Source organism: Coregonus lavaretus (genome assembly GCF_964263955.1).
Source record: "Coregonus lavaretus genome assembly, chromosome: 1".
Taxonomy (NCBI): domain Eukaryota; kingdom Metazoa; phylum Chordata; class Actinopteri; order Salmoniformes; family Salmonidae; genus Coregonus; species Coregonus lavaretus.
The window spans coordinates 27,517,595-27,589,683 of record NC_139988.1 but is presented as its reverse complement, the minus strand read 5'-3'; the positions used below and the strand labels follow the sequence as shown (position 1 = coordinate 27,589,683).

The window sequence follows — 72,089 nt, the reverse complement described above, 5'->3', positions numbered from 1 at the left end:
TAAATAGTGACACAAGGAAAAAATACACAGTGAATAACGAATAAAAATAACATGGCTATATATAGGGAGTACAAAATAACATGGCTATATACAGGGAGTACCAGTACTGAGTCAATGTGCCGGGATAGATAACAGACAGTAGCAGCAGCCCAGGTTGTGTTTGTGTTTGTGTCTGTGTGTGTGTGTTGGGGTGTCAGTGTAAGCATGTGTGTTGGTAGAGTCCAGTGTGTGTGCATAGAGTCAGTGCAAGAGAGTTAGTGCAAAAAAAGGGTCAATGCAGGTAGTCCAGGTAGCCATTTGATTAGGTATTTAGCAGTCTTATTTAAAAGTCTTATGGCTTGGGGGTATAAGCTGTTCAGGGTCCTGTTGGTTCCAGACTTGGTGCATTGCACCTTCACGACTGTGTGCGTGTGAGTGGGCGCATGCACTGGTGGATTATGGGGCTGTGGGAAACCTGATGGACACGTGGCTGGCCCAAGGGTGGAGCGTTCCGTTACTCTCTCTGGACGAACGGCCGTTGGGGTCGGGCTGCATCACCCGGCGCACTGTCCCCGTGCGTGTCCGGGGGGGTACCAGTGGAGCGGGTCGAGAGCTTCAAGTTCCTCTATGTCCAAATCACTAAGGACTTCAAATGGTCCACTCACACGCACACAGTCGTGAAGGTGCAAGTGCATTGCACCAATCCTTACAAATGTCTTTACCATAAGGCCACTCCAACGTCATTTTAGAGAATTTGGCAGTACGTCCAACTGGCCTCACAACCGCAGACCACGTGTAACCATACCAGGACCTCCACATCCGGCATTTCATCTGCGGGATCGTTTGAGACCAGCCACCCGGACAGCTAATGAAAGTGTAGGTTTGCACAACCTAAGAATTTCTGCACAAACTGTCAGAAACCATCTAAGGGAAGCTAATCTGCATGCTAGTAGTCCTCACCAGGGTCTTGACCTGACTGAAGTTTGGCGTCATAACCGACTTCAGTGGGCAAATGCTCACCTTCGATGGCCACTGGCACGCTGGAGAAGTGTGCTCTTCACAGATGAATTCCGGTTTCAACTGTACAGGGCCGTATGGCGTTGTGTGGATAAGCGGTTTGCTGATGTAAACATTGTGAACAGAGTGCCCCATGGTGCCCCATGGTGGCTGTGTGGTTATGGTATGAGCAGGCATAAGCTACGGACAATGAACACAATTGCATTTTATCAATGGCAATTTGAATGCACAGAGATACCGTGACGAGATCCTGAGGCACATTGTCGTGCCATTCATCCGCCGCCATCACCTCATGTTTCAGCATGATGATGCATGGCCCCATCTCACAAGGATCTGTACACAATTCCTGGAAGCTGAAAATGTACCAGTTCTTCCATGGCTTACATACTCACCAGACATGTCACCCATTACGCATGTTTGGGATGCTCTGGATCGACGTGTACGACCACATGTTCCAGTTCCCGCCAATATCCAGCAACTTCGCACAGCCATTGAAAAGGTGTGGGACAATATTCTACAGGCCACAATCAACAGCCTGATCAACTCTATGCGAAGGAGATGTGTCGTGCTGCATGAGGCAAATGGTGGTCACACAAGATACTGACTGGTTTTCTGATCCACACCCCTACCTTTTTTTTAAAGGTATCTGTGACCAACAGATGCATATCTGTATTCCCAGTCATGTAAAATCCATAGATTAGGGCCTAATTTATTTATTTCAATTGACTGATTTCCTTATATGAACTGTAACTCAGTTAAGTCTTTGAAATTGTTGCATGCTTCGTTTATGATTTTGTTCAGTGTAAAATGGCTTTATAAATGAAATTTTTTTATCAACCTACGTGACATCAAAAATGGTTGAGAAAGCAGTGATGATTACTAAAACTGTCGCGATGATTGTGAATTATTCTGAATGATCCATATTCTGAATGATCCATCCCCACTGATCAAAGGAATGTGATAAATCAGGCGAGATTGGGGCACTGGTAGTTAAGTGATCTCTCAAGTGTTCTATCATAACATTTACAATCCTTCATCACTTTCAGTCCAAATTAAGTGGTTGCTTTTGATGCCACTGAAATGTGATAGTAGTGACATTGTAGCTCTCAAACTATAAAACGTCATAATACAGCAATAAAATACTTCTTCCCTATGAAGGTCATGGGACCATGTGCCCGCCTACCTTTATTTCATTGGTCGATAAATATTCAGGAAGTAGGCCTACCGCAGCGGGATCCTATTGGATTGGTGTGAAACACAGAGTGAGAAAATAACCAATCACATCACTCATATCCTCAAGCGTCAAAAGTAGCTAGCTTGGTCCAGCCATTCTGTTGCTGTCTTTTCAACGTGAACAACGGCGTTTCCTCCTTATAATCGGAGCTTGTTCAAAGTAAGATACATCTATCACTATGGCTGCTTACAAGCTGGTGTTGATCCGCCACGGAGAGAGCAACTGGAACCAGGAGAATCGATTTTGTGGCTGGTTCGACGCCGATCTGAGCGAGACTGGAGAACGGGAGGCGAGGAGAGGAGGACAGGCCCTGAAAGGTGGATTCTTGTTCTATTTTATTTGACCAGCTAGTTACTTACATTGTAGGATACTATACCAGACACAACACATCAAATGTGTCTTCACTAATGCAACTGGCTTTGATTGTACATGTTCATCTCTTGTTTATTGAAAGGTCTGTGGCAGCAGCGACTACAGCAATTTCGAAGGCTGTGTGCCTGCACATTTGGCATTTTTTGCCGCTTGAAGGGATCTCAACTATCCTATTGATGATTTACAATAGAAATTGTAGTTGTGAAACTTGTTACCCAATACCAGCAACGTTACGTGATTACTCCATCGATTTGACATAGGATGAAGGTGTGTTTTTGGTGGTGTCTCCCCGTTGTCAATCACGCCCTCATTTTCACTTTGACCATGCCCCTTTCTAATGAGGAAGTTCGATTAAGTGCACTGGGCTATGAAGTAATACGTGAACGGGAAAAAGCGGTGAGGGAGGAGCGCCTCTCTCAAATCGAACAGTAATATTCGGTGCTCGGTTATGTTGTCAACAAGGCAGCATGATTAATTGGGAAGGCAGATAAAGCCTTTGTATCAAAAGCAATCACTTCTGCATGTGAAAACACAGAATCCTACTCATTACTCCACGTGCTGGTGGCCAGAACGGGGGCACATGGCTCACGCCCGGGACGCAGCCCGGTTCCAAATCGAATGCAATCAACGCTAACCCGGTTCACTCGGGGCATTAATAGAATCCTCTCATGCTCTCTATGGTTGGGCGCCTATGGTGGGGCTCCGCCTATTAGTTCAGCCCCCTTTCACTGTGGACAAATGAGCAACGGAGATCCGGTCTCTACCGCTTTTGACGTCACAGCTTTTCCAAAGGATGTGAACGTGCCGTTCTAGACGTGCTGCTTCGTACAATGAATGAAATCAAGCCTTTCTCAGTGTGTTGGTTAGGGAAATATCTGGTGTTTCTGACTGAATAGTCATATTTGGTTCAACTAAAGCTTTTAGTAACCTATGCTGTGTTTGCTGATGAATTTGAGAAGTGACGTTGCTTGCCTGAATGATGTATAAAGAGTCTATAGCAGTGTTCAAGTGTTGTGGGAGACCCATGGGGCGGCGCACAATTGGCCCAGCGTCGTCCAGGGTAGGGGAGGGAATGGCCGGCAGGGATGTAGCTCAGTTGGTAGAGCATGGCGTTTGCAACGCCAGGGTTGTGGGTTCGTTTCCCACGGGGGGCCAGTATGAAAAAATATTTAAAAAAATTATGTGCACTCACTAACTGTAAGTCGCTCTGGATAAGAGCGTCTGCTAAATGACTAAAATGTCAATGTTGTGCACTCCATTTACAGTAAACTCCACTCCTGGTCCTGTAGAACTAGTGCAAGCTTTTGTCCCAACCCAGAACTTGACCATTGGTTGATTTCCTAGTCTTACTCTATCCGTCCATCCATCCACCCACCTTACCACAAATCATCCTGAATCAAACCCGATCACATCCTTTCTCTTCTTCAGATGCCGGCTATGAGTTTGACGTGTGCTACACCTCAGTCCTGAAGAGGGCCATCCGCACTCTGTGGCTGTGTCTGGACAGCATTGACCAGATGTGGCTTCCCGTCCACCGGACCTGGCGCCTCAACGAACGCCACTACGGTGGCCTGACGGGGTTAAACAAGTCCGAGACTGCTGCCAAGCATGGAGAGGCTCAGGTGAAGATCTGGAGGCGGAGCTTTGATATACCTCCTCCCACCATGGACCCGGACCATGACTTCTACACCATCATCAGCAAGGTGAGGGACACACAGAGACACGCATTCACACACACATACACTCACTATTATGGGTGAGAATTTGCATGATTATATATGACATCAGACAACAACAGAATATACATCTTTCTTTAGGCAAGCTCACTCACATTGGGAAGAGCCTATAGTGGAAGTCTCGGCAGATTTAGATATTGTTGTTGACGATTGGGTTTCTCCCTGTACTAGTGTGTTTCTGAGGGCTACAGTAAAGCATGTCGCAAAGTATCACCATGTGTTTTCCCCAGTTCATTGATGGACCGGCCCCTTAACAGGAGGCATGATCAGAGTATGGGGACTCTGATTACATAGATGCCCAGCCAAGGCCGCCGTCATGGCAACCCACCAGTGTTCCGTCAGAGGGGCAGTACCAGAGACTATTATGGATTGTGTGTTCTGCTGAGGAGAGTGCTTTAGGTTATAATTGCTTCCCAAATGACACCCTATTCCCTATATAGTGCACTACTTTTGACCAGAGGCTCAGGTCACAAGTAATGCACAATATAAGGAAAAGGGTGCCATTTGGGATGTATCCAATGTGTCTGTGCCCTCTTTGTCTAGACCACCAGGTCCCATGGGAAGACCACAGGGCAGGGAGGGCCAAATCCATTCCTTAAGTGTTGCTGTTGTGTGCAGGATTTTGTTTCATCTTAGCACTTATTATTGAACTGTAATCATCGATTTGATTGAAGTAATGTTTGAGCTAAGGGGGAACAAAAAGCCTGCACACTCTGCGACTCTGAAGGACTGGAGTTGTCCATCCCTGGACTAGACTAGGGATTTCAGTTTTCATTCTCTCCCAAGGACGTTGCTATGATCAGCACTTGATATAATCTACAGGGACAGCGTTTCCTCAAGCATAGTGGTGGTTAATCCTCCTGACCATTTAAAACAAAAACAGCTGTTTTCTTCTGCCTCATCTGGTCATACACTACATGGCCAAGTGTCAGCTGAAGTGTTGTCAAGTTCGCTGCCATTGGACTCTGGAACAGTGGAAACACGTTCTCTGGAGTGATGAATCACGCTTCACCATCTGGCAGTCCGACGGACAAATCTGGGTTTGGTGGAATCCAGGAGAACACTACCTGCCCGACTGCATAGTGCCAACTGTACAGTTTGGTGGAGGAGGAATAATGGTCTGGGGCTGTTTTTTATGGTTTGGGCTAGGCCCCTTAGTTCCAGTGAAGGGAAATATTACAGCTACAGCATACAATGACATTCTAGACGATTCTGTTCTTCCAACTTTGTGGCAACAGTTTGGGGAAGGCCCTTTTCTGTTTCAGCATGACAATGCTCCCGTGCACAAAGCGAGGTCCATACAGAAATGGTTTGTCGAGATCGGTGTTGATTAACTTGACTGGCCTGCACAGAGCCCTGACCTCAACCCTATCGAACATCTTTTGGGTGAATTGGAACGCCGACTGCGAGCCAGGCCTAATCGCCCAACCTCACTAATGCTCTTGTGCTCTTGTGGCTGAATGGAAGCAAGTCCCCGCAGCAATGTTCCAAAATCTAGGGGAAAGCCTTCCCAGAAGAGTGGAGGCTGTTATAGCAGCAAAGGGGGAATCAACTCCATATTAATGCCCATGATTTTGGAATGAGATGTTCGACGAGCAGGTGTACATACAGTGAGGGGGAAAAAAGTATTTGATCCCCTGCTGATTTTGTACGTTTGCCCACTGACAAAGACATGATCAGTCTATAATTTTAATGGTAGGTTTATTTGAACAGTGAGAGACAGAATAACAAAAACAAAATCCAGAAAAACGCATGTCAAAAATGTTATAAATTGATTTGCATTTTAATGAGGGAAATAAGTATTTGACCCCCTCTCAATCAGAAAGATTTCTGGCTCCCAGGTGTCTTTTATACAGGTAACAAGCTGAGATTAGGAGCACACTCTTGAAGGGAGTGCTCCTAATCTCAGTTTGTTACCTGTATAAAAGACACCTGTCCACAGAAGCAATCAATCAATCAGATTCCAAACTCTCCACCATGGCCAAGACAAAGAGCTCTCCAAGGATGTCAGGGACAAGATTGTAGACCTACACAAGGCTGGAATGGGCTACAAGACCATCGCCAAGCAGCTTGGTGAGAAGGTGACAACAGTTGGTGCGATTATTCGCAAATGGAAGAAACACAAAAGACCTGTCAATCTCCCTCGGCCTGGGGCTCCATGCAAGATCTCACCTCGTGGAGTTGCAATGATCATGAGAATGGTGAGGAATCAGCCCAGAACTACGCGGGAGGATCTTGTCAATGATCTCAAGGCAGCTGGGACCATAGTCACCAAGAAAACAATTGGTAACACACTACGCCGTGAAGGACTGAAATCCTGCGGCGCCCGCAAGGTCCCCCTGCTCAAGAAAGCACATATACATGCCCGTCTGAAGTTTGCCAATGAACATCTGAATGATTCAGAGGAGAACTGGGTGAAAGTGTTGTGGTCAGATGAGACCAAAATGGAGCTCTTTGGCATCAACTCAACTCGCCGTGTATGGAGGAGGAGGAATGCTGCCTATGACCCCAAGAACACCATCCCCACCGTCAAACATGGAGGTGGAAACATTATGCTTTGGGGGTGTTTTTCTGCTGAGGGGACAGGACAACTTCACCGCATCAAAGGGACGATGGACGGGGCCATGTACCGTCAAATCTTGGGTGAGAACCTCCTTCCCTCATCCAGGGCATTGAAAATGGGTCGTGGATGGGTATTCCAGCATGACAATGACCCAAAACACACGGCCAAGGCAACAAAGGAGTGGCTCAAGAAGAAGCACATTAAGGTCCTGAAGTGGCCTAGCCAGTCTCCAGACCTTAATCCCATAGAAAATCTGTGGAGGGAGCTGAAGGTTCGAGTTGCCAAACGTCAGCCTCGAAACCTTAATGACTTGGAGAAGATCTGCAAAGAGGAGTGGGACAAAATCCCTCCTGAGATGTGTGCAAACCTGGTGGCCAACTACAAGAAACGTCTGACCTCTGTGATTGCCAACAAGGGTTTTGCCACTAAGTCGTGTTTTGCAGAGGGGTCAAATACTTATTTCCCTCATTAAAATGCAAATCAATTTATAACATTTTTGACATGCGTTTTTCTGGATTATTTTGTTGTTATTCTGTCTCTCACTGTTCAAATAAACCTACCATTAAAATTATAGACTGATCATTTCTTTGTCAGTGGGCAAACGTACAAAATCAGCAGGGGATCAAATACTTTTTTCCCTCACTGTACATTTATACATGCATACGTACATACAGTGCATTCCCGAAATTATTCACACCCCTTGACTTTTTCCACATTTTGTTAAATTACAGCCTTATTCTAACATTTATTAAATTGTTATTTTTCCTCATCAATCTACGCACAATACCCCATAATGACAAAGCAAAAACAGGTTTTTAGAAATGTTTGCAAATGTATTAAGTAAAACACTGAAATATCACATTTACATAAATATTCAGACCCTTTATTCAGTACTTTGTTGAAGTACCTTTGGCAGCGATTACAGCCTCGAGTCTTCTTGGGCATGAAGCTACAAGCTTGGCACACATGTATTTGGGGAGTTTCTCCCATTCTTCTCTGCAGATCCTCTTAAGCTCTGTATGTTCGATTGGGTTCAAGTCCGGGCTTTGGCTGGGCCACTCAAGGACATTCAGAGACTTGTCCCGAAGCCACTCCTGCATTGTCTTGGCTGTGTGCTTAGGGTTGTTGTCCTGTTGGAAGGTGAACCTTTGCCCCAGTCCAAGGTCCTGAGCGCTCTGGAGCAGGTTCTCATCAAGGATCTCTCTGTACTTTGCTCCGTTCATCTTTCTCTCGATCCTGCCAGGTTTCCTCCAGACATGACGCTTGGCATTCAGGCCAAAGATTTCAATCTTGGTTTCGTTAGACCAAAGAATCTTGTTTCTCATGGTCTGAGAGTCCTTTAGGTGGCTTTTGGCAAACTCCAAGCGGGCTGTCATGTGCCTTTTACTGAGGAGTGGCTTCGTCTGGCCACTATACCATAAAGGCCTGATTGGTGGAGTGCTGCAGACATGGTTGTGTCTGAAAGATTCTCCCATCTCCACAGAGGAACTCTGACAGAGTGACCATCGGGTTCTTGGTCACCTCCCTGACCAAGGCCCTTCTCCCCCGATTGCCCAGTTTTGCCGGGCGGCCAGCTCTAGGAAAAGTATTGGTGGTTCCAAACTTCTTCCATTTAAGAATGATGGAGGACACTGTGTTGTTGGGGAACTTCAATGCTGCAGAAATATTTTGATACCCTTCCCCAGATCAGTTTCTCGACACAATCCTGTCTCGGCGCTCTACGGACAATTCCTTCGACCTCATGGCTTGGTTTTTGCTCTGACATGCACTGTCAACTGTGGGACATCATATAAACAGGTGTGTGCCTTTCTAAATCATGTCCAATCAATTTAATTTACCACAGGTAGACTCCAATCAAGTTGTAGAAAGATCTCAAGGATGATCAGTGGAAACAGGATGCACCTGAGCTCAATTTCGAGTCTCCTAGCAAAGGGTCTGAATACTTATGTAAATAAGGTATTTCTGTCTTTATTTTTATAAATTTCTAAACACCTGTTTTCGCATTGTCATTATGGGGTATTGTGTGTAGATTGAAGAGGGGGAAAAAATAATTGTATCCATTTTAGAATAAGGCTGTAACGTAACAAAATGTGGAAAAAGTCAAGGGGTCTGAATACTTTCCGAATGCACTGTACATACATACGTACATATTTTAAAGGCCCAATGCAGCTGATTTTATCTCAATATCAAATAATTTCTGGGTAACAATTAAGTACCTTACTGTGATTGTTTTCATCAAAATGGTTAACCATGAATAAAAATAGCTTTTTAGCAAGAGCAATTTCTCAAGCAAGAATTTTGGTCTGAGTGGGGAGGGGAAAACTGAAAACTAGCTCTTATTGTCAGAGGTTTGGCACGCTGTTTCTTATTGGTCTATTAACTAATTTACCGCCTGGTGATGTCACCAGACAGACCAAAACTCTATCCCACCAAAACAAGCTGAAATTTCAGGCGGTCTTTTCAAACAGCTCTTATTATTATTATTATTATTATTATTATCATATTCACAGTGTCACAGTATTATTCCAACCTCGTAGTGTGGAAATAGTTTATTAGGTACACCCATCTAGTACCGGGTCGGACCCCCCTTTGCCTCCAGAACAGCCTGAATTATTCGGGGCATGGAAACGTTGCTCAATTGGTGTCAAGGAACCTAAAGTGTGCCAGGAAAACATTCCCCACACCATCGCCAACAGCCTGTACCGTTGACACCAGGTAGGATGGGGCCATGGACTATGCTTCTTACGCCAAATCCTGACTCTGCCATCAGCATGACGCAACAGGAACCGTGATTCGTCGCACCAGGCAATGTTTTTCCACTCCTCAATTGTCCAGTGTTGGTGATCGCGTACCCACTGGAGCCACTTCTTGTTGTTTTTAACTGATCGGAGTGGAATCCAATGTGGTCGTCTGCAGCAATAGCCCATCCGTGACAAGGACGACGAGTTGTACGTTCAGAGATGCCCTTCTGCACACCACTGTTGTACTGCGCCGGTATTTGCCTGTTTGTGGCCCGCCTGTTAGCTTGCACAATTCAACTGATTTCACCCACAGGACTGCCGCTGACTGAATGTTTTTTGTTTGTCGCACCATTCTTGGTAAACCCTAGACCCTGTGGTGCTTGAAAAGCCCAGGAGGCCGGCCGTTTCAGAGATCCTGGAACCGGCACGACTGGCACCGACAATGATACCATGCTCAAGGTCATTTGTTTTGCCCATTCTAACATTCAATTGAACAGTAGCTGAATGCTTCGATGCATTTATATAGCAAGCCATGGCCACGTGACTCACTGAGCAAACCATTTTCGTGAACGGGGCAATAAACTGGCCACGGAGTGTATATAAAACACCGCAAAATCATGTTTTTGACTGCACCGGGCTTTTAAAAAAATATTTGTATTCATGGTGCTGTTGTATAGCACAAGGTCTTTTGGTGTTGTTTCAACTCTGGTGAGTTAATGTATTGCATAGGAGTGCGATATAGGAGGGTAAAGTTCAAAGTTCAGCTGAGATCAGAATCAATTGGTGAAAGCGTCATTTGCACTGTCAGGGGTCGTGATGTGTTTAGAAATCTACAAGTAGGACTAGCAAAGATGTACAGAGGCATAGGCCTACTGGTCTTTATAGGCTAAACTTTTGGAAATATGCAACTAATTTGTCTGACTTCTTCAATGTAGAACCAAAAGTACTGGACAGTTGAAGGCGTTTGTGCCCCCTGATATATTTGGGGTGCATGACCCCCCTGGCTGCGTTTGTACAGGCAGCCCATTTCTGATATTTGTTTTACTAATTGGTCTTTTGACCAATTAGATCAGCTCTTCTGACAATAATTGGGCAAAAGATCAGAATTGGAGTGCCTGTGTAAACGCAGCCTATAGTGACAACTGCTGATGTAAAAAGGGCTTTATAAATGCAATTGATTGACTGAAAGCAATATGGTGGTATGAAGGTTTAGGCCCAGATTGCTGTTAAGCATTTTTCTGTTTGTTGACATACTACATTCTATCTCCCATCTTTTCTTTAGGACCGTCGTTATGGCGAACTGTCGGAGGAGCAGCTTCCATCCTGTGAGAGCCTGAAGGACACCATCGCCCGGGCACTGCCCTACTGGAACGACGAGATTGTGCCCCAGATCAAACAGGGCAAGAGGGTTCTCATCGCTGCCCATGGCAACAGCCTCAGGGGCATTGTCAAGCATCTCGAGGGTAAGTAGTAGGAACTGCGTAGAACCGTGATCTCTGACCGCTTGGCTCTGGAGAGCCACAGGGTGTGCAGGCTTTTGTTACAGCCTTTCACTAATACACCTATTTTGAAATCATCAACTGTTCATGGTCACAATTAGTCGGATCAGGTGTGTTAGTGCTAGTGCTGGGCTGAAACAAAAGCCTGCACACACAGTTTCTCCCCAGGACTGGAATTGAAGTTTATACTGGTTGGTTTCTAGGAAGTACTGGTCTGTGGTACTATCGTTTTACTTCCTACACATTCTAATCTGTGTCCGTCTGTGTGCTCCTTCTTTTTTTGTATACACTTTCTTAGTTATGATTATTTAATTTACATGATTTATGTTGTCGTCATTGATCAACCATAACCCCTATGTCCTGCTCTGTGCTGCCCCCTGCAGGTATGTCTGAGGAAGCCATCATGGAGCTGAACCTGCCCACAGGCATCCCCATCCTGTACGAGCTGGACAAGAACCTGAAACCCGTCAAGCCCATGCAGTTCCTGGGGGACGAGGAGACCGTCAGGAAGGCTATGGAGGCAGTGGCAGCCCAGGGCAAAGTCAAGAAGTAGACAGCGAGAGGGGGCACTGTGCATCATGGTGTAGGAAGTTGCACTTATTTACAGATCTAGGATCAGATTTTATATTTGCCTCCCATCAATTCCTAACCTTCCCGAGCATGTAAAACTGACCTTAGATCAGTGTCTATGGGAAGCTTCATTCTACTCCATGTGGCACAGAGTAGGGGTAAAGGGATATGGGTTGTAGGAGGGGGGTCAGTAATACTACAGCTCTCAAAGGAGCTCACACACACACTGTACTTGCAGTCCAAGAAACATAAGCACTAAGAATGTGTGATCGTATTCAACTCTACTGTGCATAGAAAGTCTAACAAGTGGATTATAAAGTAACTAATAAGTTAGTATAGATTAATATTGACCAAGCCACTTCTATGGGGACCACTGACTACTCTATCAAATCACAGTCATCATTTCACTGGCTTATTATTGTGTCTCTGTAAAACAAATAAAACGTATGTTTCCCCTGTTTAACGATGGATCATTGAGATTACTAATGTGATGATAAAGCCTTTATTTATTTGAAAATATTTAGTCTTGCGTTACCATACTTCCTAGTCTCGCTAGAAAATAGTATATATTTAGATGTTATAGAATAATATTTGCACTTGAAAACGTAAACAGTTCTACAGAAAAAAGGGTCCAGCTAGTTGTTTCACTATCATAGCAAATTAACAAACTGTTAAAACCACAAAATGGGAGAATAGGGGAAACGCAGTGGAAAATACAGAAAGATAGAATGAATATTTACACTAAACACAAGGTTGTACTGGTTCTTTTATTTTCCACTGTGCTCTGTCTGTGGTCGTACAATTCACTGTAAAACCACTCTATCAGTAGCTGGAAGACGGCTTCCATCTCCTTCGAGAGCTATGGCAGAGACTGAATACCTCTTTCTCCTCTGCCCCCTTGCCTTGGATGGTACTTCTGTGTGTCGTGTACATGTCTAGTACTGCTGTGTGACATCTTTCCATCCCATTTCCTGTGGAGTATTGTGGAACATGGCTACTGTTTTGTAAATGGGATCAAATGTTTGGTACCTGCAACGTCAGTCTGTTTCTGCTTTAGCCAGCATCGTTGGCATTCAGGGCTAAACATTCATAGATTGCACACAACAGACCAACTCTCTTCTTCCATGTCCAAGTGAGCTGATTCCATTCTATACATTACATTTTTATCTGCAACTTTGAGCATTCCACAACCTATGAATAGGCTTCATGGTGAAACACGCATTCTACTATAAGTTTACTTTTGCTACCCTGTATGCTGCTAGACCCCTCTAACTGGGGAAACTGCACTGTAGGTACCTGTTCCTATAGGATATGCCTGTTCTATCCTTCCCCACCCATTCCCAAGGCTTTCTCTTTTGACATTGTTGCCAATCTTGTGACTGAAAATAAGATCTTTGGAATAAATGTTATTAGGGTTCATTGCAATGCACTTTTTAAATATACAGCACTGAAGCCTGTGCTGAACCAATAAATGTATGGGGGTAAAAACATGGATTCGGTCAGTTTGTACCTTTTTATTATAGAAATCGAATGATTGGTTTAGTATGAATTTCACACAAGGGGGTTTATTCATTACCCCAAATCTGTTACAAAACGTTTTGCAACGAAAACAAGAGTTTCTATAGGACAAATTCAGGTGGGTCCCTCCCCGTTTCGCTCTGTTTGCTTCCGTTTGGTTCTTAAACGCTCAACGGTTTCCGTTGCAAGAGTTAATGAATACACCCCACGGTCGTGTTCAGCAGGACCATGTTTTTTTTTGTAACGTTCTGATAGAACTATGTTATTTAGAACAAGGAATCATGTATAGGCTCTATTCGACAACGTTTGGCTACTGAACGTGCACATTTAAGTGATAATGCCAGAAAAGCCGGTGTTTGGAGGATATATTGGCACGGGTGTTGTTGTCGAGAGCTGGCAAACCGTGCCAATATCTCCTCCAAACACTGGCTTCGAGGGCGTTATGACTTTTATACGGGTTACCAACATATTCAAATAATGATTTACATATTTTCATTAACTTTATTTTGATTAATTTATTCATACTACACTGAACAAAAATATAAACGCAACATAATGGTCCCATGTTTCATGAGCTGAAATAAAAAAATCCCAGACATTTTCCATATGCACAAAAACCTTATTTCTCTAAAATGTAGTGCAAAAATCTGTTTACATCCCTGTTAGTGAGCATTTTACCCTTTGTCAAGATAATTCATCCACCTGATAGGTGTGGCATATCAAGAAGCTGATTAAACAGCATCATCATTACACAGGTGTACCTTGTGCTGGAGACAATCAAATCAAATCAAATCAAATTGTATTGGTCACATGCGCCGAATACAACAGGTGCAGACATTACAGTGAAATGCTTACTTACAGCCCTTAACCAACAGTGCATTTATTTTAACAAAAAAAAGTAAAAATAAAACAACAACAAAAAAAGTGTTGAGAAAAAAAGAGCAGAAGTAAAATAAAAGGCCACTCTAAAATGGCATGTGTACAATTGGCATGCTGAATGCAGGAATGCCCACCAGAGCTGTTTCCAGATAATTAAATGTTACTTTCTCTACCATTAGCCATTTTAGAGAATTTGGCAGTACGTCCAACTGGCCTCACAACCGCAGACCACGTGTAACCACACCAGCCTAGGACCTCCACATCCGGCTTCTTCACCTGCGGGATCGTCAGAGGGGGAGAGTGGGGTGCTGAGGAGTATTTCTGTTTGTAATAAAGCCCTTTTGTGGGGAAAAACGTATTTTGATTGGCTGGGCTTGGCTCCCCAGTGGGTGGGCCTGACTCCTAATGACTGCCCAGGCATGTGAAATCCATAGATTAGGGCCTAATGAATTTATTTCAATTGACTGATTTCCTTATATGAACTGTAACACAGCAAAATCTTTGAAATTGTTGCATGTTGGGTTTATATTTTTGTTCAGTATATTGCATCTTTCCACAAGATATAGTCCTGATATAGTTGCTACCCAAGCCGGCTGGTCGTTCGTTCTATCGGTTCGGTTGCCAGAGAAGCAACCCAGTCGTCAAGTCTTTTTGTTCTGTATCTATGGACGACCCAGTCGTTCGTTCGAAATGTTCCATTGCCATACTGGCTGGCAACATTTTTATCCCTTGCTACGGCTAATTTACAGTTGTGGTCAAAAATTTAGAGAATGACACAAATACAAATTTTCACAAAGTCTGCTGCCTCAGTTCTGATGATGGCAATTTGCATATACTCTAGAATGTCATGAAGAGTGATCAGATGAATTGCAATGAATTGCAAAGTCCCTCTTTGCCATGAAAATGAACTTAATCCCCAAAAAACATTTCCACTGCATTTCAGGCCTGCCACAAAAGGACTGACTGCCATAATGTCAGTGATTCTCTCGTTAACACAGGTGAGAGTGTTGACGAGGACAAGGCTGGAGATCACTCTGTCATGCTGATTGAGTTAGAATAACAGACTGGAAGCTTTAAAAGGAGGGTGGTGCTTGAAATCGTTGTTCTTCCTCTGTTAACATTTTACATTTGAGTCATTTAGCAGACGCTCTTATCCAGAGCGACTTACAGTTAGTGAGTGCATACATTTTTCATACTGGCCCCTCGTGTGAATCGAACCCACAATCCTGGCGTTGCAAGCGCCATGCTCTACCAACTGAGCTACACAGGACATGGTTAACCATGGTTACCTGCAAGGAAACACATGCTGTCATCATTGCTTTGCACAAAAAGGGCTTCACAGACAAGGATATTGCTGCTAGTAAGATTGCACCTAAATCAACCATTTATCGGATCATCAAGAACTTCAAGGAGAGAGGTTCAATTGTTGTGAAGAAGGCGTCAGGGCGCCCAAGAAAGTCCAGCAAGCGCCAGGACCGTCTCCTAAAGTTGATTCAGCTGCGGGATCAGGGCACCACCAGTGCAGAGCTTGCTCAGGAATGGCAGCAGGCAGGTGTGAGTGCATCTGCACGCACAGTGAGGCGAAGACTTTTGGAGGATGGCCTGGTGTCAAGAAGGGCAGCGAAGAAGCCACTTCTCTCCAGGAAAAACATCAGGGACAGACTGATATTCTGCAAAAGGTACAGGGATTGGACTGCTGAGGACTGGGGTAAAGTCATTTTCTCTGATGAATATCCTTTCCGATTGTTTGGGGCATCCGGAAAACACCTTGTCCGGAGATGACAAGGTGAGCGCTACCGTCAGTCCTGTGTCATGCCAACAGTAAAGCATCCTGAGACCATTCATGTGTGGGGTTGCTTCTCAGCCAAGGGAGTGGGGCTCACTCACAATTTTGCCTAAGAACACAGCCATGAATAAAGAATGGTATCAACACATCCTCCAAGAGCAACTTCTCCCAACCATCCAAGAACAGTTTGATGACGACCTATGCCTTTTCCAGTTGATGGAGCACCTTGCCATAAGGCAAAAGTGATAACTAAGTGGCTCGGGGAACAAAACATCAACATTTTGGGTCCATGGCCAGGAAACTCCCCAGACCTTAATCCCATTGAGAACTTGGTCAATCCTCAAGAGGCGGGTGGACAAAAAAAAAACACAAACTCCAAGCATTGATTATGCAAAAATGGGCTGCCATCATTCAGGATGTGGCCCAGAAGTTAATTGACAGCATGCCAGGGCTGATTGCAGAGGTCTTGAAAAAGAAGGGTCAACACTGCAAATATTGACTCTTTGCATAAACTTAATGTAATTGTCAATAAAAGCCTTTGACACTTATGGAATGATTGTAATTACACTTCAGTATACCATAGTAACATCTGACAAAAATATATCATAACACTGAAGCAGCGAACTTTGTGAAGACCAATACTTGTGATATTCTCAAAACTTTTGACCACAGTGGCAGCCAGAATAACAAGTAGCTGTATTTGTTTAAGCTGTTTCCTAGTGACATTTATTTGGAAACATCCATAACAATGCGCGATTTCACCTGGCATATAAAATGTGCTCTCTCGTCAGGACACTGTTGGTCAGAGGAGCTAGCCAACAACACAGCTAACGCAAACACGTCAAACTAAAGCTGGAAAGACTGCAAACTAGCTGCACTTCGTTTCGGTTTACCTGTTTTCTATTGATATGTCATTGTATATATCCATAAATATGATGCTGATTCATGATTTCGACTGGCTGAGAAAAGCTGCCTGCCTGTCTGTGTCATCCGACCCCTGACACATGCTTTACTATGCAACAGCTGTAGATCAAATTAGAATATTGAAACAATGTTGCAAATGTCTGAGAAACAGACAGCAAGGTTTATACAAATCTCCGCTGTTGAAAATGAAATATTAGTCGAAAAGAAATGTGAGAATGTCTAGATGCTTTTTATAGTCGAGATCAAGTTTATAAATTGCCTTGCTGGGCTGATGAGACAGTGGATTGCGCAGTCAGATGGAACAGAGTAAATAGGCATTTTAATGTAATAGATTTCACCGGTGGTAACTTGTGGAATAGACACTGGCTGAAATGCGGTTTTAACCAATCAGCTTTCAGGATTAGACCCACCCGTTGTGTAAATCATCAAAAATGGTGGGTATCGTGATAACTACTGTGACTTTAATGCTGGAGGGAGAGTGAAAGCAAGGAAAATATCCTTATTGATAGTCTGATAGGGAAACAAATACATAGCGAAGTAAGTTTAAATGTTAACTTGTTCTGTCATAATGAGAAAAATACAATCTGGAGGTAAGAAACTAACTGCATTCCAGAAGATATAGCTAGCTAGCTACCTAACACTTAACGGTACCAAGGATTGTTTATAACTAACAAAAGATAGACCACTCCCTGTCCTTTCCAATGGGAGCACATTAATCATAGTGGGCAGAACAAGCAAGGAGGTGGGCAGAGCCAAACACGAGCTAGCGTGATCCTATTGGCGCGTTCTAGCTTGTATTTGCATATTTCCGTTAGGGACCGCCTACTCTTAAGTGCGCGTGTGCAATAACTCATTTGGAACTTGCACTCCTTTTAAACAACGCAATTTTTATAAACTTTGGCAAAGGGTAAAGTCTACTAAACTTAGCCCACTGTGTTCGAAACAGGTAGTTTTGGGAAAATAAAAACTGTATTGAGATCAAATGTTTCATCGATGAGAAATTTTGTACAAGGTCGGCCAAAATCAATCTCGCTACATCTTCTCCCACTGTTGGCCACTGTGTTGCCTCTCATCAGCATATATGGTGGTGAGTTGAAACGCCAACCGGATGCTTCAGATTTATACATCCGGTGAAACATCTGCCTCATGGTTCTATCTGTGACGGTACTGTGCAACAAACTAGCCACCAAGCTAACCATTGTAAGCTTGTCAAATCTTCTTGGCTTGTTATTGATAACTAGGTACTACTAGCTAGGTAAGTTAGTCATATCACATACAGATGTGTGAACTGCTAGCTAGGTTGAAACTAACCTAGCTAGCTAGATGTTCCTGGCAGAAGTTTAATTAACATTGGTAGCTATGTAACGTTACCTAGCTAGTGGAACGCTAGCTAGCTACACTAGATAGCTCTATAATACAAGTCGACAGAATATTTGGTTGCTAGAGTAGCAAGTTAACAACCCATAAATGTGTTGCGTTGTAGACAATTTTAAAAAATGCTTCAGAAAGAATCCAGGTAAGTTAACGAGTGAGACAAATTGCTTTGTAGACTTAATACATATCGACTTTCAGCAAACGGACAGGTTGACTCGTGTGTTATTGTCAATTAGGCTAACTAGCCAATTTACTATCAGTGGCCTAATTACTTTACAAGTATGTGAGCGAGACAGGTTTGACCGGTTTCGAGTACACTTAACCAGTGTATGATTGACAGGTGTAACCCATCTACTTTGCCAAGGCAAAGTTGTTATTTCCATTGTATGAATGATTTGTTGTATGCCATTTTCTTTGTTTTAATTGACTAAAACACAGCATAATGTTGAACCTGAGTTTTTTGGGGAATAACTTCTCGACTGACTTTTGTATTTTGTTACAGATCAATTACAGACTGCAATTACAGTACTGGTGAGTTTCAGATTTTGACAACTGATGAAACGACACCGAACTTATGACTCAGGGAGACTATCTATATACAAACACACACTGAAATATTGCTGTGAAACCCACATGATTTCACTACACACAGATGACTGTGGTGCCTTTTGCTTCATGTGACTGCCTCAGGCGTTGTCCCGTGCTAATGTAACGGAGTGAGATCGTACTTTATATAGAATGATGAGTAGCCTTAGGCAGTACCTCACCAATGCGGGTGAGAAAAATAGATTTTATGTGTTTGTATTGGGTTGTGGCTTGGAGCACTAACAGGCTATAGCATAATGCTTAATTGTTGTGTCGTTTGGTGTTATGCTTACCCTAACCCTTGAACTGTGTCAACCCTGGCTGATACTGCGTCAACCCTGGCTGATACTGCGTAGTGTGGGTGTGTCTGTTTCTTTGTCTCTCTGTCTGTGTCTCTCTCTGGCTGTGTGGATTTTGTTTGACCGCTCGGCACAATAACCATAATGAACTACATAGCTTACATGATTCTTCTGGGCTCAAACTCAAAACTATTACTCGCTTACTTGCCCTGTATTCTGAAAATACTTGATTTGAGTTATTATTAAACAATATATAGTATCTTTTTGCCCTTCGTAGAGTGGTGGGCCAAGAAATGCTTTCGGGCTGTTAACCTGCATTAATACAGTGTGCATTTTTCCTTTCAGCAAACTTGCGGTGCAATGGGAGGGGATGGTTCATCCATATGGTGCTGGGTTACATCTCTGCAGGTTTATTTGCTCACACCTGTATCTTTCTTCTTCCTGTGTTTGCAATCAAAGACGTCATCCCTCTGGGGTTGCCTAGTCCCAAACCCTCCCCGGCCGCCGCCTCCCTTCAGGTGACCCCCATGAAACCCTCTCAGCCCCCCGGATGCCTGTCCAACCCCAACACACACCCCCTGCCAAAGTGGGTGCTACCCTTGACCAGCCCCAAACTGGACCCAATGAGGGCCAAGCCCTCTCCTAGACCCCATCCTCACCCTCCCCAACTGCCAGGGGTGCACCACCGAGCCTCTGGGGGTGGGGGTGAAGCCAAGGATGGCCAGGCCAACTTAACAAACCCCCTCACCAGGAAGATACAGCCTTCCCACAGCCCTGTAACCCCTAACCCCTCTAGGAGTATGACCTTTGACCCACGGGGTGGTACGGGAACGGGCAACAGTGATGTTGGAAGCTCTAGACCTCTGTTTGCTGCCCAGCCCCTCCAGTCTAACCCCCAGTACACAGCAGGAGACGACAGGAAGGGCACAATGAGGAATGGTGGTCCACTGTCATACACCATGCACAGCCCTGTCACTCCACAGCAGGTAGATGGATAAAGATCGATTGATACTTTATTGATCCCGACACTTGGTGTCAGCAGCAGATTCGAACACATAGACTATAATCTTAGAATATTTGCATGAAAATCTGTCGCCAATTGAATGGAAACCCAGCTACTGATGTTGATATTGGCTCAGTTGGTAGAGCATGGTGCTTGCAACGCCAGGGTTGTGGGTTCGATTCCCACGGGGGACAAGTACGCAAACGTATGTACTCACTACTGTATGTCGCTCTGGATAAGAGTGTCTGCTAAATGACTAAAATGTTTGGTTCTGTTTGTCTTTCCACAGAGTGGTGGTTCCCTGGACCACAGAGGAACCACTCCCACTAGCAAACCGTTCACTTCAGGTACAAATTATACTTAACTAATGTAAAATAACGAGCACATCCTAGACCTCTTAGTTTAGATTGCTGAATAGATTACTGAACCTGTGTAAATGTAGTCTATAAACAAATCAATAGGGTAACCATCTCCATATTATGTTTCCATGTTGTTTTTATACTGTAACAATGCTGATGCAGACATGTATAGTAGTTTCCGATGCCGCCTCTGTCATTTGACTAATGACTTGTTGAGAGTAGTAAACCATGCAAATTCCGGCTAACTTAGCGTGAAATGCACCAGTTAGCTAATGGAAAAATAGATTTGTAATGTAGTGGGCCTCTGTTTATTGTAATGTGTGTTAAAGGACTTGAGAAAGTAGTTATCACAATTCACCCTCTGTTAATTTATTCATAGTGCCAAAAAATATAGTTTCCCCTCGTTTTATGAAAATGTCATTTTGACGTTTTCACATCTATTGAAGGGCCTTGAAAAACCCACTTACTATTACTCATTCTATAGTATTTTACTTTTTGAACTATTCTATTCATTGTGAATGTAGTTGTTGATGCTGTTTTCTCGCACCAGGAGGCACCACATCCCTGTCTCTGAAGAGACGCAGACAACCAGACTCGGAGGAGAGAAACGGTGGTGGAAGAGGAGAGGAAATGGCTAATAAGAGACTGCGTCCAGAGGATAATAGCCCAGGCACAGGCCCAGCCCCTATCTGTACCAGTCACCAACCCTATGGAACAGCCAGGTGAGAGGGGTAGACATTCAATTCAACACAACTTGATTTGTCCCCTTCGGGCAATTACTATTAGGGTTAACTTTGCATGAAGTGTTCTTGCTGAAAATTATTACAGAAAGACCGTCAATGGAGTAAGCCAGCCTTATATTTTGGGTTATGATAAGTTAGATAATTGTACTAACTAAGCTCATAAGGCATTTCTAAGTTATATTTGACAAGAATCAATGAATATATCATCAATTGAAATAACGATTGAAAAGCTGGAAGTCTTACTATTTGTGATATTTTATTGTCTATTTAGTCTGTAAAGTCTGGTTTGTGATGGCTAAACGCTCTGTTGTAAATACCCCCCCCCCCCAGCCCATCCTACCTGAAGAAAGTCTTCATGAAAAACAGTCTGAACTCAGGTCCTATTCTGAGTTTGAAGGAGCGCCTCACCCCTAAGAAGACGGGAGGGATGGAGACTGTCCCTACCTCTCCACTCCCAACACCCAAGCCTGCGAGGCAGCTCTTTAACAACCAAGGACAAACGCCATGCAGGAACAGTGTGAGGGAGAATAGCAACCCTCAGTGTAGATACAGTGGAATGAATCACCAATCTGTTTATAGTGGTAGTAATCTCCAATCCGGCCACCCAGCGAACCTGCATGTCAAAAGTGCTAGTAGAGCAGAATGCAGCAGAGAGAAAGAGGGCAGAGCAAGAGCGCAAGAGAGTAGAGGAGAAGAACCGACAGGTCGCACCGACAGAAGAACCCCCAAACCCGTCTCGAGGTCTCAAAGCTCATACTCGAGCTGCTCTAGTTCTCTGCGCCGTCTCAGATTGGCACAGAACCGAAAAGTCACTCGCCCCCGGGGAACGTCGGCCTTGTTGGATGACCTGAATGACCTTTTCACCCCTGACCCCATAACCTCTAGCCTGTCTAGAGCAGTGATGACCTTTTCCCCCAGTCCCCAGAGAGGAGACCGGTCGCCCTCTGTACACAACAAGGTTCCTGTGTCTGGTGTGTCGGCTACAGTCTGTGGTGCTAGTAAAAGACTGTGGCCCACCTCTGTAACAAGTCCTAGAGAAATCCCCCAAATCTCCCCCTCGGAGGGAATCTCTGGCCCCAATATCTTTCCCTGTAAGGTAGCTGCAATGGACCCCTGTAAACTAGTCCTGGGCCCTAACATCTACTCTCCCTCTTTTTTAAGGCTGGAGTCGTGCGGGACTGACTTGACTAAATTAGAGACTGGCTCGTACAAGACCAGCATTTCCTCAGGGAAGCCCTCATCCCCTAAGGAGGAGTCTGTTACGATGGAGGATGTGGCGTCAGAACTGAAAACGAGTCCTGCTTTTCCCGCTGTTAGACTGTTTGCGGATGAGTCCGTTAAGACAGAGGCAGGACCCAGATCTCCTGGTATTCCTTTAGCAGGGTTGGAGTCACCTATGGATGAGCATGCCAACCTCAAGAATGAGTCCTCTGGCCTGAAAGCTATCCCCCTCTCAGCCTTTGCAAAGTCCTCATCCTTGTGTAAGGACGAGTTGTTTAACACAGAGACTACAGACTTCAAAGCCAGACTCAGCTCTCCCCTCCTCCCTTCTCCCACGTCACCCCTGGACCGAAAAGGAAAGGAGGGTGAAAAGAGGAAGGAAGGAGACCAGAAGAGTTTACCGTTACTTGCGGCAGGAGAAAAAAGAAGCAAGATAGACAATTCCCAGAAGAGTCTGACATTTCTGGAGGAGGACCCTCTGGATGTGGAGCTGGGCCTCGACCTGGGCCTAGAGTTGGAGCCATCCCAGGCCAGCAGCAGCAGCAGCAGTGAGGACGAGCTGCCATCCCTGCAGCAGATCCTGGACCGTACCACCCGGCCCCCAGACACCCCAGAGAAAGGAACCTTCACTGCACCCAGCACCCCCGTGGTGCCCCAACACCACAGCCAGCTGGTAATAGGCTACTTTCTTAGGGCAGTGTTACAAATGGTGTCCATATGGACCCTGGTCAAAAGTAATGCTCTACATGGGGAATAGGGTGCCATTTGGGACTCAAGATTATTTTTTTATTGTTTAAATGTGTATTTACTTATTGTACATTTCCTAAATGTGCAGTGTAGCAACTAAAACCCGTCTGTCAGCAGCTACTTTCTAGCATGTAATTTGTTTGGTTGTATTTAGTTGTAACTTACAGTAGAAGGTTAGAAAAGTTCAAATTACTAATTTGAGGTGCCGTAAAATATTGGACTATAAATCCCAATTCATCACTAACAATGCTACAGTGTGTTACTCTAGTATGAACTCAGTCTAAAGTAGTTGATGACGTTCATGTGTTCTCTCTGGCAGCCTGTGTCGTCTAAAACAAAACCCACGAGTTACAGGAACAACCTGGATGAGATGCTGAAGGAAAAGGAGAGCATTCAAAGGTATTGCTTTATCATACGTGACTATCATAAGTGCTATTTTCTCCATGTGGGTCGAGGAGATGGCGAAATCATTGCATTGCTTTAACATTACAACGTGCCATTGTGACAAGACGCATTGCTATGAGACCTGACATGGTTCTGTCCTTGTTGTCCCCACCCCCCTTGTCTAAGGAGATGGAGAGGTCTCTGCATTGCTTAAACAAGACTTCTATGTCATATCGTATGAGTATTATGTCATAATAATGTGTGCTATGTCATGGTTATTCCCCCAAGGTCTAAGGAGCTGGAGACCAAGCTGCGTCTGTCCTGTGAGGAGAACCTGCTGAGACTGGCGGAGGAGGAGGAGGAGGATGAGAGCACAGAGAACATGGAGGCGGCCATCTCCCATCAGCAGAGGTAACTGCACAAACGCTTAACACACACCTAAATGCAGAGTAGGAGAGCACCGAGAACATAGAAGAGGCCATCTCACACAAACAAAAGTAACAACACAGGAGGATGATAGTTGGGAGACCACAGGGGAGGGGTGAAATTACCACATTCCCACATTGTTCTCCGCCCAGGGAGTTCCTGCAGCGTTTCTCTGTGGTGTCCAGCGCCATCCGGGACCTGCACCCCGGCGAAGCGATGTTCAGCCTGGACAACTTTGGCCGTCTCTTCAGCCAACACACACTGCAGTTGAGACACTGTAACGTCACCCCTCGGGACACCGCACAGAAAACACTACTCTGGTAAGACATTTTTGTGTGTGAGAGAGAGAGTGTGTGAACAGGCTGAAAGAGAGGCAGTTCAATGTTTAGTTCTAACCTCTCTTGTTCCCATCACCCTAATTTTTTTCTCTCTCCCTCCCCCTCGGTGTCTCGCAGGTCCACTCCAGACCAGTTCAGGTCCCATGTCAGTTCCGAGCTGATCCAGAGAGCCTACCGCTCCTCCCCCTGCCCTCCCCAGGTGGCCCGTTGGCTCTTCCAGGTACTATTCCACATCCCCTTTTACCTACCCCTAAGCTAGACAAATTGATTTGTTTGAATAATTGCTTGAATTAAATGTATTGATCAATGGATGGATCAGTCTTTCTCCTTTTGTCTCGCTAGCTCTCTCTCTCGTTTAATCAAATGAATATGGCTTATTAAAGAAAGACAGTCAAAAGTCTATCTTTCTCTCCCTCCTGTAGATGGTGTCAGTCCACTCAGACAAGCTGATCTGTCATCAGGTACTAAAGGCCCTCAAAGATATTGCCTGCTCCGCTGCTGAACACATGGTGCTGAATAAGAGTGAGCGCTTCGAGGTGTGGGTGCCCAGTGTTGGAGACGTGACCCTGGTCTTCATGAACATGGGTGTTCCCTTCGTCACCCTGTTCCCCCTGGAGACCCTACAACCCTCCTTCACAGAGGGAGACCTGCTGTAAGTGTGTGTCAATAAAAACTTTGTTCATAAAAATGTGATGATAGACTGATAACTACCTGTGTGTTTGTCTGTATAGAGAGGGCATCCAGATCCGCACAGAGAGCCTGCCCAGTAAGAAGGAGCTCAGCACTTTCCCTGAACACAACTTTGATAGCGTCATCAAGTACCTGTCTCAGTGTACATCGTTGTGCCCGCGGGCCTACAGTGACAGAGACCTGTTGTTACTCCTGTCGGTGGTGAGCAGAGTGGGCCTGGACACGCAGCTCGCCCTCCAGCCCACTGAGCTCCTCCGCTCCCTACTGCGCAACCTGATCAACAGCATCAGGGACTGGGACATCATGGTCAGTTTGTCAACCATTCATTTATTTCTTATGTGGTGCCTGCGTAGCCCAGTAGAAAGCAGTTATGTACAACCCCTGATGGTTGTGGGTTCAGTCCTGCCTCAGCCTTTCTAACTGAATCTCTAACTTGCCTGTGTCCACTGTCTAATTAAGATGAACACTTAAAGGGCAATTCCACCACTTTTCAACTTGGTATTCATTATTTCCAGCGCCATACATGTGAAAACGGCACATCTGTTTTTCTAGTAAAAAAAGATAGAGCTCGATTCAATCGGTATCGCTGAAGTTCAGCGAAACAGCGCGATCGAAATGTAAAGGTAATTTCCGATTGAGCTGACATCTGTATTGTTTACCGTGAATGCAGCCTCCGCTAACGTGGGAACGTTACTTTTTACATTTATATCGCGCTGTAGCGCAGCTCTTCAGCGCTACAGATTGAATTGAGCCCAAAGTAAAAAAGTTTCATATGATGTCGTCAAAAGTAAAAACATATATTAAAAACTCGTGGTGACACGGGGAGCAGGGATATGCCCTCCCTCTGGCTAGAAAGCATTGCGTTCTAAATAGAATACCCGGAATTGCATTCTAAATAGTAGGCATTTTGGGAATGCAAAAATAGAACGTTTTTATAGTATGTACAATTTTGAGTGCTTTAAATTCCAGGATGTCATACTCTTTTCGGCTTTTCATCTAGTAGAATTTGCTGCACACTATGGAGGAAGATAATTCTTTCCAGACCCACTTGTGATTGACAACAGCTGATAATCACAAGGTGTACCAAAATGAACGAATGGTGGGAATCAATGCAATTGCACATTTTGAAGCATTCTCAGAATGGATGAGCCTTGTATGTTGATATTAGTTGCTTACTGCTTTCGATTTCACTAAACAATACGTTGTAAGTAGTAGCCTATGTTGTATGATAAGTACACAGCATGTAGTTTTAGTAAGTAGTAGGCTGTTGTATGATAAGTACACAGCATGTAGTTTTAGTAAGTAGTAAGCTATGTTGTATGATAAGTACACAGCATGTAGTTTTAGTAAGTAGTAGGCAAGACAGATTTCTGACACTGCCATTTTTTTTGGTGAACTTTTCTTAGGACCTTTTTTTAACTGCTGAATGTAGACATGCACCATTTTCACATGTAGACACTGGCGATAATGAGTGAGGTTAAAGTGGTGGAGTTCCCCTCCTAAAGCAAGAAAATGTCACCATTTTTATGTATTATTTATTTCTCTCCTTTGCTAGGTAAACTTGTGTCACTTTTGTGTTTTTCTCCTGTCTGATGTTGGTCTATCTCCTGTTTTGTCCTGTAGCTGCCCAGGATCTGCATGTCGCTGATTAACCTGAGTGATGACCACCACAACCTGCGGTGGCTGGTCCAGCTACTGCCAGACAACATGCGCGGCAAGCAACTCAGGAGACACCTCAGTGTGTCGGCCATCTCCAAGCTGTTGAACAACCGATGCACTTACAGGCCCTCCAACACAGAGTTCCAGCTGTCAGACCTGCGTCAGTACCTCCCCCGCATGCGCCCCTCCTCACTCCTCCGGGGCCTGGCCACCTCCTTCAGGAGGAGTCACAACCCACACAGAGAGGGGGAAGAGGAGGAGGAAGAAGAGGACTGTGCCTCCCTGGACCAGCAGGTCAGCAAATAGTTATTCACCAGGGTATATAAGGGTCATTTTGCAACAAAACAAGTGTTTCTTATTGGACAAGTGCAGCAGCTAGTCCCGCCCCGCTTAGGTTTGTTTGCTTCCGTCTGGTTCCTAATGAGTACACCCCTGTTGTTGTCCATGTAAAGGAGTACTAGGGTTGTGTTCATTAGGTCACACAATGAACAGTAGTTTCAACTGAAATATTTGTTTATTGGACCAAAAGTCCAAGTAGTCCCTCCCTGATTCAGTCAGTTTACTTCTGTTTGGCGCCTAATGAACATGTTGTTTTCAGGCTTACTACCTCTGCTACAGCCTCCTGGCCCTGGCTAACGAAGCCACCAACTTTGAGTTCTTCCCTCCGGACCAGAAGAACCAGTTGTTGTTGCTGTGTGCTGAGCTGGAGAAACACATCAAGTGTGACATCAGGGAGAGTGAGAAGATGCTGTACAGGAGCAAGGTATGTGGTCATTCCTTCCATATAGACATTTCTATGGAACTGTAACCCATAAATCCATTAACGATATGATCTCTCTGGTTAAACTGCTCTTAACCCTCCCCCCTCTCCAGGTGAAGGACTTTGTAGCCAGGATCTACACCAAGTGGCAGGTGCTGGTCCAGAGAACCAGGCCTCTCCAGGTAGACCATAGAGAGATGTATAGCTACAGTACATAAAGACATAGCTAGAGGTGTTCTATATAGTGCTGAGAAGTACTGCCAGGGTAAACTATGGTATTGCAGAGTAAAACTGTTGTAATAATGTATGTTTTTTTCCCTCCGGGGTAGGCTGTAGTAGTTAATGTTTGATAGCAATGTGATGTGTTTTATAGTCATGTAATATGTCTGTTGCCTCCAGGGTAAACTGTATGACTACTGGCAGCCTCTGCCTGAGGACGCAGTGAGCAGCAGCCAGGAGAGCAAACACTCCCACAGGGAGAGAGAAGATGAGGAGACGGTCATGGAGTTGGAGGAAGAAGAGGGGAAAGTGGTGGAAGGAGAGGAGGAGAGGATTGCAGAAAAGGCTTTGGCCATGGAGGAAGACGAAGAGAAAGAGGAGAGGACACCAGAAAAATACTTTGCCAAGGAGATTCCAGAAGAGGAGGAGAAATTCCTAAAGATGGAGGAGGAGAGGATGGAACTAACGTTAGAGGAACCAAAGATGGAGGACATGGAGGAAGAACGGAGAGAAGTAAAAGCGGAGGAGAGAGTCACAGAAAAGAGGGAAGCAGCGGTGGAGGAGGGAAGGAAAGGACAGACTGAAGGAGAGACTGGGGAGAGAGGCAATTTAGAGGATTCAGAGATGAAGGAGAAACGTGTAGAACGAAGGGAGACTGAGAGAAGCCGAGAGAAGAAGACTGCAATGGAAGACAACCCGGCTGCATCCATATAGAATTATACCTGTCTAGACCAACTGTCATCTAGACTGTAGACTGACTGAATCCAAAATGGCAACCTACACTCGTGGTCAGAAGTTTTGAGAATGACACAAGTATTGGTCTTCACAAAGTTTGCTGCTTCAGTGTTTTTAGATATTTTTGTCAGATGTTACTATGGTATACTGAAGTATAATTACAAGCATTCCATAAGTGTCAAAGGCTTTTATTGACAATTACATTAAGTTTATGCAAAGAGTCAATATTTGCGGTGTTGACCCTTCTTTTTCAAGACCTCTGCAATCCGCTCTGGCATGCTGTCAATTAACTTCTGGGCCACACCCTGACAGATGGCAGCCCATTCTTGCATAATCAATGCTTGGAGTTTGTCAGAATTTGTGGGTTTTTGTTTGTCCACCCGCCTCTTGAGGATTGACCAAGTTCTCAATGGGATTAAGGTCTGGGGAGTTTCCTGGCCATGGACCCAAAATGTTGATGTTTTGTTCCCCGAGCCACTTAGTTATCACTTTTGCCTTATGGCAAGGTGCTCCATCATGCTGGAAAAGGCATTGTTCGTCACCAAACTGTTCTTGGATGGTTGGGGGAAGTTGCTCTCGGAGGATGTGTTGGTACCATTCTTTATTCATGGCTGTGTTCTTAGGCAAAATTGTGAGTGAGTCCACTCCCTTGGCTGAGAAGCAACCCCACACATGAATGGTCTCAGGATGCTTTACTGTTGGCATGACACAGGACTGCTGGTAGCGCTCACCTTGTCTTCTCCAGACAAGCTTTTTTCCAGATGTCCCAAACAATCAAAGGGGATTCATCAGAGAAAATGACTTTACCTGAGTCCTCAGCAGTCCAATCCCTGTACCTTTTGCAGAATATCAGTCTGTCCCTGATGTTATTCCTGGAGAGAAGTGGCTTCCTCACTGTCCTTCTTGACACCAGGCCATCCTACAAAAGTATCCGCCTCACTGTGCATGCAGATGCACTCACACCTGCCTGCTGCCATTCCTGAGCAAGCTCTGCACTGGAGGTGCCCCGATCCCGCAGCTGAATCAACTTTAGGAGACGGTCCTGGCGCTTGCTGAACTTTCTTGGGCGCCCTGAAGCCTTTTTCAAAACAATTGAACCTCTCCTTGAAGTTCTTGATGATCCAATAAAATGGTTGATTTAGGTGCAATCTTACTAGCAGCAATATCCTTGCCTGTGAAGCCCTTTTTGTGCAAAGCAATGATGCCGGCACGCGTTTCCTTGCAGGTAACCATGGTTAACAGAGGAAGAACAACGATTTCAAGCACCACCCTCCTTTTAAAGCTTCCAGTCTGTTATTCTAACTCAATCAGCATGACAGAGTGATCTCCAGCCTTGTCCTCGTCAACACTCTCACCTGTGTTAACGAGAGAATCACTGACATGATGGCAGCTGGTCCTTTTGTGGCAGGGCTGAAATGCAGTGGAAATGTGTTTTGGGGATTAAGTTCATTTTCATGGCAAAGAGGGACTTTGTAATTAATTGCAATTCATCTGATCACTCTTCATAACATTCTGGAGTATATGGAAATTGCCATCATAAAAACTGAGGCAGCAGACTTTGAAAATGAATGTGTCATTCTCAACTTTTGACCACGACTGTATTCCCTATTCACTCCTTTTGACCAGGTAATAGGGTGCCATTTGGAACGCAACCAAACTGTTTACGTGTTCGACTTTCTCAGGTACATCTCTTCAAGTGAAGAAACGTCACATTTTTCATGCACTTTGTTGCACAATGCAAAAGACAAATCCTATCCATAGAAACTGAGGCAGTTCTGTTAATTACTTTTACTATTTGCACTTGTTTTCTATTTTAGTTTGCACTCAATCGAGGTTATTTCTGTTTTTAGAACCCCTCTGGTTATTTTTGTCAGCCAACGTTAATACCATAGAATGACTACAAATAATGAATTCATTATATTTTTTTAATATGGCTTAAATAATTATTCAACCAAAGCCTTTTTAGTTGTACTTGAAGGGCAGGCTGACTGAACAAAAATATAAATGCAATGTGTAAAGTGTTGGTCCCATGTTTCATGAGCTGAAATAAAAGATCCCAGAAATGTTCCATACGTACAAAAAGCTTATTTCTCTCAAATGTTATGCACAAATGTGTTTACATCCCTGCTAGTGAGCATTTCTCCTTTGCCAAGATAATCCATCCACCTGACAGGTGTGGCATATCAAGAAGCTGATTAAACAGCATGACCATTACACAAGTGCACCTTGTGCTGGGGACAATAAAATGCCACTAAAACATGCAGTTGTCACAACACAATGCCACAGATGTCTCAAGTTTTGAGGGCTGACTGCAGGAATGTCCACCAGAGCTGCTGCCAGAGAATGTAATGTTAATATCTCTACCTTAAGCTGCCTCCAACATCATTTTAGAGAATTTGGCAGTACGTCCAACCAGCCTCACAACCGCAGACCACGTGTAGCACTAAATCACACAGTACTAATAGTAATTATACAGGGTAAATACAAACAATATATACATAAAGGGATACAAGTGGGCTTGGGAGGCCGCTTGGGCTTTCTGGATAGCCACTTGAGTGGCGGCTTGGAGGACCAGAACATTTACTTTGGTTCTGGGAGCCAGGATTGCCAATGGAGGGATTCTGAGGGGCACACTGGCTACTGGGGTTCTAAAATACCATTGAGGTTGTGGGTCTGTCCAGTATATGTAGACTTGACTTTGTGTCCTGTACTGCAGCTCCTGGGTCGGATCAGGTCATAAGGTGGCGAGGTAGCGGATGATGGGTGAATCCTGTAGGCCGCTGGGATCAATGGGACTGGGGGATTGTGGGATCTCATCCGTAGGATTGGTTTGATCTACCCCCACTCGGGGTGCGAACTGGTCTCTGGGGGGAGGGGGGTTATGTGATCATCTGGGGAGGCTGGGATGGCCTGGAATGAGGCTTGGAGGGCCTGGGCTGTGACAGTGTTGAAGATAGGCAGGCGGGTTCCTTTTTCTGTTAGGTCTGCTTCCCCCCTCCATTGTGTCAATAACTCCTGGGTTTCGGCACCATAAAAAAATTGCTCAAAGCAACTGGTAAGAGGTGGGAGGTAACACAACGGGTGCATCTGTAACACCACAAGGCGAGAGAGCGGGTAGCCTTTGACCAATTTATTAAATGCAGTGGCTGCGGTTCTGAATTGTCTGGAACCCGGAAGTTTTTGGATTAAAGAGATTTGTGATGGGCAGGATACGCTGCACGCTTCCCCCTCCGAGCCCTTTCAGCTCCTGCTCAGTGCTCACTCACTTTAACACTGCTGCCGCTTGATCAAACAAACTGTCTGTTGACAGTAATCAAAGTAAACATACGCAGACAGTCAAGCGATTTCATATTATGTCAGGAGGGGAATTAGCCTACATGCTGCTATATATACACGCAGTCCCGTGTAGCTCAGTTGGTAGAGTATGGCGCGTGTAACGCCAGGGTTGTGGGTTCGATTTCCACGGGGGACCAGTATGAAAATGTATGCACTTGTTGGTGAACACATAATTGGAGAGGAAGTACAAAACCAACGACGCTAGACAGAGAGGAATTTGCTTAAGCAAAAGGCAGTTTATTAAAACAGAGATAGCTGGTACTGCTCAAGCTACATGCATGGACCCAACCAATTGCCTCTTAAGGAGACAGTTGAGAAAGGATAATAAACAGAGTTTACAGCATTACTTTATACAATGTAACATAAAGGAAGGGGTCCTTCTTCTAGTCCCTTGATTGGTTCCCGAGGCGTAGGAGGCGGGTCTGCTCTGTCCAGAGCAGAAGCCCCATTGGTGCACGGCAGAGTCCTCTGCCCTTGGCACCCGACCAGTAGACAGGGGAGTGGAGAATGAGTGTGCGTCCACAGTGAAATGTCTGTGTGTGTCAAAGAACTCGTGAGGCATGAGAATGAGTGTGTGTGAAAGTGAAATATTGATGTGTGTCAAGGGAAAGTGGTGGGGAGTATCTGGTGGTTTATGGCCGGAGAGGGGGTGTTGTCCTATTATCGCATTCCTAGGCCAGATTAGGCCATCTGGTGTTCTGTTCTTTGTTCGCTACTAAAATGTTATGCACAGACAACTAACACACTGTTAGTATCAGACACATGACACAGAACATTTATTGCAAACAAGCTCCTAACACAATTTGTCTTGCACAACCTCTTGCTCAGATCAATCTATAACATTTTATATTTACTACGACAAATCCCCCTCTTCACGTCTTCTAGACGTGATCCATTAATTATGTTGGCATTAAGCATAGTTGAATCAGTCTTAAAAGAAAAACAATAATGCAGGAAAGAAAACAAAACATGATAACGCATAATGCAATGGTAAAAAACATTCAACCATCCCCCTCTAGCATACTAATTATATGGCTAGTTAATTAAACAATGTTAGTCCCCCTCTAGTAAGTGACTACAACAATCAGAGTTAATCTTCGAAATCGCTAACCTCCAATTGTCGCTGTTCAGGTTTGTAATAATGACAGGCCCATCCACCCCCAGGGACAACACCATACAGACATTCAGGATTCCCAAAAGGACAATCGAGAGGTCCACCTTTAACATTACATAAGGGAGGATAGTCACCTTCAAAATCATCCAGTTCCAAATCATTATTTCCCAAAAGCGGATACATCTGGGCTTGGTCATTGTGAATTGGTTCAATAGCAGTGGTTATTATACGGTTAATCAAAGTGCGGGCACAGGGAATACAACAACATCCACACAATGTAAGAATTGATAGAAAAACAGCAATAGAAATCAATACAGATGAAATAAGGGTTTTATATTTACCAAAAACATCCATCCAGGAATCCCACATAGAGGTATCAACCCCAGAATGATCTTTCATTTTACCATTAAGAGTTCAAACCTTCCAAAGCAATTGTCAAACTTCCATCTGCAGCAGTATTGTAAATTGTTACCAGTCATCAAAGAACTTCAAACCATAAAACACAGGATTAATAAAACACAAAACATAAGACTATTAAAACATAAAACACAAACAGAGAAGTATATTCTGGCCCCCTTTAGACACCCTCTAGTGTCACTCCACCAAGCCTGGTAGGTCATATCCTCCATTCCTAGGTTGGAGTCCAGGATTGGGCCATGTCTCACCATCTGTTGGGAGATCACCTTCTCCATCTCCTTTCTCACCAAACCTCAGACACAGGAAATAAGACAACATCCACAAAGAACAAGTATACCCATAGAAGCTATAACTTCACCCAGAATAGTTACAACAATAGTTTTCCATTTATCAAATATGTTATCAAACCAACCGTTTATGGAGCTATCAATATCAGATCTCTCACCCAGTTCGTTCGCCAGCGTGGTGATGGTCACTCAAGCGCTTTGGTCACGGGCCCGTCCGGTGCTATATTGTTGGAGATGAAAGTACAGCACATATATCCAAACAGAACACAAACCCCGTCACGCTCAGCCAAAAGCATATCTAAAGCTATTCTATTCTGCCATGTCATTAAACTAGTTGCCGCTGTCTGCTCAGCTAATCCCTTTATTGCATCACGAGTGTGGTTTATAAATCTTTTGCTGGTTATATTAAATATAATTTATCCAATCTACATTTTTATTAATTGTTGACCACCAGAAAATACTTGATTCAAACCCAGCTGCGATCTGATTGTGGATCCCATCAATATATATCCTTTCATCAAAGGATCCCGGGAGGAGGTCCTACTTTCTACGTGACAACTCACCAGTCTCTGACACGTTTGATTGTTTACATATGTAGTTGAGTTCACAATCAGTTATCACCACACAACCATCAGATGTCAGCACGGGCCTGGTTTTAGTTCCTACAATCCTCTGGCTGCAACAAAGAGGAGAGATTAGTCATGGTCTCTTTCAGTTGTGATATTCTCTGTGTAGGAGCAGAGCTAAGATGCCCTACTCTGTATCCTATCTTACTAGTCCTAGAATAACAATTAGAATCCCCTGTGACTTCAAACTGAGGCAACCCAGGTCGGGATGACTTTGTTATCGGGGGAAACAGATAGTGCAAGTTACCATAAGACTCTTTCACCACATTCACAGGTGGCTTGCATGGAGGATAAACCTGACAGAGAGTCAAAGCCTGTCAAGGGGAACGGAGTAGTTGTTAACCTTGGTTTGGCTGTCCTACAGGCATAACAGTCCTCTTTAGACATAGTTTTTTGCCGTATACTGAATCCATTCCAACCACAGGTTAAGATTTCTATACCCCATTTCCACCTGTACTACTTCCTTCAGGTCTATAGTTTTGCACTATCTTTACCACAGCCCCGGTCTCACTACCTCCCTCAGAGAGGTTTACTCTATAGGGTGCCCCAGTTGAAGAGGATATCTCACTTGTCAGGTCTGTAATCTGTTTTAGCATAATTCAGACTTTCAGACAGTACCTACCCTCATATGGGTCGCACTGCCATTTCTGATAATTCCCTACTTTCACAACCCTAAACTGTGTATGGAGATTGGTGATGTCCTTCCCTAAAGTCCCTAGTATTTCCCCTTTCCCTACGTCTAGCTGTCTCCTATGCCTTTTCAATTTGTGTTAGGTTAACTACTACTTCTGGCTGAAACAGGAGGGTCCGTGTGTGTTAGGAATATGGCCCCCACAATCAGACAGCTACCTACCGTCGGGAGACCTGTGAATCCCCACCCTTGCCCTGAGAACATGTCAGATGCCAGAGGCCAACCCATTGCTTTACCTTCTATCGAACTCACACAGGGATGATCAGACAGGGTAAGGGAATCTTCGTTAAGGAGGCAACCCCCGAACCCTAGTGGTGATCGGATCTTTCTCCTAACTCTGTGTTTGTTCGTCAGGTGTAGCTGGTTTTGCCTTTTTACAGTGTGTGACATGCACCCAGATGGATCTCTCAGCTATTCTGCTGGCAAAGGCAGTACTTGGTAGGGCCCTTCCCGCCAGGCCTGCTTCAGTCTCCTGGTTAGATAGAGTGGGTCACCTTCTCCTTTAATTCACCTGTGGGGCACAAAACCTCTGACATACAGGTGTGGTTAATAAACTATCATACATGTTTTTCTGTTTTGTTTTTTAAAGTATTTTGTCCTCTCCTTCGTATATATTTAATATTTAATCCATCCATCCCCCTTTTTGACACATGATTTGGCCATGTGTCAATATTACCACCTACCTAAACAATCACTTTGGTAATATTGGTAATTCATTATCCAATTGCCATTCCTCCACTCTCTCTTCTGTTATTTTATGGTTCAAATCAAATATACTATTACCAAACTATAATCTTCTTCACAATTTGCACAGTATTACAAATTACCCTCAACTTAGTAAAATAAACTATCTTAAAGTCCTCCTCTCATGCCTTTAGAATTTACTAGTGTGGATGATTAATTAACACCAGAATGTTAAAACAGAGTTCAGAGGCAATTGAAATCATTTAACGAACTGTTTAATCCCATAGTATACTAAACATTACCATTATTCTAAATATTTCATAAATGTTAGTTATCCCAAGTGTTCATTAAGTCCTCATGACATTCATTCTCATAAGAAATCATATATACCCCAAACTCAGCCAAAAGCTAAAAAACTCCATAAAATTCACTGTGTGCTCCTCTAAGACCTATCACCCTTGACCTGCTGAAAACCCTCCAAAATTGAAACAACAAGGCTTTATAAACATCATACTAGGTGTGTTGTTTTCTATTTGAAAAACCCCAATTAAAAAACAACAACCAAACAGCCAGGTCATGAGGACTCCTGATTTTCTCTCTTCCCCTTCTGCCTACAGTTTCTTAACTGGTGCCCTTTCCTTGCAGTAACTACACGGTTCCTCACGTTCTCTAGCAAAATGTCCCGTTTTGTCACAATTGTAACACTTCCACTCACTCCTGTCTGACTTTCTCTCATGATGGATTGCATGTCTCTCTGAGGCTATTACACAATTCAGTTATTTTCCCAACATACTCTCCGTAATCGGCCCATGGCAAAAGTGTCCTCTGGGCATCCCCTGAAACCCACTGCCCTCTAACGGCAGCCCAAACCTTACTATTCCTGTTCTGGGGTGGGTCATTCTTTCTACCGCTCTGGCCACGTCCTCTGTGTTCATGGCCTGTCTGCTAAATGGCATATTATTATTATTACTGTATACATCTAAGGTTGCTGGGGCCCCTTTCATTCCCCGCCAATAGATTAGGTAAGGCTATCAGTGGGTACTGGCCCCCTCCTACTCTCTCTCTCTCTCTCACTGCTTATTTCTCCTTTACACACCTTATGTATCTGTTTAAGCATGGATTCGAGTTTATCTGCGTCCAGACGTCCCTCAAAACCATACCTCTCCCTCCACCTGGTTATATAATGGAGATTTCTTCTATCCCTCGATTCCATTTTAATTACATCAAGCATTTCTCGTCCCCAGTAAATTCTGGGACCTCTTGTGAGGATTTTGCCCCCCCATGGTTGGTACTGTTAAATATCCCTTAGCCACCTCTTCTATATTACAAGTCAATTTAACAAGTAATTCAAAATAGCTTCACACAACAAGACCTCATAAGGAGTGCCCAGCAGGAGTCCAATTCCTATCAGAAAACATACATACAAACATTCAGACACTCCCAATCTCTTCCAGGGGGAAAAAGTTCTCCTTCTCCCTGAGTGAGATTGTTGTTCCCATAAGGGTTTCTTCATTGTGTTGTCAGGATTGGTTCTCGCTGCTCAAATCAGCTCTTACTTCAGACAATGGTCTGGAAGGAGTGGGGGCTGGAGTGCAATGTGTTAGATGGTGCCAGGGTGCTCCTGATTTACCTCTGACCTGGACTGAGTGTGAAGTAACCTCCTTCACTTCGTACAGTCCAGTCCACCTGGGTTCCAGCCACTTTCTTTTGTGGACTTTCACCCTCACCCAGTCTCCCACTTTTACCTTCAGTGGTGGCGTGTTTCCCGACAGCTCCCCCTCTTGGGCCTTCCGCACCTGAGAAGAGAGTGCTGCAGAAAATTCCGTTAATTTCTTCACATAATCAGTCATTTCTATCTGTTTTACATCAAGGGCGGGCATATGCCCTCCCTCCCTTGGTGTACCTGGCATTACTCTCCCTGTCATTCGTTGTTCTAAGTATTCATTGAATTTGGGTTTGGTTGGGTTTGGCCCTGCCATCTTGCTTTCTCTATCTTTATACACTTATCCCGTCCCTGGTGTTTTATTTCCAAGGATGTATTATCGGTATCAATACAAACTTATCTCATGTACGACACCCTCGTATATAAAGAGGCTGATTGTTTATATTATGTGTAATGCAATCATTATCATAAAAATCAGAATTCCAATCACATACACCAATGCAGTAATTTCCACACACAGCACACAACACGCTTCAATTGTCTCAGTTCTTGTTCAAGAATATGCACAGATCCAATATCAGTCTCCCCAATCCCTGGTTCCTGAAAGCCTAGGTCAAATTCACTCAATTCCACAGATTGGTGTTCAGTCTCATAAGTCTCACTATAACTTCCCATCATCCATTACACGTTATAATACATCAAAACACACAAACCAAAAGCCAATTGGAATTACAATGCTTAATGTATTCAGGCTATCAAGAGTCCTAAAACACATTCTCAGTTCGACTGCCACCCTTCACACGTCCTTATGTAAGGACCAATTTAACATGTGAAGTCACAGAAGCAACTTGAATTTAGATTACCAGAGCGTCCTAAAACTTAGTCTCAGTTCGACTGCACCCCTCACACAACCTTATACTTATGTGAAGTCACAGAAGCAACTGGATCCCTATCAAAGGATATTTTTTTTTTTGACAACTCGATCACTAGGAAGGACTTAGTCTCAGCTTAATTGTACCTTTCACACAACCATTTATATGGAACGTTTTAAGTGTGAAATCACAGAGATAACTGGCATCCCCGGGAATTTAGTACCTCTGGTCAATTTCGGTGATTCTCCCCCACCTAATGATGGGTCAAATCTTGAAAACCCCACACAACCTATCTAAAAATAGGACCTTTTAAATGTGTAAACCCCACACAACCTATCTAAAAATAGGACCTTTTAAATGTGTAAACCCCACACAACCTATCTAAAAATAGGACCTTTTAAATGTGTAAACCCCACACAACCTATCTAAAAATAGGACCTTTTAAATGTGTAAACCCCACACAACCTATCTAAAAATAGGACCTTTTAAATGTGTAAACCCCACACAACCTATCTAAAAATAGGACCTTTTAAATGTGTAAACCCCACACAACCTATCTAAAAATAGGACCTTTTAAATGTGAAAACTTATAGAACAACCAGATCTTGTAGGAAATTTTACAGTATAAATCACAGTACCAGATATCTCACTTATGCCTTAATTCATTAGGATGGAAATTATTTAACAAGTATTCATACTCACGCTCAGTACTTCTGATCAAAATTTGGTATTGGTCTATAATACAATATGCAAGATTTCGTTTTAACAGGCTCTGCATACCTTTTTAGAAGAGCGCTCTGATCAGGTTCCTGAGGCAAGACGAATAGTTGATGTCTCCTGGATTTCAGGTCACTCTTCCGTCTGTTTTTAGATCGATGATTTGCCTTTTCCTCTCGCACCAACTCTTTAGATCGAATTAAGAAACCATCCTCTGCTACCAATTTGTTGGTGAACACATAATTGGAGAGGAAGTACAAAACCAACGACGCTAGACAGAGAGGAATTTTCTTAAGCAAAAGGCAGTTTATTAAAACAGAGATAGCTGGTACTGCTCAAGCTACATGCATGGACCCAACCAATTGCCTCTTAAGGAGACAGTTGAGAAAGGATAATAAACAGAGTTTACAGCATTACTTTATACAATGTAACATAAAGGAAGGGGTCCTTCTTCTAGTCCCTTGATTGGTTCCCGAGGCGTAGGAGGCGGGTCTGCTCTGTCCAGAGCAGAAGCCCCATTGGTGCACGGCAGAGTCCTCTGCCCTTGGCACCCGACCAGTAGACAGGGGAGTGGAGAATGAGTGTGCATCCACAGTGAAATGTCTGTGTGTGTCAAAGAACTCGTGAGGCATGAGAATGAGTGTGTGTGAAAGTGAAATATTGATGTGTGTCAAGGGAAAGTGGTGGGGAGTATCTGGTGGTTTATGGCCAGAGAGGGGGTGTTGTCCTATTATCGCATTCCTAGGCCAGATTAGGCCATCTGGTGTTCTGTTCTTTGTTCGCTACTAAAATGTTATGCACAGACAACTAACACACTGTTAGTATCAGACACATGACACAGAACATTTATTGCAAACAAGCTCCTAACACAATTTGTCTTGCACAACCTCTTGCTCAGATCAATCTATAACATTTTATATTTACTACGACACACTCACTAACTGTTAAATCGCTCTGGTTCGTTCAAAATCGACAGTTTTAATCTCAACTGTTCAGAAACATGAAACTACATCATGTCGCTCAAATTTGGTTGAGGGTTCAGAAGAGGGTGAGTAAAGAGAAACTTGAATGCGTGTAAAATAATGATTTGTATCCTTTTGTTTTCACAAATAAGTTCCCTGAGGGACGGGGTGGGGGAGAACTCCGTAGCCTCGGTCTTTATTAAAACAGGTTTTTCTTTGGTCTTTACGGCTTCATTGATGGTGTTCGGGTAACAGATTCCAGATGGTTAAACTAAGGTACAAACAGAAACAAGACAATGGCCGTGTTCGAGAGCGTCAAAACCGTGATGTATCATTGGTAAATTGCGACCGATTTGACCAATCTACAAATAGAGTAGTTATTTGATGCAAGGTCATTTGTAGATTAGTCAATCTCGCCTTTAAAGTTAGCGGCAATGTGGAACGCGCCCAATGTTAGTATAAAGCAGTTGCACAGGCTCAATAAGGTAAGTGTATATATACGCGCATATATACATAAAATTGTATATGGCAACAAAAATGGGCTTTGAATAAAGCATTCAATTAGCACGCTAAATCTCACACCGTACTAATAGTTAATATACAGGGTAAATACAAACAATATATACATACTAAAAGGATACAATTATACTGCCACACACATGCAGACAATACTCACTGTCAGTAACATCTCTAGGGTTCATCTTCTATACTGAACAAAAATATAAACGCAACAAGTGTTGGTCCCATGTTTCATGAGCTGAAATAAAACATCCCAGAAATGTTCCATACACACAAAAAGCTTCTCTCTCAAATTGTGCACAAATTGTACATCCCTGTTAGTGAGCATTTCTCATTTGCCAAGATAATCCATCCACGTGACAGGTGTGGCATATCAAGAAGCTGATTAAACAGCATGATCATTACACAGGTGCACCTCATGCTGGGGACAAAAGTCCACTCTAAAATGTGCAGTTTTGTCACAACACAATGTCAGATGTCTCAAGTTAAGGGCGTGTGCAATTGGCATGTTGACTGCAGGAATGTCCACCAAAGCTATTGCCAGAGAATTTAATGTTAATTTCTCTACCATAAGCCACCTCCAACGTTGTTTTAGAGAATTTGGCAGTACGTACATCTGGCATCACAACCGCAGACCACATGTAACTAAGCCAGCCCAGGACCTTCACATCCGGCTTCTTCAACTGCGGCATCGTTTGAGACCAGCCACCAGACAGCTGATGAAACTGAGGAGTATTTCTGTCTGTAATAACGCCCTTTTGTGGGAAAATAAATAATTCTGATTGGCTGGGCCTGGCTCCCAAGTGGGTGGGCCTATGCCCTCCCAAGCCCACCCATGGCTGCACCCCTACCCAGTCATGTGAAAGGGCCTAATGAATGTATTTCATTTTATACATTTTAGTCATTTAGCAGACGCTCTTATCCAGAGCGACTTACAGTTAGTGAGTGCATACATTATTTTTTGTATTTTTCAGACTGGCCCCCCGTGGGAATCAAACCCACAACCATATGATAATGGTGGTCAGCAAACAAATGTCAAAGGTGCATGCCGCCACCTACTTTGCTGGAGTGTGTGGGCAATCACAGTATACAACATTAGCTCCACATTTCTAAATCCTCCTACCTAACTCAGTACTTCTGAGAAAATAAAAAAGAGCCCTACTAATGTCTAATAGACCCTCCCCCATTCCCCAAATCCCTTCCAACCTCAATGACCCTACAATCGTTCCCTCTCTTCAACATACAACAATATAACAACAGATGCTCCACCGTTTCATTGGCCATACACTCCAGACACAAACCATTCACATGCTTGCCAACCAGATGTATTGACGAGTTCAATGTACAATGTCCTAGACGCAATCAAGCAAACACCACCTCTTCCTTCCTAATCTGACCTTTGAATCTTGGCTCACCGACCTTTCTTTGTAGGGCATATAAATGCTGCCCCTTGGGCTCAGAGTCCCATCTCTTCTGCCACACATCTATCAAAAAGGCTCTGATCTTACATGTGGCCTCACCTCTACCCAGTGGAACATTAATATCAATTATATCTCGTTTTAAAGCTCTTTTGGCTATCTGTTCTACAATTTAATTCCCTTTCACACCTGAATGGGCTGGGACCCAGCAGAATCTCACTACTACACCCAGTCTCTCAATTCTCCATAATAACATGAATGCCTCCAATAGTAGGTCACTCTAATTAGATTTGCAAGATTATAAACTATTCAATAAAGGGGTAGCCCACCTCTTTCAGGTGGACTTGATCTGGTTGATTACATTTAATGAGGTGTGTGGCGACCAATAGGTGGCAGGCTCCCCTCTAGGGTAGAAGGGAAGTGGGAGGAGTTTAGTACATGTTGATTTATCTTTTAATAATATTGTCTGCCAGTCTATTAACAAATGTGTATAATAATTTGTACATTTCGTTGACTTTTTATTAATGGGAGAACTGGGATGTGAAGAATATTTTCTGCTGTTGAATAATTTATATTTTTAAAATACTATTTTTATTGCATTTGCAGAAGTGGAACAATAAATGTAGTTTGTCATACAAATCCCCAGTGTGTTTGAGTAGAATTTCGGCACTGCATCATTACAGTACACCGGCCCCACCATTCCGTTGCTAGGGAGTGGAAATAGTTTTCAGCTCTTCATACCTTCTACTGTAGGATCTTGACCATGCCAACTAGAGACGATGAGTGTAAGAATCCAGTAAGAAGTACAGTTGCTGTTCTCAGGAGGAAGGATAAAGGTATTGGGTTAATTTCGGACTGTGTACATGTACTCTTGCATGTGTGAAAAATAAAATATCATTCTTTCTAGCTGTGCATATCTATGCTCTTCTCTCTTCCTCCCCACCCTCATTGGTTGTTTGCACGGTTGCTATGTAGTGGAAATAGTTTTAAATCTTCACACTTATATGTAAAGAATAAGGAACTTGACCATGCCATCTAGAGATGTGTGAAGAATACAGTAAAAAGTGCTGCCAACTAGAGATTGACCGATAATCTTTCGGGAGGGTATTTTTGGGTGATATTAGCACTTTCTTAGTCTATCTGCTATCGGTCCTTGACTATCTCGCCTGTACTCTGTGATGCAACATATTCAAGAGTCCTATCGTCCTGTTATGAAGCCACAGGGGTTGGGTTAAATGCGGAAGACACATTTCAGTTGAATGAATTCAGTTGTACAACTGACTAGGTATCCCCTTTCCTTTTCCCTTTCTGGTGTGTGTGCCGTGCGTGTGTTAGGTAAAAAAATATACATAAACTCAGCAAAAAAAGAAACGTCCCTTTTTCAGGACCTTGGCTTTCAAAGATAGTTCGTAAAAATCCAAATAACTTCACAGATCTTCATTGTAAAGGGTTTAAACACTGATTCCCATGCTTGTTCAATGAACCATAAACAATTCATGAACATGCACCTGTGGAACGGTCGTTAAGACACTAACAGCTTACAGACGGTAGGCAATTAAGGTCACAGTTATGAAAACTTAGGACACTAAAGAGGCCTTTCTACTGACTCTGAAAAACACCAAAAGAAAGATGCCCAGGGTCCCTGCTCATCTGCGTGAACGTGCCTTAGGCATGCTGCAAGGAGGCATGAGGACTGCAGATGTGGCCAGGGCAATAAATTGCGATGAGACGCATAAAACAGCGCTACAGGGAGACACAAACCCACAGTCGCTGGACCAGACAGGACTGGCAAAAAGTGCTCTTCACTGACGAGTCGCGGTTTTGTCTCACCAGGGGTGATGGTCAGATTCGCGTTTATCGTCGAAGGAATGAGCGTTACACCGAGGCCTGTACTCTGAAGCGGGGATCGATTTGGATGTGGTTGGCCCGTCATGTTCTGGGGCGGTGTGTCACAGCATCATCGGACTGAGTTTGTTGTCATTGCAGGCAATCTCAACGCTGTGCGTTACAGGGAAGACATCCTCCTCCCTCATGTGGTACCCTTCCTGCAGGCTCATCCTGACATGACCCTCCAGCATGTCAATGCTACCAGCCATACTGCTCGTTCTGTGTGTGATTTCCTGCAAGACAGGAATGTCAGTGTTCTGCCATGGCCAGCTAAGAGCCCGGATCTCAATCCCATTGAGCACGTCTGGGACCTGTTGGATTGGAAAGTGAGGGCTAGGGCCATTACCCCCCAGAAATGTCCGGGAACTTGCAGGTGCCTTGGTGGAAGAGTGGGGTAACATCTCACAGCAAGAACGGGCAAATCTGGTGCAGTCCATGAGGAGGAGATGCACTGCAGTACTTAATGCAGCTGGTGGCCACACCAGATACTGACTGTTACTGACAGGGACACATTATTCAATTTCTGTTAGTCACACGTCTGTAGAACTTGTTCAGTTTATGTCTCAGTTGTTGAATCTTATGTTCATACAAATATTTACACATGTTAAATTTGCTGAAAATAAACGCAGTTTTTGCTGAGTATACATATATTCTTGCTTGCCATTTCATACTTTTCCACATGGTGGTGCAGTTGTTACATAAAACCAACAATGTGTCCTCAACCGAAATACAGACGGGCCCCAATACAGACGGGCCCCAATACAGACGACATCTCGAGGGCTGCGTTTTGACAGGCAGCCCAATTCGGATCTTCTTTTCAATAATTGGTATTGAGTTGGAATGAATGAAGGCCGAATTCACATTATTCACTGAACTTTACATTGGTGTGGTTTTGGTTTTAGTTTTAGCCTGACACAAATTCCTATAAATAATTTTGAATGAAATTTGGAATCAGCCAGTGACTAGACAAACAGTTATACTGAGCAATATCAACTTTTAATACCGGTTAAAGAAACCAATGATTTCCCAATGTTGAAAGTAAATACTGTGGATGGCTCTGGTGAAAGGCATGTTGAGGTGACACTTTTGTGGTAACTGAAGCCCTGACTCCCTTCCAACCATTTATATTACTTATTTGAATAGTAGTTAGCACACATTTAAAGCACATTCAACAACATTGGACAAATCCATGGCCCCATTATCCACAGCATCTTCCAGTCAGGCATGCGTACATTTTACGTATGGGTGGTCCCAGGAATGGAACACACAATCCTGACATTGCAAGGACCATGCTCTACCAATTGAGCAATGTAGAACCACATATCATGACAGAGCCCAGACAAATAGTTTCAATAACAGCACTAAGGAAATCTTAAGTGAAGGGCCCACCTTGAGAGTCTCCTTAACAGAAGATGGTTTCCTAGTGCTGCTATTGGCATTGTCAGATTGGGCTCCGTCAGCATCTTAAGTGTCCAACGCCTGTGTTTAATACAATAAGAGGCAATAGATCAGTTAGCGATGCAGCAGCCAGGGGAATACAGAGAGCCCACACGGAAGGGATCTGTTCTGTAACCCAAGGAAGAGTGTTCACTGATTGTGCAAAAACAACCAAACACAGCAGGACATAAACAGGTTATCGTCTCATTTTCAGGAGGTATAATGTGAATTTTCTGTCTTGTTTTGCTTATGCTGTGTAAAATAACTCCTGTCATCCCATAGGAGAGGGAATTAAGTAGTGTGTTATTAGTGATCTAAGGTTTCTCTCTGTGTGTGTGTGTGTATGTGTGTGTTCTGATGGTACTGTGTTATTAGTGATCTAAGGTTTCCCGCTAGCCTCCTGCAACACATCTCTCCCAGGACATGTTAGAGTGTGTTAGAGAGACATTAGGGTCAAACAAGAAGGATGACCCTTCTCCTCCTCTGGCTTTCCTTTAAGGAGCGCCTCTGGACAACACACAATCAACCCTAACCTGATCAGGACAAAGGCCTTCGCTCTTGTAAGCAGAAATTAACACTTCATTCCCCTTGGTCGGCAGAAATTCAACACGACAATGCCTTGAAGGTCCTCCCAGGGAGTAGAGGAGATAGTGTTAAAACAGCTCCGAACTGAAACACAATTAGCTTGTTTTCTGGACAAATCAGCTAGTTTCCCTGTTGGCAGAGAGAAGTCTGGTGGAGGAGATGTAGCTATTGATCTGAGGGATCTCTGAGAGAGTACTGTATGTGTGCGGAGCGGAGTGAGGAGTGGAGCGTGCCCAATTTGAGTGCAGAGTGAGTTTCCCAAAAGCCGGCCTTCTCGCCCACTCCAGTACTGGTCCAGTAGCGCTCACTTCACAAGCTCAGGGCATACCCGGCCCAGCATACATTTGTAGTCTACTTGTGTGCTGCTATAGCCCCTTGTTTTAGCTACTGTCATGGAGGTCGCTAAATATTTCCATAAAGAAACTGACAAAACACACAGGTGCAAAACCAAGGTGACTTACAAAGATGAGGACCAAGAGAGGGAGTGCTGTGATGTAGTGTCCACAACTAAAGAATCATTGTGGAATCTGAAAATACATGTATGTCACAGGTGTAGAGAGGAGTAGGCAGGAGGCAGTCGCAGGTTTAGAACTACTAATCTATTTAAGCACCATAGATCAAAGCGGGACGAAACCCAAAGTGCAAAATATTAAGTATTCAGGAAATAGTAGGAGAGATACCTCTCAGGAAGAAAAGTAACATTTACAATGACCAACAAAGACAAATGGCAGAGGGAGTATATATACAGTGATAGAGTGGGGATTGGAACCAGGTGTGTGTAATGATGACGAGACAAGTCCGGGGTTGATGAGTGAAGGGCGTTTGCCAGCAGTAGGTTCGGCAGCAGCTAGAAGGCAGAGGAATCAAACGACAGGCTTTGGAAAACCGGTCCACAACGACCAGGACGATGGTGTGCCCCTCCGAGGGGGGAAGGTCTGTGACAAAGTCCATGGAGAGATGGGACCAGGGTCGGCAGCGGGTGGAGTTTGCCATAGGGGAGGTGTCTAGGTGTCTTGCTCTGTGTGCTGGTGGGCCACCAGTACTTGTCGGAGAGACAGTCGATAGTATGGGCTATACCCAGGTGCCCCGACACAGGTGCTGTGTGTGCCCAGGTGAGGAGACGGTCCCGCACATCAGTGGGCACGTAGATACGTCCCTCGGGACAGTGGGCAGGTGAGGGCTCCTATCGCAGGGCTCGACGGATGTCCGCGTCCACATTCCACACGACAGGATCCACAATGTGGGACAGGGGAATAATGGGTGTCACTTTCTCCCTCCGATCCTCTGTGTCATGCACCCGGGACAACGCATCTGCCTTAATGTTCTTTGATCCCGGCCGGTAGGAGAGGGTAGAACCAGACAGTAGGTCAATAGTGCAGTCCCATGGGCGATGAGGGGGCAGGCACGTGGCACTAGTCTTCGAAAAGGCCACCTGTAGATCCCGGTATTCCTCCGGGATAGGGACGTGGGTGGCCTGGTCCGGACTTTCCACGGAGGTGGCACAGATTGACACAGAGAGACACCTCCCCTGACACTCCTGCGACCAACCCAACAACCTCCTCTGTCCACGATATACTGGGGTTATGCAACTGTAGCCAGGGGAAACCTAAAACTACGGGGTGTGCAGGAGAGTCTAAGATGAGGAAAGTGATGCATTCATGGTGGTTGTGATTAACTGTGAGGGAAATGGGAATCGTGGTCTGGCGCACCAGTCCTGTTCCTAGGGGACGGTTGTCTAGGGCATGGACTGGGATAGGGGGTTGTAAAGGGACTAGAGGAATGTGTAATGATAAGGCCACTGACCGGTCTAGGAAATTGCCTGCAGCACCTGAGTCCACTAGGGCAGGACTCAGTGGGGGACCAGGATAGTCAGGGAAGGTGACAGGGAGGACGACGGGCTGGGTGGACAGAGAGGAACAAGGCACGTCCACGCCTACCTGGGAAGGTGCCGGAGCGGTCCTCAGGCCTGTCGCTTCCTCGCCTGGTTCTCCTTCTGGGACAGGTGTTCCAGGGGTGGTCCGACTCTCCGCAGTAGGAGCAGAGACCCTGTTGACGTTGGCGTTGATGTTCCACGGGGGGAAGGTGCATCATGCCCACCTCCATGGGCTCAGTCTCGCTAGATGTTTCTGGGAGACCCGAACCCCCGGGATGGGCGACGACGGGCACGCAGGAGATTATCCAGGCGGATGTCCATGGCGATGAGCTGGTCCAGCGTGAAGTCCTCATCGCGACAGGCCAGCTCGGTCTGGACGTCCGCCTGTAGCCCGCTGTGGAAAACTGTCAACAGGGCCTGGTCATTCCAGCCAGTGGACGTAGCCACCGTCCGGAAATCCAGAGCGTACTCCGACGCTGTCCTGGACCCCTGGCGTAGATGGAGGAGACGCTCACCTCCCTCTCGGCCCGCTATTGGGTGGTCGAAGACGGCGCGAAAGAGTTGGGTGAAGCACTCATAGGACTGCACTTCTGGACCGTCCCTCTCCCAGACGGCGTGCATCCACTCCAGAGCCCGGCCTGTCAGCACCAAGATCACCAAGGCCACCTTGTCCCTCTCGGAGGCTGTCCCGGTATGACGGGCAGGGTGGAGGTCACACTGCAGGAGAAACCCCCTACAGTGAGCTGGAGTGCCGTCAAACCGTTCCGGTAGGGGCAGGTGGACATTGCTGATCGAACCAGGTGATGTAGATGGTGGTGGGGTGGCTGGAACGACCGCGGGGAGCTGGGAAGGTGGTGGTGTAGCCTTCAGTTGGCGTATGGCCCGGAGCACCTCGTTCATGGCAGTCCTGAGGTGCTCCAGGCACAAGTCGTGGTGGCGGAGCTTCGCACCTACAGCGGAGAGGTCGGGATATCCAGCTGCTTCCTGTTTTGTTTGGTCGGTCATTCTGTCACAGGTGTAGAGAGGAGTAGGCAGGAGGCAGTCGCAGGTTTAGAACTACTGAATTTATTTAAGCACCATAGATCAAAGCGGGACGAAACCCAAAGTGCAAAATATAAAGTACTCAGGAAATAGTAGGAGAGATACCTCTCAGGAAAACAAGTAACATTTACAATGACCAACAAAGACAAATGGCAGAGGGAGTATATATACACTACCGGTCAAAGGTTTTAGAACACGTACTCATTCAAGGGTTTTTCTTTATTTTTAAAATGTTCTACATTGTAGAATAATACTGAAGACATCAAAACTATGAAATAACCCATATGGAATCATGTAGTAACCAAAAACGTGTTAAACAAATCAAAATACATTTTATATTAGAGATTATTCAAATAGCCACCCTTTGCCTTGATGACAGCTTTGCACATTCTTGGAATTCTCTCAACCAGTTTCTCCTGGAATGCTTTTCCAACCGTCTTGAAGGAGTTCCCACATATGCTGAGCACTTGTTGGCTGCTTTTCCTTCACTCTGCGGTCCGACTCATCCCAACCATCTCAATTTGGTTGAGGTCAGGGGATCTTCTTCTTATTGGTGTCCTTTAGTAGTGGTTTCTTTGCAGCAATTTGACCATGAAGGCCTGATTCACACAGTCTCCTCTGAACAGTTGATGTTGAGATGTGTCTGTTACTTGAACTCTGTGAAGCATTTATTTGGGCTGCAATTTCTGAGGCTGGTAACTCTAATGAACTTAACCTCTGCAGCAGAGGTAACTCTGGCTCATGAGAGCCAGTTTCATCATAGCGCTTGATGGTTTCTGCGACTGCACTTGAAGAAACGTTCAAAGTTCTTGAAATGTTCCGTATTGACTGACCTTCATGTCTTAAAGTAATGATGGACTGTTTTTTCTCTTTGCTTATTTGAGCTATTCTTGCCATAATATGGACTTGGTCTTTTACCAAATAGGGCTATCTTCTGTATGTCATAACACAACTGATTGGCTCAAACGCATTAAGAAGGAAAGAAATTCCACAAATTAACTTTTAAGAAGACACACCTGTTAATTGAAATCCATTCCAGGTGACTACCTCATGAAGCTGGTTGAGAGAATGCCAAGAGTGTGCAAAGATGTCATCAAGGCAAAGGGTGGCTAAATATATTTTGATTTGTTGAACACTTTTTTGGTTACTATATGATTCCATATGTGTTATTTCATAGTTTTGATGTATTCACTATTATTATACAATGTAAACAATAGTAAAAATAAAGAAAATCCTTGAATAAGTAGGTGTGTCCAAACTTTTGACTGGTAGTGTATGTAGCCTATGAAACAAGGTTAATGAAATTAATAACTTGCTAGTAACAGATGACATTCATATTCTGACTATCTCTGAAACTCACTTAGATAATACCTTTGATGATACAGTGGTAGCAATACATGGTTATAACATCTACAGAAAATACAGAAATGCCAATGGGGGTGGAGTTGCAGTCTATATTCAGAACCACATTCCTGTAAAGCTTAGAAAGGATCTCATGTTAAATACTGTTGAATATGGCTACAGGTTAATTTGCCTCACCTAAAACCCTATTACTGTGGGAAGCTGCTATAAACCACCAAGTGCTAACAGTCAGTATCTGGATAATATGTGTGAAATGCTTGATAATGTATGTGATATCAACAGAGAGGTATATTTTCCAGGTGATTTAAATATTGACTGGCATTCATCAAGCTGCCCACTCAAGAAAAAGCTTCAAACTGTAGCCAGTGCCTGCAAACTGGTTCAGGTTATCAGTCAACCTACCAAGGTAGTTATAAACAGCACAGGAATGAACTCATCAACATGTATCGATCACATCTTTACTAACGCTGCAGAAATTTGCTTTAAAGCAGTATCCAAATCCACCAGATGTAGAGATCATAATTTAGTAGCCATATCTAGGAAAACCAAAGTTCCAAAGGCTGGGCCTAATATAGTGTATAAGAGGTCATACAATCAGTTTTGTATTGATTCCTATGTTGATGATATAAATAATATTTACTGGTCTGTGGTGTGTAATGAGGAGGCCTGAGGGCACACACTTAATGTGTTGTGAAATCTGTTGTGAATGTATTGTAATGTTTTTGACTGCCTTCATTTTGCTGAAGAGTAGCTATGGGGATCCATAATAAATACAAATAGGGAAGGACATTCAACAAGCATGGCACTTACACAAATGACTGATGATTGGCTGAGAGAAATTGATGATAAAACGATTATGGCAGGTGTTTTGTTAGACTTCAGTGCGGCTTTTGACATTGTCGATCATAGTCTACTGCTGGAAAAACGTATGTGGTATGGCTTTACACCCCCTGCTATATTGTGGATAAAGAGTTACCTGTCTAACAGAACACAGTGGATGTTCTTTAATGGAAGCCTCTCCAACATAATCCAGGTAGAATCAGGAATTTCCCAGGGCAGCTGTCTAGGCCCCTTACTTGTTTCACTCTTTACTAACGACATGCCACTGGCTTTCAGTAAATCCAGTGTGTCTATGTACTGTATGCGGATGACTCAACATTATACACGTCAGCTACTACAGCGAGTGAAATCACTGAAATACTTAACAAAGAGCTGCAGTTAGTTTCAGAATGGGTAACCCTGGATTGTAAACTGTCATGGTCAAAACATGTTGATACAACAGTAGCTAAGATGGGGAGAAGTTTGGGGTATTGTGTGTAGATGGGTGAGAAAAAAAATATTGAATCCATTTTGAATTCAGGCTGTAACAAAACAAAATGTGGAATAAGTCAATGGGAATTAATACTTGCTGAAGGCACTGTATGTGCAGACAATTAAACGGTTTATCTTCTCCTCTGTATGCTACACAAATTACAGTTTAGCTTCAAGACAAAAGCACAGAGTTGCTATAACAGCATATCTTCATCAAGTAAAGTTAGCCTATGAAAAATGAACTATTAACCCTCTCATACGAATATAAAAGTAATCTAAAATGTCATTGTATGCTGTAGCGTTAAGATTTCCCTTCACTGGAACTAAGGGGCCTAGCCCGAACCATGAAAAATAACAGCAGAACATTATTCCTCCTCCACCAAACTTTACAGTCGGTACTATTTATTCGGGGAGGTAGCGTTCTCCTGGCATCTGCCAAACCCAGATTTGTCCATCGGACTGCCAGGTAACGCGTTTCGACTGCTCCAGAGTCCAATGGCGGCGAGCTTTAAACCACTCCAGACGACGCTTGACATTGCGCATGGTAATCTTAGGCTAGTGTGCGGCTGCTCGGCCATGGAAACCCATTTCATGAAGCTCCCGACAAACCGTTCTTGTGCTGACGTTGCTTCCAGAGGCAGTTTGGAACTCGGTAGTGAGTGTTGCAACCGAGGACAGACGATCTTTACGCGCTTCAGCACTCGGCGGTCCCGTTCTGTGAGCTTGTGTGGCCTACCACTTCACAGCTGAGCCGTTGTTGCTCTTAGACGTTTCCACTTCACAATAACAGCACTTACAGTTGACCGGGGCAGCTCTATCAGGGCAGAAATTTGACGAACTGACTTGTTGGAAAGGTGGCATCCTATGACGGTGCCACGTTGAAAGTCACTGAGCTCTTTGTCTATGGAGATTACATGGCTGTGTGCTCGATTTTATACACCTGTCAGCAATGGCTGTGGCTGAAATAGCCAAATCCACTAATTTGAAGGGGTGTCCACATACTTTTGTATATATAGTGTACATGTGATTGCTTAAAAAATTGGAAGACAAGAGTTGTTGAAATACCCAAGTCTAAGTACATTTGCACTGCTGTCTTTCTCTCTCTGTTTCTCTCTCTCTCCCCATCCCTCTCTGTCTTTCCCTCTCTTCCCACCTCTCTCTTTCCCTCTCTCACTCTCATCCTTTCTCACTTTCTTCCGCCCCCCCCCCGCCTCTCTCTCTCTCTCTCTCTCTCGCTCTCTGTTTGTCTGTCTGTCTGTCTAGCGAAGACACCTAGTTATGGGCAGTTGGAATTACCATAATTGCTTACACATATCCATTTCATTGATCAGTGTTAACTTATAGCTAGATACCTTAATATGACATACATATAACTAAATGTATAGCTAGCAGCATGTAGATGACCAACTAGCTAGATGGAAAATGGTTGTTGAGAAATGCTAAATCCTTCCAGTTATGTAATAGAAGTTAACTGCTTAATGTTACCCTGAATTGTGAATTTCTCTGCCTCCTATGAATGATGCGCCTCTTGTTGAGATCAGTGGTGCCTTCATAGTACTTCGCCTGGTTGGAAAGATACAATAAAATCTCCTTGAGGGATGCCATTTGTTACGGATACAGGTATCCTGTGTCTTTTTGTGTTTTTCCTCTCCTTCTGCCCTAATCACAGGTGTCCTGTATGTTCCTGATTGGTGGTCGTTGGGGTGTCTGCTGATTGCTGAGGTGGACCAATCAGTGGACATTCCTCTGCATTGCACCACCTGTTTCTGGTTTTTCAATCACACATCCCATTGTTTAAAAGCCGGTCAGTTGTGTGTGTTGTTAGGAGACTATTTTCTGTATGTGAGTATGGATACTGTGGTGTCCTGTGTTTTGTGTACTCACTAAGTTGCTGGTTACTCTGTTTGGTAACTTTGTTAGACTATTTTCCGTATGTGAGTATGGATACTGTGGTGTCCTGTGTTTTGTGTACTCACTAAGTTGCTGGTTACTCTGTTTGGTAACTTTGTTAGACTATTTTCCGTATGTGAGTATGGATACTGTGGTGTTTTGTGTACTCACTAAATTGCTGGTTACTCTGTTTGGTAACTTTGTGTGTTTCTGGGAAAAGGGGAGTAAGCAAGTTGCCCTTGGGCGTACATTACCCGTAGGAAGAAAACTGTCTAAAAACACTAGTTAGACCTGAGAGGACCACCCACTGTACTTTTGTATGATTAGCAGTAGCTTAGCGGTTCTTGAGGCAGGCAAGATCAGTTTAGGGGTGTTTTACACTATTGTTTCATTTTTTGGGTCCTGCTCAGCCCTTTTTCCCAAACCTTTACCGTGTGTTCAAAAATAAACCTTTTATGTTTGACGGTAGTTTATGGTTGTCGTGTAGTTTTTGTTCTCACTGTTCCATGTCACGCTTATAATTTGCATGAATTATGTTACGGGTCTCATGTCCATCCACCCTAGACGTTTAAAGCCACGGGGTTCGTAACACCATTGAATTGCCAGCTACATACAAACAGAAAGCCACAATAACAGGTAGCTAGCGAGCTAACGTTAGTTAAATAAAACTGTCTGGCTAGCTAGCTTGACTGTCACGGATTCTGCCGAGGCTGCTCCTCCTCCTTGCTCGGGCAGGCTTCGGCGTTCGTCGTCCCCGGAGTACTAGCTGCTGCCGATCGATGTTTCGGTGTTTGTCTTGTTTAGTCTTGAGTGTTTACACCTGTTCGCTATTATGTTTGATTGTTGTTCCTATATTTACCCCTGTCTCTCGTTTGGTAAATTGTGTGTTATTGTTTTGTTTCCCGTAAGGTCGGCTTTGCTGTGTCGTATGTGTGTATTTGTTTCCTCCCTTTTAGGAGGTTTTGTATGTTCCTTTACTGGTTAGTAAAGTACGTCTGCCAGTAGCTCTGTGTCCTGCGCTTGACTTCGCTCAACGCATACACGTCGCCTTTGACAGAATAACACACCACCATGGAGTCAGCAGGATCGGCGGTGCCAACGGGATCACTGGAGGAGCGCGTTATCCAACAAGCGGCCATGATCCAGAATCTTGGCACCGCCATGGAAGGGGTGATGGACACCTTGAGGCGATGGGAAAGAGGAGGTTTGCCCACACCTCCTCCAACGATACCACCACCATCAGCCATACCCATCGTTTCACCTCCGGAGTCCAGTGGGTTTCGGCTCTCGCTCCCGAGGGCTTATGATGGCGCCGGGTGTCAGGGTTTCCTGCTCCAAGTGGAACTCTACCTGGCCACCATCCACCCGGCGCCCTCGGGATATGAGAGCGTTTCCGCCCTCATCTCCTGACTGTCCGGCAAGGCACTGGAGTGGGCCAATGCCGAGTGGAGGGGAATAGACGCCGCTACAGTCAGCTATGCGGAGTTCTCCCGCCGCTTCAGGGCGGTTTTCGATCATCCCCCAGAGGGGAAAGCGGCGGGTGAGCGTCTGTTCCACCTCAGACAGGGGAAGAGGAGCGCGCAGGAGTTCGCACTGGACTTCCGGACTCTGGCTGCCAATGCGGGATGGAATGAGAGGGCCCTCATCGACCACTACAGGTGCAGCCTAAGGGAGGACGTTCGCCTAGAGTTGGCCTGCAGGGACACCAACCTAAGTTTCGATCAGCTGGTGGACATGTCGATTCGTCTAGATACCCTGTTGGCTACCCGCGGACGTCCGGAGTTGGGGCCGTCCATTCCATCCCCCAGCACCGCCGAGCCCTATGGAGCTCGGAGGTGCTGGTGCGAGAGAGGCCGTACCCTGCACCAACTGTGGCCGCACTGCAGTTCGGTGCTGGGGAGTGTCTCCTAGGGATCGAGGCAGTAGGCCACGCACTGATGAGTCATTCCAGGTGAGTAAGCACCCAACTCACCCAGAGCTCTCTGTTGTACATATGTGTATTAAAGTTGTTTCCCGAGGTTTCTTCTCACTCCCAGCATAAGGCGCTAGTCGATTCAGGCGCAGCTGGGAATTTGATCGATCGCTGTTTCTCGTATAAGTTAGGGATTCCTCTTATACCAGTTGATGTCCCCTTCCCCATCCATGCCCTAGACAGCCGCCCTTTGGGGTCGGGATTGATTAGGGAGGTCACAGCGCCACTTAAGATGAAGACGCAGGGGGGTCATGAGGAGATTATACAGTTGTATTTTATTGACTCTCCTGCGTTTCCCGTGGTGTTGGGGCTTCCCTGGTTAATATCTCATGACCCCAACATTTCATGGCAACAGAGGGCTCTCAGGGGATGGTCTGACCAGTGTGTCGGGCAGTGTATAGGTGTTTCCGTAGGGACAACGACGGTGGAAAGTCCGAACCAAATGCCCTCAATGCACATTCCTCCTGAGTATGCAGACTTGGCACTCGCCTTCTGTAAGAAGAAGGCGACTCAATTACCACCTCATAGACAGGGGGATTGTGCGATAGACCTCCAGGTAGGCGCTGCACTTCCTCGTAGTCATGTGTATCCTCTGTCTCAGGAGGAGACGGCAGCTATGGAGACATACGTCACCGAATCTCTGAGACAGGGATACATACGGCCGTCCACTTCCCCTGCGTCCTCGAGTTTCTTTTTTGTGAAGAAGAAGGATGGGGGTTTACGCCCGTGTATTGATTACCGTGATCTCAATCAGATTACCATTAAATACAGCTATCCTCTCCCTCTGATTGCTAGTATGACGGAGTCATTACACGGGGCGCGGTTCTTCACAAAATTGGATCTCAGGAGCGCTTACAACCTGGTGCGCATTAGGGAAGGAGATGAATGGAAGACAGCATTCAGTACCACCTCGGGTCACTATGAGTATCTCGTCATGCTATACGGTTTAATGAATGCTCCTTCAGTCTTCCAATCATTTGTGGACGAGATTTTCCGGGATTTGCATGGACAGGGTGTATTGATGACATTCTAATATACTCCGCTACACGAGCCGAGCATGTGTCCCTGGTGCGTCGGGTGCTGGGTAGACTGTTGGAGCATGACCTGTATGTGAAGGCGGAGAAATGCCTGTTTTTCCAGGAGTCCATCTCCTTCCTGGGACATCGGTTGTCCGCGTCAGGGGTGGAGATGGAGATTGACCGCGTTTCAGCCGTGCGTAATTGGCAGACTCCCACCACGGTTAAGGAGGTGCAGCGGTTTTTGGGTTTTGCCAATTACTACCAGAGTTTTATCCGGGGTTTTGGACAGGTAGCAGCTCCCATCACCTCCCTGCTAAAGGGGGGCCCGGTGCATTTGCAGTGGTCGGCTGAGGCGGACAGGGTGTTTAGACATCTGAAGGACCTGTTCACCTCGGCTCCGGTGCTGGCACATCCGGACCCCTCTTTGGCGTTCCAAGTTGAGGTGGATGCGTCCGAGGCGGGGATCGGTGCTGTACTGTCTCAACGCTCGGGCACGCCTCCAGAACTCCGCCCCTGTGCTTTTTATTCCAAGAAGCTCAGTCCGGCGGAACGCAATTATGACGTGGGGGACAGGGAGCTGCTAGCGGTGGTTCAAGCCCTGAAGGTGTGGAGGCATTGGCTTGAGGGGGCTAAACATCCTTTCCTCATTCTGACTGACCATCGTAACCTGGAGTACATCCGGGCAGCGAGGAGACTGAACCCTCGTCAGGCTAGGTGGGCCATGTTTCTTGCCCGGTTTGTATTCAAGCTCACGTATATACCAGGGTCACAGAACGCTAAGGCAGACGCCCTGTCCCGGCTATATGACACAGAGGAGAGGTCCATTGAGCCCACTCCCATACTTCTGGAGTCTTGTCTAGTGGCACCGGTGGTGTGGGAGGTCGATGCGGAAATCGAGCGGGCGTTACGTACCGACCCTACTCCCCCAGTGTCCAGAGGGGCGGAGGTACGTGCCGCTCGAGGTCCGTGATCGACTGATATATTGGGCTCACACGTCACCCTCCTCTGGTCATCCGGGTATTGGTCGAACGGTGCACTGCCTTAGTGGGAAGTACTGGTGGCCCACCTTGGCTAAGGACGTGAGGGTTTACGTTTCTTCCTGCTCGGTGTGCGCTCAGTGTAAGGCGCCTAGACACCTGCCCAGAGGGAAGTTACAACCTCTACCCGTTCCACAACGGCCGTGGTCTCACCTATCGGTGGATTTTGTCACGGACCTTCCCCCCTCCCAGGGGAATACCACGATCTTGGTCGTTGTGGATCGGTTTTCTAAGGCCTGCCGTCTCATTCCGATGCCAGGTCTCCCTACAGCCCTACAAACGGCCGACGCCCTGTTTACTCACGTCTTCCGGCACTACGGGGTGCCTGAGGATATAGTGTCTGATCGGGGTCCCCAGTTCACCTCTAGAGTCTGGAGGGAGTTTATGGAACGTTTGGGAACTCGATTAGCCTTACCACGGGTTTTCACCCTGAGAGTAATGGGCAGGTGGAGAGAGTAAACCAGGATGTGGGTAGGTGTCTGAGGTCCTATTGCCAGGACCGGCAGGAGGAGTGGTCGGTTTATGTCCCCTGGGCAGAGATAGCCCAAAACTCACTTCGCCACTCCTCCACTAATCTTACGCATTTTCAGTGTGTGTTGGGTTATCAGCCGGTCCTGGCACCCTGGCATCAGAGCCAGATCGAGGCTCCTGCGGTGGATGAGTGGTTTCGGCGCTCGGAGGAAACATGGAACGCTGCGCATGTCCATCTGCAGCGGGCTATCAGAAGGCAAAAGGCGAGCGCCGATCGCCACCGCAGTGAGGGTCCGGTTTATGCACCTGGAGATCGGGTTTGGCTCTCGACCCGAAACCTGCCCCTTCGCCTGCCCTGCCGGAAGCTGGGTCGGCGGTTTGTGGGGCCATTTAAAGTCCTGAGGAGATTGAACGAGGTATGTTATAGGTTACAACTGCCCATAAATTACCGTATTAACCCCTCGTTCCATGTGTCTCTCCTCAGGCCGGTGGTAGCTGGTCCACTCCAGGAGAATGAGATACGAGAGGCTCCTCTGCCCCCACTAGACATCGAAGGGGCTCCGGCGTACTCAGTCCGTTCTATCATGGATTAGAGGCGTCGGATGGGGGGTCTGCAGTATCTCGTGGAGTGGGAGGGGTACGGTCCGGAGGAATGGTGCTGGGTCCCTAGGAGGGACATCCTAGATCCCTCCCTGTTGAGGGATTTCCACCGGAGTCATCCGACTCGCCCTGCTCCGCGTCCTCCTGGCCGTCGCCGGGGTCGGGGATTCTGCCGAGGCTGCTCCTCCTCCTTGCTCGGGCAGGCTTCGGCGTTCGTCGTCCCCGGAGTACTAGCTGCTGCCGATCGATGTTTCGGTGTTTATCTTGTTTAGTCTTGAGTGTTAACACCTGTTCGCTATTATGTTTGATTGTTGTTCCTATATTTACCCCTGTCTCTCGTTTGGTAAATTGTGTGTTATTGTTTTGTTTCCCGTAAGGTCGGCTTTGCTGTGTCGTATGCATGTATTTGTTTCCTCCCTGTTAGGAGGTTTTGTTTTGTATGTTCCTTTACTGGTTAGTAAAGTACGTCTGCCAGTAGCTCTGTGTCCTGCGCTTGACTTCGCTCACCGCATACACGTCGCCTTTGACATTGACTCCTAGGCAGGCTGAGGTAAATAAGTACAGTAGCTAGCAATGTCAATTTAAAAACAGCTTAAATTATTTATTCCTATTTAACAAAATTTTATTATATAAAGACAAATATATGGTAAAGAAAGAGGGTTCTCTTTCAAGTCTTTTCGGTCTTCTGAAGCAGTAGGTAGTCAGCAGGTAGTCACTGTCAAAAACATCGTCCTTGGAGAGCGATTCTAACGTAATAATTTTGCGTGGACTGAGCGAGCGCTTATGAGGTGAAATAGAACTAGAACTGCCCGCGTCCTCCGTCCTCCGTAACCGCTACGAGGTAAAATAGAGCCAAGCAACCAGCATAGCAATGGACGCTTTGGTTCATTACGTAGGCCGGTCAGAATTTTGCAAGTTCTAGCAACACTCCTAGCAACTGAAGCTAGAACTCATCGAATCCCATTGTGACGTGGGGGGTGGGTGGGGGTATGGGGGGACACTTTTTGGCATGACAGGCCAACTGATTAATAAAAAATGTAAAATTCAAAACTGCATAATAACTAAATGTGACTGGTCAATTGTGTGAGTCAGGGTCCCAAGAGGCAATTTTTATATAAAAATATACTTAAAATATAAATATAAAAAGTATTATTATTATAGTCTTTTATCAAACTACAATGTTCAAAATACACCAGAAAGAAAACTAAGCCCCGGGGCCTATGATTTCTTAATCCAGCTCTGGAGGCAGAGGTCAAGACGAAGCAAGTAAGCATGTTTACATTTTAGTAATATGTGTAGCCAAGGTATATTTAAGAAAAGTGTACTAAGTGTGAAGAGGTTCTCTTTCGCCACTCTGCTTCTCAGACTCTCCATCTCTCGTAGTGGGAATAGGGCCTAATACATTTAGATTTAGATTTTCCTTTAGTCAGAAGCACCCCACATTGCATGGACAATAACGTTTTTCTAATTCTAAGGGTGTGTGTTATTTATTCCTTTACTCCACTAAATGAACCAAACAATATTTTCCAGTCTTCCAGTCTCAGGCCACGACCCAGGAGCAACTGACCTTCCATCAGGGAGCCAATAGGCCTACTTAGGCTCTTGGCCCTTTTAGTGTATGATGGATACCCCCAAGAGAGGGATGTGCATCTATGTTATCAGGTTCATCGCAGCAGCAACATCAGCAGACTATTCAGGCGGTTAAAAACAGTCTGCGTGTTGCAGATATTCTGTTTCTGTATAATAGAAAAGGCATGATGCTCTTTTCATGGGGAGCAGGCCTAGGGAACAATGCCCTTTCTTTACAGGGTACTTCTATAGTCACTGTTCTGGATAAGCTCTGAACACTCCCCAGGTTAGTTTGTTATAATAAGCCTACTGCTATAAAATACTTAATAATATAATATAATTTTCATGTAAAAGGACCCATGAGCACCAACATGTGAAGTTCACAGGAGCATATCTAATTGGGTGTCAAATGAAAGCTAAGAATCGATATTTCTCAGAAATTAAGGCATATATACATTTTTCAACCATTTTCCACCCTAAAAATTTGGAATAAACAAAGAAACAAATCAAAACACTATAATGTTGATGAAAAGACCCCTGCCAACATATATCTACATTTATATTTAGTTTAGGATAATTTTTTCCGCTTTCTGTAAGTTTAAGAGCTACCTCTCTTTCCATTTACTGTTACCAGCATCCTCATCCACTGAGCACCGACCGACACCAGAAATCCATGGACATTGAAAAGTAGTTGAAATTTGGCCAGTAGGTCTGGTCCGGAGTCCGGACCAGCCTTGATTTCAACGTCCACAGACATCTGGACCGGCCTTCATTTGGCCCAAATATTAATCTCGTTCCCAGACACTTCCGCCCAAATGCGCGAAGAGTCTGGTGGACCAACCCATCAAATGTGACATTGCTATAGCCAATACAGAAAGCCGGGAGAAACTCCCGGTGTATAGGCATTGGCTTAATCTTCTTAATCTACCAACCAATCATCTCCCACAACACCTTCCCCCTTACCCTCCCCCATATGCTAGCACACCACAAACACAGAGCCACGCCTCGCAGTCGTGTGATTCGGTTAAATTAAATTATGACAAATACTTTACTCAGTAGGTCACTCCTTTATAATTATATGGTCCCTCCCACCAAGGCCAACTTCGAGGGGTTGATATCTGAAATATCACATTTACATAAGTATTCAGACCCTTTACTCAGTACTTTGTTGAAGCACCATTAAAGAGCAGCAGTAAAATAAAATAACAGTAGGGAGGCTATATACAGAGGGTACCGGTACAGAGTCAATTTGCGGGAGCACCGATTAGTCGAGGTAATTTAGGTAACATGTACATGTGGGCAGAGTTAAAGTGACTATGCAGAATGCCGTGCGGTAGCAGAGAGAACAGTCTATGACTAGGGTGGCTGGAGTCTTTGACCATTTTTAGGGCCTTCCTCTGACACCATCTGGTATAGAGGTCCTGAATGGTAGGAAGCTTGGCCCCAGTGATGTACTGGGCCGTATGCACTACCCTTTGTAGTGTCTTGCGGTCGGAGGCCAAGCACTTGCCATACCAGGCGGTGATGCAACCAGTCAGGATGCTCTCGACGGTGCAGCTGTATAACTTTTTGAGGATCTGAGGACCCATGCCAAATCTTTTCAGTCTCCTGAGGGGGAATAGGCTTTGTCGTGCCCTCTTCACGACTGTCTTGGTGTGTTTGGACCACGTTAGTTTGTTGGTGATGTGGACACCAAGGAACTTGAAGCTCTCAACCTGTTCCACTACAGTCCCGTCGATGAGAATGGGGGCGTGCTCAGTCCTCTTTTTTTTCATGTAGTCCACAATCATCTCCTTTGTCTTGATCACGTTGAGGGAGAGGTTGTTATCCTGGCACCACACGGCCAGGTCTCTGACCTCCTCCCTATAGGCTGTCTCATCGTTGTCGGTGATCAGGCCTACCACTGTTGTGTCATCGGCAAACTTAATGATGGTGTTGGAGTCATGCCTGGCCTGGCCATGCAGTCATGGGTGAACAGGGAGTACAGGAGGGGACTGAGCACGCACCCCTGAGGGTCCCCCATGTTGAGGATCAGCGTGGCAGATGTGTTGTTACCTACCCTTCAGTTCAGTACAGTAAAGAAAAATAGTATAGTTCAGTACAGAATAGTACATTACAGTAGAGTACAGCACAGAAAAGTAGACCATAGTTCAGTACAGTCCTGTACTGTACAGTAGAATATAGTAGAGTTCAGTACAGTACACAGTAGAGCACACTGTCGAGTACACTACAATGTATTGTACCTATTTAGGATACATCACCATGAAGATAATTAATTAAATTCATATCCATATTAATGAATTTCTTTATAGATGAAATTCTGTTATTGCAATTATGTTACCGGGTGTAAACACACTTCGCTTATTGTAGTTCCATAACCAAAATATATATTTTTCTAACTCATGTCATAGCTGACAACCCATTATTTTGCAAACATCTTTCAATCTTAATTCGGAGCAGATATTTAACAGAGTTTTTATAAAACGTGGTAACTTAAAAATTCTGAGTCTCAGCGCAATTCCATTATCATGGAATTCCCTCATGTGAAATGTGGTAGTAAGCCTTGGTTGGTCTTTAGGGATCAAGCTGTAAAGAAAAATGTGTACATTTGTATACTGAACAAAAACATAAACGCAACATGTAAAGTGTTGGTCCCATGTTTCATGAGCTGAAATAAAAGATCCCAGAATTTTTCCAAATGCACAAAAGCTTATTTCTCTCAAATGATGTGCACAAATTTGTTTACATCCCTGTTAGTATGCATTTCTCCTTTGCTAACATCCTTCCCCTTGACATGTGTGGCATATCAAGAATTTAATGTTAATTTCTCTACCATAAACTGCCTCCAACGTCATTTTAGAGAATTTGGCAGTATGTCCAACCGGCCTCACAACCACAGACCACGTGTAACCGCAGACCACATGTAACCTCCACATCTCAGTGTTGCCAACTCCTCAGTAAGGAAAGTAGCTATTGGCTGTCCTAAAACATTTTACATTTACATTTTAGTCATTTAGCAGACGCTCTTATCCAGAGCGACTTACAGGAGCAATTAGGGTTAAGTGCCTTGCTCAAGGGCACATTAACGTCATTTAGCAGACGCTCTTAGCCAGAGCGACTCACAAATTGGTGCGTTCACCCTATAGCCAGTGGGATAACCACTTTACAATTTGGGGGGGGGGGGGGGGGGGTTAGAAGGAATACTTTATCCTATCCCAGGTATTCCTTAAAGAGGTGGGGTTTCAAATGTCTCCGGAAGGTGGTGAGTGACTCCGCTGTCCTGGCGTCGTGAGGGAGCTTGTTCCACCATTGGGGTGCCAGAGCAGCGAACAGTTTTGACTGGACTGAGCGGGAGCTATGCTTCCGCAGAGGAAGGGGAGCCAGCAGGCCAGAGGTGGATGAACGCAATGCCCTCGTTTGGGTGTAGGGACTGATCAGAGCCTGAAGGTACAGAGGTGCCGTTCCCCTCACTGCTCCATAGGCAAGCACCATGGTCTTGTAGCGGATGCGAGCTTCAACTGGAAGCCAGTGGAGTGTGCGGAGGAGGGGGGTGACGTGAGAGAACTTGGGAAGGTTGAACACCAGACGGGCTGCGGCATTCTGGATGAGTTGTAGGGGTTTAATGGCACAGGCAGGGAGGCCAGCCAACAGCGAGTTGCAGTAGTCCAGACGGGAGATGACAAGTGCCTGGATTAGGACCTGTGCCGCTTCCTGTGTAAGGCAGGGTCGTACTCTCCGAATGTTGTAGAGCATGAACCTGCAGGAGCGGGTCACCGCCTTGATGTTGGCGGAGAACGACAGGGTGTTGTCCAGGGTCACGCCTAGGCTCTTCGCACTCTGGGAGGAGGACACAGCGGAGTTGTCAACCGTGATGGCGAGATCATGGAACGGGCAGTCCTTCCCCGGGAGGAAGAGCAGCTCCGTCTTGCCAGGGTTCAGCTTGAGGTGGTGATCCGTCATCCATACTGATATGTCTGCCAGACATGCAGAGATGCGATTCGCCACCTGGTTATCAGAAGGGGGAAAGGAGAAGATTAGTTGTGTATCGTCAGCGTAGCAATGATAGGAAAGGCCATGTGAGGATATGACAGAGCCAAGTGACTTGGTGTATAGGGAGAAAAGGAGAGGGCCTAGAACTGAGCCCTGGGGGACACCAGTGGTGAGAGCACGTGGTGCGGAGACAGCTTCTCGCCACGCCACTTGGTAGGAGCGACCGGTCAGGTAGGACGCAATCCAGGAGTGAGCCGCGCCGGAGATGCCCAGCTCGGAGAGGGTGGAGAGGAGGATCTGATGGTTCACAGTATCAAAGGCAGCAGACAGGTCTAGAAGGACAAGAGCAGAGGAGAGAGAGTTAGCTTTAGCGGTGCGGAGAGTCTCCGTGACACAGAGAAGAGCAGTCTCAGTTGAATGACCAGTCCTGGAACCTGATTGGTTTGGATCAAGAAGGTCATTCTGAGAGAGATAGCAAGAGAGTTGGCTAAAGACGGCACGCTCAATAGTTTTGGAAAGAAAAGAAAGAAGGGATACTGGTCTGTAGTTGTTGACATCAGTGGGGTCGAGTGTTGTTTTTTTGAGAAGGGGAGCAACTCTCGCTCTCTTGAAGACGGAAGGGACATGGCCAGCGGTCAAGGATGAGTTGATCAGCGAGGTGAGGTAGGGGAGAAGGTCACCGGAGATGGTCTGGAGAAGGGAGGAGGGGATGGGGTCAAGCGGGCAGGTTGTTGGGCGGCCTGCAGTCACAAGTCGCAGGATTTTATCTGGAGAGAGAGGGGAGAAAGAAGTCAAAGCATAGGGTAGGGCAGTGTGAGCAGGACCAGCAGTGTCATTAGACTTAACAAACGAGGATCGGATGTCGTCAACCTTCTTTTCAAAGTGGTTGACGAAGTCATCCACAGAGAGAGAGGAGGGGGGGGGGGGGGGGGGGGGAGGATTCAGGAGGGAGGAAAATGTGGCAAAGAGCTTCCTAGGGTTAGAGGCAGATGCTTGGAATTTAGAGTGGTAGAAGGTGACCTTAGCAGCAGAAACAGATGAAGAAAATGTAGAGAGGAGGGAGTGAAAAGATGCCAGGTCGGCAGGGAGTTTAGTTTTCTTCCATTTCCGCTCCGCTGCCCGGAGCTCTGTTCTGTGAGCTCGCAATGAGTCATCAAGCCACGGAGCTGGAGGGGAGGACCGAGCCGGCCGGGAGGATAGGGGACACAGAGAGTCAAAGGATGCAGAAAGGGAGGAGAGGAGGGTTGAGGAGGCAGAATCAGGAGATTGGAGGGAGAAGGATTGAGCAGAGGGAAGAGATGATAGGATGGAAGAGGAGAGAGTAGTGGGAGAGAGAGAGCGAAGGTTGCGGCGGCGCATTACCATCTGTGTAGGGGCAGAGTGAGTAGTGTGGGAGGAGAGTGAGAGAGAAAAGGAAACAAAGTAGTGGTCGGAGACATGGAGGGGAGTTGCAGTGAGATTAGTAGAGGAGCAGCATCTAGTGAAGATGAGGTCAAGCGTATTGCCTGCCTTGTGAGTAGGGGGGGACGGTGAGAGGGTGAGGTCAAAAGAGGAGAGGAGTGGAAAGAAGGAGGCAGAGAGAAATGAGTCAAATGTGGACATAGGGAGGTTGAAATCCCCCAAAACTGTGAGGGGTGAGCCATCCTCAGGGAAGGAACTTATCAAGGCGTCAAGCTCATTGATGAACTCTCCAAGGGAACCTGGAGGGCGATAGATGACAAGGATATTAAGCTTAAATGGGCTAGTGACTGTGACAGCATGGAATTCAAATGAGGAGATAGACAGATGGGTTAGGGGAAAAATTGAGAATGTCCACTTGGGAGAGATGAGGATTCCTGTACCACCACCCCTCTGACCAGATGCTCTCGGGGTATGCGAGAACACATGGTCAGACGAGGAGAGAGCAGTAGGAGTAGCAGTGTTTTCAGTGGTGATCCATGTTTCCGTCAGCGCCAGGAAGTCGAGGGACTGGAGGTTGGCATAGGCTGGGATGAAGTCAGCTTTGTTGGCAGCAGAACGGCAGTTCCAGAGGCTGCCTGCGACCTGGAACTCCACGTGGGTGGTGCGTGCAGGGACCACCAGGTTAGAGAGGCAGCAGCCACGCGGTGTGGTGCGTTTGTGTAGCCTGTGCAGAGAGGAGAGAACAGGGATAGGCAGAGGCATAGTTGACAGGCTGTAGCAAATGGCTACAAAAATGCAGAGGAGATCGGAATGAAATGAGCTAAGCATCTGGGAGCGGAGAGAGCAGGGCCTCCCTCACCAAAAACTTCTACCTCAGAAACTAAAATTGTTTCACTGAACCACCCGAACAAAAACTCTCCCAACTTCCGCCTTAAGCAATCAGAATTGTTGTGAACCACAGCGGTTCAATGTTTAAAGGAATAGACTCAACCCACTTTATTCAGCTGGCCAACTATGACACCATAGCTAACTAGCAAGCTAGCATCCAATAACAATAACACACCGTTTAGCACCAACACTTGGTCACAACAAACCACCAATAGTGTGATAACACACTAAACAGATCATTCGTGTCTGTGTCAAGTTCCTTTCATGACGCAGCAATGATTAGACGTTGGCTAGCTAGGACAAGTATATTGTAGTTAGCTACTACAGTACAGCTAGCTGGTCGTGTTGGGTAGCTAGCAATGGCCACTGTGTTGACTTTGTTTGAAGAACGGCTAGCTAGCTAGCTTCGTGCTACAGCCGGCACGGCCGAGGACACTGCCAAGACACAGTAACTACCCACAACAACCCACGATGCCTAGCTATGACGCCGTAGCTAACTTGCAAGCTAGCATCCATTAACACACAATTTAGCATCAATACTTGGTTACAACAAACTGCCAAGAGTGTGTTAGCACACTAAACAGATAATTCAAGTCCGTGTCTAGTTCCTTTCATAACGCATAACGCAGCAAAAAATTAAAGGTTGGCTAGGACTACATTAACATTGGAAACAGCTCTCCAGCGTTGCTAATCGTTACCAGTAGCTACCCGCTAGCTAGCTAGCCTCGTGCTTCGATACTAACCAACAATTACCTACGGAAACCTACAATAACAACAATACTAACCTATAATAAATACAATACCTAACTACAGCTAACTACCTACCTACGATCTAATACATGGTTAAGCAAAAAAAATTAAACGTTGGCTAGGACTACATTAACATTGGAAACTGCTCTCCAGCGTTGCTAATCGTTACCAGTAGCTACCCGCTAGCTAGCTAGCCTCGTGCTTCGATACTAACCTACAATTACCTACGGAAACCTACAATAACAACAATACTAACCTATAATAAATACAATACCTAACTACAGCTAACTACCTACCTACGATCTAATACATGGTTAAGCAAAAAAAAATTAAACGTTGGCTAGGACTACATTAACATTGGAAACAGCTCTCCAGTGTTGCTAATCGTTACCAGTAGCTACCCGCTAGCTAGCTAGCCTCGTGCTTCGATACTAACCTACAATTACCTACGGAAACCTACAATAACAACAATACTAACCTATAATAAATACAATACCTAACTACAGCTAACTACCTACCTACGATCTAATACATGGTTAAGCAAAAAATTAAACGTTGGCTAGGACTACATTAACATTGGAAACAGCTCTCCAGCGTTGCTAATCGTTACCAGTAGCTACCCGCTAGCTAGCTAGCCTCGTGCTTCGATACTAACCTACAATTACCTACGGAAACCTACAATAACAACAATACTAACCTATAATAAATACAATACCTAACTACAACTAACTACCTAGGCTTGGTCATAGGAAAAATAGATTCAGTCAGAGAGGTAAATAAACTCCAGGGCTGTTCTGATCAGCTCTCTGCACTCTTGTTCCAATTCCCTCAAATTCCCTCAATTCCCTAAAAGTCGCTAGAAGTCGCTAAATGACGTCAAAATATGCATAATTGTCCATGTGCATGTAATTGTGATGGACGCTGTAGGAGAGAGGAATAATGTCGTGGGAGAGACAAAAAGTGAGTAAAAAACACCCTAAATATGTTTAGAACTACAAATGAACTTTCTTCTGTCGATTCTTGTTTTTTTTATGTCACAATTTCAACCCTCCTCCTTTATCCGGGCTTGGGACCGGCAAAAGTGACCCAAAAGAGACACTCTGACGGAGTTATTTCGTTTTTAATTTAATTAAAAAATATATATATATTTTTTTTTTAGTTTTGTTTTTTAGTTTAGTTTTCCTAAGTTTGGTTTGATTTTTAACCTTATGGTCCACTTAGGAGCCTACAACAAGTCACAGTAAAACATGAACATTTTTAACCATAACATTTCTAACATTTTTTTGTATACAATCTACATTAACAATCTAAATGGACCAAAAAGAGACAATAGAAAAAACTGTCAATGGCAATGTGAGAAAATGATGGTAACTAGTCTGGCCCTAATTCAGGTTAATTGTTGTTTTTTTTCAGACCCCCCTCCACACACACACAGGCTGTGCTGGCTCACAGAAAGAGTGGGTCTTCGTCATTTTGGTCAAGGCTCTCTATGGCAGGTTCAGCAACTGAGGGAGCTGACTTAAATGAGTAAGCAGCTGATGTGCCAAAAAGCTGCAAAACATTATCAGGCAGCTGGTGCTCATAGCAAGCCTCACCAGACAGCTTCAGTCCATATCGAATGTACAGGATGGAGTTAAGGGTCTGCAAGGACATCCGATTTCTACGTTTGCTTTTTACCACACTCATCTGGCTGAATACTCTCTCGACTTCAGCATTCGAGTGTGGCAAGGAAAACACAGACACAGCAGCCATGGCAAGTTCTTGAAACGGGTTGATATCAGCTGCATCCCTGAACTTCCAAATCTCACTCCAGAAGCCCAGTGTGTTTTTTGTCTCATTCCATTTACTAAGATGGATGGCACTCCATTACTGGACAATCTTGTCTATCTCTGCAGGGGAGTAGCCAAGGAGCTTGGCTATTTTTTCTATTTCTCCAGGGCTCTTATTGTGCTTTAGAGTTTCCTCCACATTGAAAACTGACATGTACTGCAATGCTTCGATGTTGTCCGGCATTAGTGAGGGAGATGGTGAAGGCTACACACCGCTTTCGGACATTGTTTTCATCCTCAGGCGCAAGGTGGAGCTCAGCTGCCTTTGACTCAAAAAGGTAACCAAGGTACGGTTTGGGACTGATGTATCCATCTATTGGCCCTTTGAGTACATAAACATTTGCCAGTGGATTCAGCACCCTGCTGCTCACAGACTTGATCAGGCTAACCAAGCTGTCAAGTAGCTTAAGAGGATCTACTTGCTCTCCCTCAAAAGCCTTGATGGCCAACTGTACCTCACCCAGCACTGACTTCAAAAAAGTCAGATACAATATGTTTTGAGGATCACTGTACATGGAGTATAAAACCTCAGCCATGTAGCAGTGTTCACTGGACTTGGTGACTGCGAAATGCAGCCTAAGCTCCTCCCACTGGTCCAAAATGCGTGAAACCGCGGGTTCAATGGAGAGCCAACATGTGGCACACACCTTGGTTATCTGTAAAGGTTTCTCCCCACAGTTGATGGTCTCATATATGGCCTTGTAGGCCTCTGTGGGGATCTATTTTCTTATAACTAGATGTGATGCCTAGCTTAGAAAGAAAGCATTAATGATTCAACATAAAAGGTTTGTACTGTACTGATATAAATTGTTTAACATAACAAGCTGTGATTCATGTGAGGAGCTGTTAGGGAGTAGGGGGAGATAAGACTTGTGTCTCACATACACAAACACTGCCTCTTTGTTAAACCGTGCTCAAGGACGTGTACTGCAAAAGTGCTGACTCTCTGGACAAGTTGTGATGATAACAACTTATGCCTGGCAACAGTGAAGCGCCAAGGGGCTGGGACCAGCCTGTGCGCCAACGATAGGCTGAGTAAGTCTAAACCACGCTCAGTCTACTCTGATAGGCCAGCAGGGAGCGGGAACTATCTCTGTCAGAGTATTTAAAGAAGAACTTATAACAATGGATCAGTTCTCTGTCTGCCCTGCGTGGTATTTCAGTGGACCCGTATATACGAACATCATATTTACCATTGAAGTGTTTTGCATTAATTAAAATACTAGTCTATTTTAGAAGACGTGTATTGACCTCTTTTTGTTCCAATACCAGATTTGAATTGACGCAACTTAACAACTCCCTGCGCTTTGGAGACACTGAAAACCAGTTATAAGTGTCTCGTACCAAGTACTCCACACTACGGGGGATGGTGTCATTGGAAGCATGACTTACAGTAAGCTGCAGAGAGTGGCACACACAGCGAATAAGAACCAGATCTTTGAGGCCATACTCCTCCTTCAGCACTTTATGGACCCCATTGTTAATCCCCGTCATAACAGAGGCATTGTCAGTCCATATCCCCAGGAGTTTCTCTTTTTTAAGACAACACTTCTCGAGGAAAGCCACAACAGCACGGGCTATAGATTTGGCATCTCCTCCCGCCAACTCAACAATGTTGATACAATTGTGGGTGACCAGCGTGACAGAAATGTTGATACAATTGTCTGCTTGGTGTCACTAAAGTACCTTATCACAACCCCCAGGTACTTAGACACACTTACATCCGTGGACTCATCGAGGAGGAGGCTGAAACGCTGGTCACCCACATTTGCGACCAACTTTTTCAGAAAGTATGGTGCTAGAACACCATCAATAATTTCTGTGCATTTTGAAGTGGGTAGCAGCAGTGGAGTCTGAGAAAGCAGCTCTACATGCTTCTACAATGTGATCACATGCCAGCATGGAACAGTGTTCAGTGATAGCTAATGGCAGTACATTTTTTTAACCATAAATGGCAGCTTGTTTTGGGTGGAACTGTTATAAGGCTTTGCCTTTTGAGTATGTTTTTGAGTTGTCATGTGTTTTTTTACATCACTAAGTTTGGCATAGAAATCAGCCTTACAATTGTGGTGTCGAGACAACGATGCTGATATGCTGTGATGACAAGAAATCCGCTGACACTGTCCTTGATTATAATGGTTTATTACATCAAAGATTACAGTATCAATTTACAGACTCCTGCAGACATCTGGAGAACATCTGACCCAATCTCTAATATGTTATTTCTCCCCGTCCTTTGTTCCAACCATGGTATTTATAATATGTAACATAATATGGGTGGTTTTTTATAGACCAATCCCTGGCCTTCACATAACAGACTCTCCTCTGTTTTTGGGGGCCCCTATAGTAATGTTTTCCAGATGCTTCCGCAAGCAGAGCCAAATTCCTCTAACACACCATTTGCAAACGTCAGTAAAATCATAAACTGTTTAGATACTACATATTTCCCCCCTTCGAGACTAATTAAGTCTCGAAAACAAAAAGAATAGGATTATGACAAATCTTGTGTAACTTTAACAATAAAACAAAATGTATTTAGTGTGAACAAATTTTTATGAAGTGTAAACAAATCGTTATGGAGTGTAAGAGCGAAAAACCTGTCTGGCAGCTTTCTTTCCAAATATCCATCAATCAATCAAGACAGTAAAATTCTCTCACAGCCCCTCTGCCCCAGGCGACCACCTAAGTACTCCAGATCAATTTATAAATCTTTATCAATGCATTTTAAACTATGATGCAATTGAATACACATGAAAGCCTCAGAAAACAAAATACAATCAAAAATTTCCACATTCAGGCTGGTCGACCCATCGGACCCTCCTGTGGATTCTCTCTGTCCCTGCCTAGACCCAATATTCCTAAGCATCCACGAAAAAACAAAAACATCTGAGGTCCCCACATGTAAAAAATAATTAATACAGAAAGAATATGACACAAATTATGTATTACACATGCAAATATGTCTATCATTGCAGACACTGGAATGTAGTCCACTACACTGCATCTCCTCAGCAGTGTCGACTTTTAATGCAACGTTGATGATGGAATCTGAACATTTCCACACCTTCCTTGTTCCACTTCCTCCAGTCCATTCATATTGTCGATGTTTGAGTATTTGAATCCCCTCTACACATTCCCCCATATGCTTCTGGAAGAAAAGAAAACACCAACCAGTATATTTTGCAAAACAACACATGAAAATTAAAACATCAATATCAACAATAATATAAAAATGATATATAAAATGATATATAAAATGAATCACATTCCATTTCCCCCCTTTGATTCATAAGAAAATACTAAATATCACAATAATATGTAAAGACGTGAAAAATGATTGGATATTCAACATTTCCTAGAGTTACTTTAACCCTAGTTTCCATAACTTTTTAGTCTGACTTTTTCCCCAATTTTTTCAAAAACCATTTCACTGATTTATCCACAAAACTCTTTCCCATTTTCTGAGGATATTAAATCGGGAAATCCCCACCTGCTTATGACTTCTTTACAC

At 44.9% G+C, this 72,089-nt stretch overlaps 2 protein-coding genes across 4 annotated transcripts; both read left to right on the top strand.

Moving 5' to 3' along the window:
* Positions 1-2,276: 2,276 nt before the first annotated feature.
* On the top strand, positions 2,277-12,174 carry LOC311127822 (phosphoglycerate mutase 1-like). The gene is made up of 4 exons (XM_084159702.1): positions 2,277-2,547; positions 4,031-4,305; positions 10,925-11,105; positions 11,525-12,174. Exons 1-4 carry the CDS (start codon positions 2,409-2,411, stop codon positions 11,692-11,694), a joined length of 765 nt encoding a protein of 254 aa, XP_084015828.1. The 5' UTR covers positions 2,277-2,408; the 3' UTR covers positions 11,695-12,174.
* A 5,148-nt stretch (positions 12,175-17,322) lies between these two features.
* On the top strand, positions 17,323-30,428 carry LOC311134690 (uncharacterized protein). Of its 3 annotated transcripts, none has more exons than XM_084168446.1 (16): positions 17,994-18,073; positions 18,695-18,723; positions 19,536-20,062; positions 20,369-20,426; positions 20,989-21,160; positions 21,512-23,075; positions 23,469-23,548; positions 23,822-23,944; positions 24,112-24,279; positions 24,415-24,517; positions 24,720-24,949; positions 25,029-25,293; positions 26,611-26,940; positions 27,245-27,409; positions 27,520-27,588; positions 27,806-30,428. In XM_084168446.1, exons 3-16 carry the CDS (start codon positions 19,604-19,606, stop codon positions 28,337-28,339), a joined length of 4,320 nt encoding a protein of 1,439 aa, XP_084024572.1. In that variant the 5' UTR covers positions 17,994-18,073; positions 18,695-18,723; positions 19,536-19,603; the 3' UTR covers positions 28,340-30,428. The 3 variants fall into 3 exon arrangements, with proteins under 3 accessions (XP_084024573.1, XP_084024572.1, XP_084024571.1); XM_084168445.1 differs by lacking the exon at positions 17,994-18,073 and adding an exon at positions 18,151-18,334; XM_084168447.1 differs by lacking the exons at positions 17,994-18,073; positions 19,536-20,062 and adding an exon at positions 17,323-17,408.
* The last annotated feature ends 41,661 nt before the right edge of the window (positions 30,429-72,089 follow it).

Bases quoted from the DNA above. Each gene is read 5' to 3' on its own strand.
- LOC311127822 (XM_084159702.1), top strand. From the start codon at position 2,409: ATGGCTGCTTACAAGCTGGTGTTGATCCGCCACGGAGAGAGCAACTGG. The intron at 2,548-4,030 runs GTGGATTCTTGT...TCTCTTCTTCAG, and splicing joins AGGAGGACAGGCCCTGAAAG to ATGCCGGCTATGAGTTTGAC. The intron at 4,306-10,924 runs GTGAGGGACACA...TCTTTTCTTTAG, and splicing joins TCTACACCATCATCAGCAAG to GACCGTCGTTATGGCGAACT.
- LOC311134690 (XM_084168445.1), top strand. From the start codon at position 18,315: ATGCTTCAGAAAGAATCCAG. The intron at 24,280-24,414 runs GTAAGACATTTT...GGTGTCTCGCAG, and splicing joins GCACAGAAAACACTACTCTG to GTCCACTCCAGACCAGTTCA. The intron at 26,941-27,244 runs GTCAGCAAATAG...TGTTGTTTTCAG, and splicing joins GTGCCTCCCTGGACCAGCAG to GCTTACTACCTCTGCTACAG.